Genomic DNA, 72,089 nt, shown 5'->3' with positions numbered 1-72,089 from the left:
CATTTAACCAACCAGCTAACCATATGCTTTCATTGAATGCTTATTGAAATATTGAATTCACCCAACCCGATAGTACCCATTTTAGCAACGTCCAGAATAATCTATAATAATTCTCAAATCCAGATCGGCTAATTGTTCTCGAATAGTGCCTCCTCCAGTAAAAAGTTTGTTTTATAGTTATCAGACTTTGAGTTATTTTGGTAGGAATTTTATATCTTTATTTCCTTCTCAGCAAATAAATTTTTTTCGGATACAAGGAAATGATTCAGTTCCAGAGCCAAAGATCGTAGTTCTGCATCCTCTGTATTACCACAGCTGCTGGCACACAAAGATATTACTCCAAAAAAAAATCCATTTTTGCAAAAAGTAATCTTTGATTGCCAGTTTTTAGTGTTTGAAGAATATTTTAGAAGAATTAAGAAAGAAAAAGCAGTCGATTCAAAACAAATATTAATAACTCCGATGAAATCTGCAGGTGCTTTAGACCCTGCAGAACTCCCTCAATTTATGCACATCTGGTATGGAAAATTATGAGGATTCATGTAATTTGAACGCCCAACTGACTTAAGATTATACAAACATAAATAGAATTCCAACTTACTGATAATGATCTATGCACAAGGGCAAAGCCTCCTTGTATGCTGATGTGAACCATAACAAGAAAGCATGGATTGTGTTTGGGTATACAAGCATGCTCCAGGATTCTGAAAGTCAAAAGAGATACAATGCTGTCAGGGTCATACAAATTCAGAAAGAGCAAGAATAAGTGTCACAAAATCAATTTGGCTTATTGCTTGCTTTTCTGAACAAAAGTAAATCCCAACTTCCATCATATGATAGCCCTAGATCTAATTGTATCTCGAGTTAAATGATCAGAAAAAAGACTCTAGCGAAGCCTTACAGCAGTGAATGGGACTATACTAAATATTTCGTATCTCGCAAAATAGGCAAGTATGGCCTCACCACAAAGTTATTAAATAAACAAAACCATCAATGTCAGACAGATACTGAACTATTAACAAGTAGGTACGGGCACATAGGAGCCCAAGAGCAGCTAGCATGTCATATACTTTAAGGCAGTAAATGTCCAAAGAACACAAATTATTCATCAGCAAATCATGATACAATGGACATGTCATATGGTGATCGACAATTTCATATTTAAATTAAGGGTTAAAACTATCATCTCTCAGTTAAAATGATAGGTTATTGACTTGCATTCATAATACTTTAGGCCTTTGATGTGCACAAACCCTATTTGGCAGCTAAGTAGCTGCATACGTATGCAAGAACAACAAAGCATTAGATAACCATTGAATTATAGTGGTATAGAGAGGAAGAACTCAGAAAGTATAGGATACCACCATCAAACTACAAGTATTGAGTAAGATCCTATGCATAGGGTGCTCAAACACTAGTACAGAATAATTGTAGTGCAAGAGATGCATTTGGTAACATTGCCTATATAAACTTCTAAACTGACATGTAAATATTAGCCCAAAAATGCAGATGCAGTAGTGATGATGTGAGTGACTTCCCTTGCATAAAGAAAGCAAATTGTCTTAAGGCAGGGTCTTTGTTTGATTATTAATAGTAGGATAAAATGCTAATTTAAATTATATGATGAAAAACAATCCCGCTTTATAAACTTTAATGCCATAAGTCAAGCATACCAAATGTTCAGGAGCGTCATCGACAACTTCGGCAGGTTGATCTGATCCAATACTGGCCAGGCAAGTTCCCTTGCAGCTCATATATCTCTGGATACTACTCAAAAGATTATCAAAAAGAACAAAACAATGATACTATAAACTGCATATATTGAACAAGTAACTCATTTCCTTAAAAATGGATTTTCATCAGAAGAAGGTGTCCATCTAAAATCAAATTTGTCTAAGCGTGGTGACATGGAAATAAACATCAGAAATACAAACACTGCCAGCACCAAAAATGTGGACAGGTTTGGTTTGATTCCAACAAGGATCTGCAACAAATCACTGAAATTTTGCATCATTTTCAGCGGCTTCTAACTGAATTTATGCAACAATTCGGTCGAATGGAACCAAAAATGATGCAACAGACAACACTAGCCATGACTAGGTGCAGAATTTGCAGTTTGCAGCAGCACAGATTGGGCTCAACTGGTTATTGAATTGAGTTATCGTAAATCAGGTAGTAGTGTTATCACTTGTAGGGCTGACAGACTAGTACTCAAGAGCAATGCACAAGTGGGCTACACGGTAAAAACCAAGGGCATCAAGTAGAAAGTACATTGTGGGAAACTTTACACATGCGCTTCAAAGAGGACACATGTAACTGAACTATTGACAGGAGTTTTGAAACAGTAATTGATGCTGATTTGCTCCCATCAAAAAAGAAATTCAAAATTCTTGGAATTTAATTATTGAGATTTGGCAGAATTTGAACTCATGAGTGCTTAACTATTAAAAAAAAAAAAAATATATATATATATAGCAGCCTAGTTCAATAAAACGAAGTAAAGTACTAACAAATAGTACTGAGGAATAATAAATGTAATGATTAAAATATCTGACAAAACCCCCTTTTTTTCTTTGTCTTTCTCTAAGAAGTATCTAACAAAACCCAACTCAAAAAGACAAAAAGGTTTGGACTCTTCCCCACAAACGTCTTTACATACTCCAAGAGTCATAGTACCAAATTTTTAATACAGATAAAGCATTTCCATATTCTGAAACAGGCATGATATGCTCTTGTACATAAGAGAGTTTCTGGTTTTGCACACGGCCCGCAAATCTCGAGGCATACTAGACAAGCCACAATGCCAGTAGCAAAATACAAGAATATTGAATAAAAGGTATATGAAAGAAAAACTAATGGATGCTCAACTTACATGTCACACTGATTAAGTACCAAAAGCTTATTTGGAACACATGACTGTCCCTTTGACTTGCAAACCAAGTCGCAGGATTCACCTTGCCTGTCAGATACACCATAAGAAACTCTTGCGAGTCAGCACAGTTTGAAAACTTTTGCATGGATACGTTCATACTTAAATAGATATAAAAAATATAGATATAATTTTGAATCTCACCTTCCAACAAGAACATTAATGCCATTCAGTCTGGCTTCTAAAAACGTATAATTCACAGCTGTTGGGATATGTTTAGAAAGAACAAAGTTAAAGCATTTAAACTAGCTGTCTGTATACAGCACCCAGACAGAAAGATAGGTATTCATTTAATCAATAAATCATCAATGAAATTGAAATGAGAAGCTTAGCAAGAGGGGTGAAAAAGAAACATCATGCATAGCAACAATGATGGTCCAATACTTCAAGTCCAGATTAAAATAAGAGACCTTCTACCTAAGTAGTGTCAGTCTATACATGTATTTGTTCTTAACATTTCATATGGCACTAACATTAGCATAATCACTCTGCCATATTATATACGATCTCTCATAACACAAAAAAAAATAAAAAATAAAAAATAAAAGGACCTAGAGATTAATGCTGGAAAGACAGACATATAGTAGTACAGAGGCATTTTACTAAAAAGTTGTCCAATACCCCATGGGCAGTTGAGAAAAATTGGATCCCAGTGATAACAGATCTACTAAGTTCTCAGATCTGAAGCACTGACACTTCAGATTGGCGATAAGTACAGTGTTGGACACCGACACGTATCCATCACCAAATTAAGAACAAATTTCTCTACTATTGCAGTGAGGAGGAAAATTAAGCATATCCAAAACATCTAAAAATTTTAGACGGGAACTGTACAAGCAATATCATAATTTCAAGCATGAGCTTATCATCTCTAGCAGATAAAAGAAAACAAAAGAATTAAATTCCTCCTATAGTAGAAATGGGTAGAGACGAGAATTATATATAAAGATTATTATAAACTAAAAGAAAAGAAGCCATAAGCTTTCCAACATGAGCTGGTCCTCATCAAACTATAGTTTCATATGTGTCTACGATGCAAATTACCAATACTATCTAATTCTAAGCTGGATCTTACCTGAAGAATTTGAAGGCAGAGAAAAACAGTGATGGAAATCACTACGGTAAGCATTTTCGTGAACCTGAAAGGTTCCAACTTATTTAAACAGTATCACAGCATAAGATATAGTATCAGGCATATCGCAATAAGATTGTGACCCTTCTTCCACAGACAATTCAAACTAAACTACGCAAATATGGAAAAATTCATTGTACTAAAATGCAGAGAGAACAAGAAACAAAAAAGGACAACTGCCGCCAAACCAGCCTAATCAACGCAGAACTCCCTAAACTACAAATGCTTTCACTCTAAAACAATAGAAGACAGAGAGTAGTCTTTGAATTCCACAGGAACAAAGGGTCATAAAGATGCCCGAAACCTAACTCTCTCCCAACACTCTTCCATCACTCTCACCACTATAATCTTCAAAAGCCCCCTCTTTGTCTTTCCATCCAGATCCCCAACATATAGCTGACACACCGCAACCCTATAGAAACTTTACTTAACACAGAAATCCTCCCTGTTGATCTTACCCAATTCACCCAACCTCCCTAACCAACTTCACAATGCAGAAAACATGAGCAACACTCTCCCCATACGACCTTGCACATAATGATGTGGTTCTCCCTATCTTTTCTGAATATGACAGCATAAACGAATAAAGCATTAAGCTCCTGAAGTTTAAGAGAAGGGATTGGTCACAAATTACATTAAAGCACTGAATTTCCTGCATTGTGACTAAATATAACTGTTCAGAAAGAATATATCTGAAATGGATAAGAGAATCAGACTTTCCATTGATCAACTAAATTCCAAAAAATTAAATTAGTAAGAAAGACGTACAAATAGCTCTATAAAGCCAGTAGACCACCAGAAAATGCTCAGCTATGATATTGACATCTATTTAATGCATCAGAGAAGCATAATCATATCTTTAGCAACTTTCTCTGACAATATCCCTATGATCAACAGTTCATGCATAACCAAGCTTATTTATTTTTTTTGTGCATATCAACATCTTTATCATATAAGTTTCAAGTATTTAACTAAAAGACCAGAACTTAAACTAACATCCAAGGCCATCTAAGTACTTGAGAAATGACTGCAGTTTACTCAGAAGTCAAAACTAACTAATAACTAGATTACTCCTAAAAAATTTGAATAAATGATTTGTGAAATTTTTGTTAGGATAATTATTAAAAAAATAAAAATAAAAATAAATTTATATTCCATGAATTGAGAAAACTGAAAGCAAAAACCATATCCAAACAATAAATAACGATTATACACTTGCATTATTAATGTATTACTTACCACACTCTCAGAATTATGCCGGCACCTTCCAGCACAGAAATCAAAAACACTGGAATATTTCCCTGACAAAAGAACATTTTGAATAAATTATCCGGAAAAAAAAAAAAAAAACATATACTATATATATAGTCTAAGAGTTCAATGGAATTCTCAATTGCTTCTATACAGGGCAGAACTAAGGTTTTCACCAAAACTCATTCCATTCAATGCATAAAGGAAACAAATGGTCAAATCAGGACCTCTAATTTACTTGCCAAAATAGCGGTTGAGCCCCACTTACCAATGCATACAAGTGGTCAGAGTCTTCGAGCCAGGTCAACTAAAATCTAGATTTTATGAATTTTTGAATTGAGCACTACTCCCACAGTCCCACATCACATATAGAAGTAAATGCAGAAGACTACTCCTCTATGGTAAGAGATACAGAACCATTAACGAAAATTTATTTCTTTACCTGCAGAAGCTGGCTTGGCAATCTTCACTTCCAGTACTTGTTCCTTTATTATCTGGACAAAAAAAAAATCCCAAAAACTTGCAGATTAGAAGAGTAAAAAAAACAGAGCAGAACAACACAAATTAAATGTTAAAAATAAAATATAGAAAAAAGAACCGCAAGGTTGAAAACAAAATTCAAACAATTCAAGAGCTACCCTTGAAGGATCTTGACAACACGAAACGCAATACTCATAAGAATTACAGCACTCTGAGACAACATTGCAACCACTGCAAACAAAAGCGGGGCACAAATGTTATAAGTTTTCTGAATTGTAAGATAAAAAAGTTGAGCCTACAAAGTTAAAGAACTCACTGACAAGAGAACTTGTCTCCTTTTTCAGGGCAGCAGCGAGACTGAGGATTTACTGACAGTGCGTCACAGACATGGCCTACAATGCAAAATGTACAAGTTATGTTTCCAAGGGAATGAAGACTGACACTGAAGTAACAGCTAGAGGAACTTCTCATTAACCAAACTATCGGTACTCCATTCCTCATTATGCAACCACAACCAAGAAATAATCGTTTTCGTGTGACGAGTTGGGGAAACCAGATAAAGGGAACTGTGTGTCACAAGATATGACATGCAAAACAAAGAGCAGGAAAAGAAACAAACAGAAGCAGAAGCTTAGTGAGGGAGGGAGGGTGCTGACCATTATCATCAGACAGTAAGTATCTTCCTTGGACTGTACTTCTGCAAAACTGCTTCTGAAGAAAGCCCACATCCTTCCTGCAAATTCAAAGAGGGAATCGTCCAAGTCCAAGACAAGGGAAAATGTGGGATGCCCAAGATATTCAAACCCATTAACACATGACAAGGAGGGAAAAGATGATGATCACCTGATAGCCGAGATCCCAAGGATGAAGACGTGCAGAAACAAACAGTACAGGCTTAATCGGGATATGGACATTGTCATCGATCATTCCATCATCTGTTCAACATAATTTGTAGTTGCAATCCCCAACAAAGACAATCAATTAATTCTGGCTGTTCTAGGGAATTGAGGTTCGCCCTGTCGGGTTTGAGTCGCAAAGTGCTTGCAAGTTGCACAAGAGCTTTCGTTTTGTTTGTAAATAACAGATCCTCGTTTGTTTTTTCCCGACGATAAAAACTCGTATCTTTTAATATTTTTTGCTTCATCTATACCATTTCTAAAGCGTAGAGCCCAACACGGCAACACCATTTTAATTTTTTAAAATTTTTTTCAATTTTTTAAAATTTTTGGAATAAAAAAGATTCTATTTTAATTTAAATATAATTTGAAAAAAAATATATACCCTCAATTTTTAAAGTTAGAAATGCATTTTAAAGTGTTTTGACAAATATAACCTCAATTTTAACGGCTTCTAACAATATAATTAACTGCAGTGAGTTAAGTGAAAGACATATGTAAAAGTAAGTGAGTTAAGTGATATTATTGAAAATACAACAAGAGTGAGTTAAGTGAAAGGCCTTCATCTTAAGTATATTCTCATCCGCTCCTTGTGGTAGCATGTTGATACACACAGACTGGAATTCCCTAAGATGCTTGTTGGCGTCTTCCATATTGAGGCCATGGAACGTTGGAAGTCTATGAAGCAATCCACTCTTCAGCTCAAAGTCCGCAGTCTTTCCTGGGGCAGGTGCAGGGTACACAATACTTGTAGGAAGTCCTTCTTGAACCACAGATGAAGAGAGTTCTCTAATAGAGGCCATTCTAATGTTTTCTTCAGGGGGTGGTGAACCAGGTGGTGAATTCTGAGGTGTAAGTGAGTTGGACGAAACACTAGGTGATACTGACCCTTCAGAAGGAAACAGCCTCCTCCCTTGATCGTTAACTGTGTATTCCTTGTATGTTGGAGAAGAGGGCTTTTTGTACTCAAGGAGTGAAGGATTCTTCAAACGAGCGAGCCTTGCTTCAATTTCTTTAACTGTAGAAGGTCTGGAAGGCTCGGTCATTCATAGAAATCCTGAACATTATTAAAATTTAAAGAAGTTAGTAAAGTGTATAGTGAAGTAAATACAAGTTAATGATTTATAAATGTTACTATTCACGAGTCACTATTCACGATTTACTATTCACGAATTTACAAGTATAAAGAGAAGTATAAATTACAAAAATTCCACAAAGTATAATGTTACATATATACAAATTTTAGTTAGGGTATGGCATAGTTAATAAAAGTTTGAATCCCATTATAAGCCCTTAACCAAAGTTTAGACGTGCGGCCCAAGGGCTCGATCCTTAATACTAGTCGCCCTCCTCAATCTTTTGGTAACTCTTTTCACATAGAGCCAGGTAGTAGAGGAACGATTTTGGCGGAGCTCAGCTCACTTGTTTAGCAGGGGACGAGACCCTTTGCTAGCACTTCTCGTATCCAATCAACCTAGACACCCTATGCTACTAAGGTGCGCCACATGAAAGAGAAGGGTGCATGACTAATGTTAAAGACAAAGTCCTTCACCTATTCCATTATGGTCAAAAACTTATAATAAAATTCACACTCTCATAAACTAATTTTTCACTATTCACGAAAATTATGTATAATTAATTCTTTTCTTTTCTTTTATTTACAATTATTTCAACACTTAGGTACTGGAATAGGGAGTCTCGATGTGCAATGGGACTGAAACAGCTACCCTTCTCAAGACTATGTTTAATCCAATATACCTTAGTGTATCACAACATTTTCGTTTGTTATAAATATCATTGATATCGAATTGAATTCCAAGAGGTAAATCAAGTGGACGTGCGGCCCAAGTATAGTCGTCTAGACACAAAGTCCCTCCTACATCCGTTGGGCAACCTTACTGAAATGGTCAGGTAGGGGAGGGCGAACACAAGAGGCAGAATCCATTTTGGCATGAGCTACTCCCACAATGTGGTTTAGGCCCATTTGTAAGCACTTCTGTATCCAAAACCCGTCATGAACGTTGTCCCCTTCCTAGACACCATCCCACATATGCTATACTTACTTAGATGAAAAAGGTTCTAAGTGTGAAGACAGTTCGATGAATATTAATAAAAACCGCCCTCAACCTTAAGGGACCTGAACTAGGTACCAATTAGGGGTTTAGGTCAATATTAATAAACACGACTTCACCTATTCCTCTTTAATTTACAACTCACAATAAAACTCGTATTCAATAACATAAATAGCAACCTAAGTAATACATTAACTAAATTTTTTCGAACACAATATGAACAAATATATAGTATTTACGAAAACAACAATATTCACAATGCAACAAGTGATTTTTCAATCCCCGGCAACGGCGCCAAAAATTGATACGCTCAAAGCAAGCATATAATTTAACCCTAGAAATATCATTAGTAGTATAAGCAAGTAGGGATCGTTCTATTCCGGGGATTGAGGGTACACCTGTCAATGTAAGACAATATAAACAATTAAAATAAAAACAAAGTATAATATTTACACATATAAACACTATTCACGAAATTAGGGGGGTTTTAGGTTTTTGGTTTTTCGAAAATTAAAAGAATTAAAACTAAGTATAAACAAAAACACAAATACAAGAATGAAATGTAAGAAACAAAGATTAAAACCAAGTTCATGATTGAATTCGAATAAACCCTACATTATTCTTCCAAGTCATGAGAAAGAAGTTGATCATGTGAAACGTTAGAAAGCAAACGATTTCCCATATTTTACTTTTCAATGCTAATTAATCTAAGTGAAAGCACATAGACTAATCCTATCAAACATGTAATCAAGCCCTAGAAAGCTAGTCAATCATGACATGTTCAACGCATGAAACACATAGAAAGGCTATCAACTCAAGTGCACAACCTAGTATGAAAAAGTTCATCTATTTGCAATCCTCATCAATTGAATTCGATTCTTGTCCAAAACCTTTACTACTTTTGATTCAAGTTACACAAAACAAAAAGTTGATTTCATGTTCTTAAATCTAGCACCAATTACATGCATATATCCTAAGTTGGCCACCAAAGAACATAAACATATAAAAGTTTTCTGTAAAGCAAATTCAATCGAACAAACTCACATAAGCAACTATGGAATCACAACATAGAATTCGAAATCTTCATTCAATCATAAAATTTCAGAATTAAAACCTTGTTCAAACATCAATGTCAACTAGAACAATTCCAACGAAATCAAACAAGATTACAAAGAAAGAGGTTGAATTACACCGTGAGATGGAGATGGGGATGAAAGGTAAAACGTATGGAGTCTTGAATCTCGAAAGCAAGCTTCAAGGTGGAGAATGGATGATGATGCTCACGGCTTGGTTCTTCTTCTTCTTCTTCCTTGCTTGAAACGTTGAATGCACTAGAGGATGGAGAGAGCTTCCGCACGTAGAGAGAATTTTCTGAATTATGGGGGGGGGGGGGGGGGGGGGGGTGTGTGTGAGACGTCTAGGGTGTAGTATATATATGGGACGACATGTCTTGGCCTCCAAGCCGTGATTTTCTGTTTAGTTTCTCAAGGAATTAAATTAATAATTCCACATGCCTTCCACCAATGAGAAATTGCCAAATAAGCCCTAGTGTGTCATCCAACCAATCACAAAACTCCAAGAAGATTCCCTAATATATTCTTGCCGAAATTCCTTGAATATTTTCTGATTTTCTTCTTGTATTTTCGTCCAAAATATACTTAGGGTTTCTAGGAATGAATCTAGACTCCATTTGGTGCTTTTCTTGATTTCTTTCCTTAAACTTCACCCTAGAAAATCTCTTGGCGTAATCTTTTATTTTTTTCTTGATTTTCACGCCTCTCTTTGGTTTTCACGGCAACACATCCCTAGGGTTTACTTCTTGCGTCACAAACCCTAATTTCATGGGCTTTGATGGGCCTTGATCCATTTTGCCGAAAATCCATAGAGTTCTTGGGCCTCGTTGCTTCAACTTCAAGCCTTCTCATCTTCTAACGCAAAACACATTATTTTTCCATTTCTTTTTCATGGTTGTGTTGGAAACTTGCTAGGGAAGCCTTCCTCCATTTCGCAGGGTTTCCTAGTTGGATTAGGAAAGCTTGTTTCTTCATTTCTGCTCATTTCTGTGGCCTGATTTCTCTCATATTCGTTCGTCTTGATGTTCGCAAGCTCCTCTTTCTATTCGTGCGTTCATTTCCACTTTTTAGCTCGGAGGTCCTGAAAATAGAAACTAGTATGAAAAATAGAAACTTTTGAAAAATAGAAACTTTCTAAAAATGAAAAATGGAAACTTACTAAAAGTGAGAAATAGAAACTTTCCTAAACTGAAAATGGAAACTTGCCAGAAATGAGAAATGAAAACTACTGATGCGTTCGAAAGGAAGCGCATAATTTAAACCCTGAAAATGTCGAGCGTTAGTATAGAGTAAGCAGGGATCGTTCTAAACCGGGGATTGAGGGTGCTAACATGTGAGAAACAATTTAAAGAAAATAATATACAATTTACAAAATTATAAGAACACTTTACAAGTTACACGAAAATTAGAGAGAATTAGAAAGACATACATTTAACACAAAGTTAGAGAACAAAGAATGAGAAAACAACAAAATATACAAGTATATATATAGACATAGATTTCGAAGAAAGAGAGAATTTGAGTTAGAAAAGGTTTAGAAATCCTACTCCTATTTAAATACATTTTACAAATCCATATCACATTAAAAATCCATATACAACAAGGATTCCTAGTTATATACTAATTAGAATTACTTAATTTTGACTAAGTCAAACAAGAAATACAAGTTTAAAACTAACTCTAACTACTTTCCCTAAAAATTAGGAACCAATCCCTAAAAAATAGGAGCACATAACAAACACATAACAAACTCCTAAAAACCACCAAATTAATTCCTAGAAAACACTAACAGATATTTACTATTCACGGAGACACTATTCACGAATTTTTAAAAACATTTTTTAATTTTATTTTTTATTAATTACATGAACATGCTTCCTAAAAATTCTAAGTTAATTTTAATTATTTACAAAAACAAGAAAACATAAAGATGGGGGGTTTTTGAAGATTAAACTATGAATTTTACGAAAACAAGCAAAAGATTAAAAACGTTTTATTTACATAGGTGGGAAAAGAAGGATTTTTGGAAAACAATTCATCAAGAACAATCAAGAACAACATATTCATGCATCCCTTAATCTTGTTAATTACCATGGAAAGATATCAACCAAGAAACAAAGTTACAAGCGCCCAACGTCCCTTATATGACTTCCCTTTACACAATTGATCGACGAAGCGCCAAACCAACATATTCCAAATGCAAGTATCACACAATCGAAGCGACTCATAATCTCATGCATTCAAATCATTAAGAGCAAGTGAAAGTTTAGTCAATAAACATGCAAATTCAAGTACTCGAAGCGAATCTTTTCATTGCATGCATAATCTGATCTCGACTTTTGTCCAAAGCCTTTACTACTATATTGAATTAGGGTCACGAAGCGTTTAACCTAATTACTAGCTCCAATTACATGCAATCATCCTAAGTTTGCAACCAAAGAACAAGAACACATAAAAGTTATCTATAAAACAAAACCAGATTATCATTCCATATTTCGGCAATTAATCAAGATCAAGAACACACAAACACATCAATCATAGAAAAGAACATCCAAATCGCATCCAAAAATCAGAAAGTTATCTCATGGTTTCGGTTTTACACATAAAGAAATCAAAACAGAAAATACAAATACAAAAACACTAAACCGTAAAGAAAACATAGGGAAGATGGTATGAACAACCCTTGACTACGTCCCAAGGTCCAAAGCAGATCCAAGGCAGCAATACAAGGTAGAATTCACGGCTAGGATGGAGGATGGCACGGCTAGGAACTTGTAGATGCAAAAACCTGAAACTCAAGAGCAAACCGGTGAGAAACGAAATTGTGGAGAATAATGTGAACCTTGAAACGTCTAATACACAAGGTATATATAGGAGAACGTCTCAAAGCACTCCCAATTCGTTTCTACTTGGTTTCTCTTAGTTTGTGTTGATTTAGGACTTCTTTCTCACGAAACAGATTTCCGGCAGGATTGACCTCAGTCCACTAAAACAGCCATAACTTCCTCTAGAAAATAGCTATTGATAAGATGTAAAAATTTCTGGAAACTAGACATCTGTAGCTTTCCAACCATATAAAGATCATAATTTTCTGAGCTCTGAGAGATTTTTGACACTCCGTTGAAGTTGACTGATCTGCACAGGCAGATTTCCGAATCTGTAATGGATTTGTCTTTTAAAGCACAACTTAAGTCCAATTCGGTTTTCCCTTGCATCACATGCCTCCCACATGTCTTCCACGCCTTGTTGAAGAATGAAACGTCAAGAACTCCCTAGAACCTTCAAAAATCTCACGGCAATTCCAATCCATACTCAACTAGAAATCCAAACTCCACATTGCTTTGAAATCCGAATTCCTTGTTGCTTTCTCTTCCATGTGCACGGCATATGATCTTCTTGAGACTTCTAGATACTTCATGAACGTTCCCAAGCTCTCCTAGTATGAGTAGAATTCCATATGCAAGGAGGTTTCCTAGTTGAATACTGCTTCCTTTTCTGAGATGCTTCCACACTCTTCCGGAACCTTCTTGAGTAATCCTTATCCAACAGGGACTCCTTATCACACTAGGATTCCTTATCTGAGTAGAATTGGGTTTCCCTGTTCAAGTAGAACTTCTAATTTCCGCGACTTAAGAGTTTGAATCCAAGTCAGCTTCTGATTCCTACTCCAACTAGGATTCCTTTTCCTAGTCAAACTGGGAGAACTTCCATTTCTTCATTTCTTTCCATTTATGCGCCACTTATGCTTCCTTAGCCATTTTCGGACCTTAAAACTCCATTTTCACCTGAAAAACACTAACTAAGTTAAATTGATCAAGATAAAGGAAATAACTTAGCAAAATATAGGGTTTAAACATTATAAACGTCGCATTTTATGCTCCTATCAAATTCCCCCACACTTAGCTTTTGCTAGTCCCTTAGCAAAATCAACATAACAAACCAAAAAGACTACAAAACAAAACAAAGAAACTACGAAAATAACTAAGTATAAAAGCAACGAAAACACAAAGACTTAAAGACAAGAAAAACGTTGACAACACTTAGACATAATTAAGACAAAAACATCACAAACCAAAGACACAAACGTTGACACCACAAAAACCTCTATTGCCCTTTAACATATTGTCTCAGAAATCTCATACTTTCAAGTCACCAAGATTAGCACTTAACCAAGCATCATGTCGTCAAGATATTCAAGAGCTAATTACAGAATATAATCCACATATAAGCATGTACGACTTGGGGGTAAACAATGGTGGTGGGTTCTTTAACATATTTTAAACAAGTCATGATTCAAACCTCACATGGATATATCACTCTTTCTTCTCTCAGATTCAAGGCTCATGCTTAAAAGCTTATCACTCAAGTATATGTGAAAGAATAGCAAATAAATCACATATGTATAAGAAACGAAAGCACATATATATTCAATTTTTTTTTTTTTTAAAGATCTCATGAAAGATATCAACTAGTTGCACAGATGAACCCAAGCCATAAGTTCAACAGTTATGACTCATCTCCACAGATCAAAGGCTGTCCCATCTTAAGGATCAAAGAGGTCTTACAATTTAAGGTTGTAATGGGGCCAAGGCTTAAGGTTAAAAGAAACGAAGGGATAGGAAAATCACAAAGTATCCTAAAAACCTAGTAGAGCACTTGTAGATGTAGAGAGACCAAATTTCGAATTCCACCAAAGCATATAGACGCCAAGTATCCTTCAAAGGCTTATAAAAGGGCCAAGTGCCATCATGTTGGGCCCATACTTCATTCTAACCTTCTTTCGAACAAGTGAATTGGACAAAAACCAAAATCTTCAACAATGGGTCTTCACTTCCAAGCAAACTCCAAATCCACAAAGTATAGGGGACTAAAATCCATAAACATAAACAATAGCACACTTTTTTTTTTTAATTGCCGAAATATTCCTTTATTATTTTTTTTTTACGATTTCTTTTTCTCTTTTTTTTCTTTTTTTTCTTTTTCGGCAATTACAACACAAATTCATATGGACAAGTCTACCCCCACACTTGAACTTCTTCATGTCTTCAAAAATCTTCCTTGACGCCAAAACTCCAAGCAAAGTCTCAAAAATATGCTCCACTAAGTCTTTAGAACAAAGGGTACGGATATAACTATACTAAGGTTAAGGGTTAAGGAGTTTTGAGGGTGATGAAAGAAAAAGGCTCAATGTAGGCTCAAAATGGTTAAACTAGGGGAGTCCCACGACGGGCACAAATGGGGACACAGGCTATATTTGGCTATGGTGGTAAAATCCTAAGTAAGTACCTTCATCCTTTCCAAAATCAGGGCCATATATTGATCATAAACGTCTCAATGAGCATAACAGTGAATTCTAGCATTCTCTAGTCCATCAAACTTAATCTATGGCAAGTAGTCAATCAAGATGAAAGAATAATGAGATCAACAAAATCATCGCCAAGAAAATAAGAGTATAATTCATTTTTTTCATTAATCACTCAACAAAGAAAGGGCACATGGCTCAAATTCTCACAAGGGTTATTATGAATCACAACTTATCTTCCACATGTTCATATTCTGTACCAAAGTTACGCATGCACCATATCTACTACACATTCATATGCTTTTCATAAATCATAATTAACCAAAGAATATCATCAAACATTATCTCAATCTTGTGATCCTCTTTTAGCCTTAATTTCAGAGATATAAGTTCATCCTAGACAGTTAAAAGGGCATCCTAAGACTCGATCACAAAACAACACAAAAACTAACATAAAACTGACGCAACAGACAAGCAAAAACGTTTTGGACTTAGGGTTATTTCCCTTCTCCTTTCGGTAACTCCTTTTGGAACATGACCAGGTGAAGAGAGGAACGATTTTGGCGGAGCTCAGCTCACTTGATTGACAGGGGACGAGACCCTTTGTCAGCACTTCTCATATCCAAACTGAACCTTAGACATCACATCCCATTGGATGCGCCTACGATGAAGAAGATATTTACCCAAAATTCATTTTGACTCTAAAAATAAACAAACAAAACAAATAAGTATAAAAACCAAAACATATAACACAAAACCTAAAACAAAAGTTAACGCAAATTTTTTTTTTATTTTCTGATTTTTCCGATTTTTTTATTTATTTTGTTTTCTTTTATAACCACACAACTAGCTCCTAAAAACAAAGTGAAACGTTACGTTATACCCTTCCCCCACACTTAAATCATGCATTGTCCTCAATGTATAAACAAGTATAAAGCATACAAAACATCAAACAAGCATGGCATAAGAGTTAACGCAAAGAAACCTAAAACAAAGACAAAGTTCTCGAAAATAAAAGAGAAGGGAAGAGTTCAAGAATGCAAATCTGCGTTGATGGCTCCTCCACAGCTACGGATGAAATGGGTTGCCTCCCATGCAGCGCTTAATGTTTAAAGTCTTTCAGCCTAGACTTGCACCTTCATTTAGTCCTCAGTTGGTGGCGCCTCCTGGAGGGGTACATCCTCCACATTGTGCTCCACAAATGCCTCATAATAAGGCTTAAGACGATGGCCATTTACCTTGAACTCACTTCCAGTTGCAGGGCTCCTTATCTGTATAGCACCATGAGAAAAAACGTTAGTAACTATAAAAGGACCAACCCATCTAGAACGTAATTTACCAGGGAAAAGCTTTAATCGAGAATGAAATAAAAGAACTTTTTGACCAATTACAAAAGCCTTTCCACGAATCATTTTATCATGAAAAGCCTTTGTCTTTTCCTTGTAAATCCGAGCACTATCATAGGCATCATTTCGAATTTCCTCAAGCTCATTGAGTTGCAACTTCCTATGAAGTCCAGCTTCATCCAAGTCCATGTTGAACGTTCTAATTGCCCACCATGCTCTATGCTCCAATTCCACAGGTAAGTGGCACGCTTTTCCATACACCAACCGAAATGGAGACATCCCTATTGGCGTCTTAAAGGCTGTCCTATACGCCCACAATGCATCCTCCAAGCGTTGGCTCCAATCCTTCCTTGAAGGTCCCACGGTTTTCTCAAGTATCCGCTTTATCTCCCTATTTGAAACTTCTGCTTGTCCACTCGTTTGAGGATGATAAGGCGTGGAAACCTTATGAGTGATGTTGTACTACCTGAGCAAAGCCTCAATGGTCTTGTTGCAAAAGTGAGAACCTCCGTCACTAATGATTGCTCTAGGCATGCCAAACCTACTAAAAATGTTAGACTTTATAAACTCTGCAACAACCTTAGAATCATTAGTTCTGGTGGCTTTCGCTTCCACCCATTTAGAAACATAATCAACAGCTAAGAGGATATAGAGAAAACCATTAGATGAAGGAAAAGGTCCCATAAAATCAATACCCCAAACATCAAAGATTTCGACAATTATCACAGGTTTTAAAGGCATTTGATCTTTAGGGCCTAAATTACCGGTTCTTTGGCATCTATCACATGTCATACAAAAATTATATGCATCTTTAAACAAAGTAGGCCAATAAAAACCACATTCCAACACCTTCCTAGCAGTTCTATCAGAGCCAAAGTGACCACCACATTGCTTAGCATGACTAAACTCAAGTATAGCTTTCTGTTCATTATTAGGCACACATCTCCTTATCAATTTATCAGGACAATATTTCCACAAGTAAGGATCATCCCAAACATATTGTCTAGCTAAAAACTTAAGTCTATCATGTTGAGCACTTTGCATATGACTAGGAAACGTTTTAGACACCAAATAATTAACAATATCTGCATACCAAGGCTCACTTACCTGGATTCCGAAGAGTTGTTCATCCGGAAACATCTCCACTAAGGGTATGGCGTCCTCCTCACTCACTAACCTACTCAAGTGGTCTGCCACAACGTTGTCAGAGCCCTTCTTATCCTTGATCTCAACATCAAACTCTTGAAGCAAGAGTATCCAACGAATTAGCCTAGGTTTTGCCTCCTTCTTTGACATTAGGTACCTTAAAGCTGCATGATCAGAATAAATAATAACTTTAGTACCCAATAAATAAGATCGAAATTTTTCTAAGGCAAAAACAACAGCTAAGAGTTCTTTTTCAGTTGTAGAATAATTGAGTTGAGCATCATTGAGGGTTCTTGACGCATAGTAGATGGCATAAGGCTTCTTGTCCTTCCTTTGGCCTAGCACGGCCCCAATGGCATAATCTGAGGCATCACACATGATCTCAAAGGGAAGAGACCAATCTGGAGGAAGCATGATAGGAGCAGACGTCAGAAGCTCCTTTAAAGCATTGAATGCATCCTTGCAATCCTCCTTGAACTCAAACGCCACTTCCTTTTGAAGTAGACGACATAGGGGCCTAGAAATCTTGGAAAAGTCCTTGATAAAGCGCCTGTAGAAACCTGCATGTCCAAGAAAAGAACGGACCTCCCTCACACTTGTGGGGTATGGTAAGTATCTAACAAGATCTACTTTAGCTTTGTCTACTTCAATTCCACGTTTAGAGATAATATGCCCTAAAACTATTCCTTGTTTAACCATAAAGTGACATTTTTCCCAATTTAAAACAAGGTTAGTTTCTTCACAACGTTCAAGTATCAATTCTAAATTACTTAAGCAATTTTCGAAATCTTTACCAAAGACAGAAAAGTCATCCATAAAAACTTCAATAATTTTCTCAATAAAATCAGAGAAGATACTTACCATGCACCTTTGAAACGTACCTGGGGCGTTACATAGTCCGAATGGCATTCTTCTGTAGGCAAACGTTCCAAAAGGACAAGTGAAGGTCGTTTTCTCTTGATCCTCATGAGCAATGGCGATTTGATTGTAACCAGAATATCCATCCAAGAAGCAATAGAACTCGTGACCTGCTAACCTTTCAAGCATCTGATCAATGAATGGCAAAGGGAAGTGATCCTTCCTAGTAGTGGCGTTGAGCTTCCTATAGTCTATGCAAACTCGATGTCCAGTCACCGTTCTCTGAGGCACTAACTCATTCTCTGCATTCTTCACAACAGTTATCCCAGACTTCTTTGGCACAACCTGAACTGGTGAAACCCACTTAGAGTCCGAGATAGGGTATATGACGCCACAATCAAGGAGTTTGATAACCTCTTTCTTCACAACCTCCATCATGGGTGGATTCAAACGTCTTTGAGCCTCCCTTGCTGGCTTGGCTCCCTCCTCAAGCAAAATCCGATGCACACAAGTAGTAGGGCTAATTCCCCTGATATCCGCTAAGGTCCAACCAATCGCAGTCTTGTGTTTCTTAAGCATCTCCACAAGTCTATCCTCTTGAGTAGACGTCAATGATGAGGATATGATCACAGGTAACGTCTCTTTATCTCCCAAGTAAACATACTTCAAATGATCTGGCAATGGCTTAAGTTCTAGGGTAGGTGCCTGAATCACTGAAGGTAGAGGTTTATTAGTAGAGATGGGAAGTGAAAAAGAAGGGTTTGACTTACCTACAAAGGACGTTGCCTCAAGAGAAGCAACGTTTTCTAGGTGGATGGATTCATAAGAATCCGTGAGGTCTTCCTTAGGTATGGTGGCACCATCTTCCATGAAACCAACACCACTTGCAATGGTTGAGACCATGGTATCCTCCTCCATTATTTCCATGAATTTCTGCGCAAGATCATCAAGTATATCAATAGAAAAACATGATTGAAAGTCATTTAATGGATACCTCATGGCTTCGAAAATGTTGAAGCCAACAACTTCTCCATCAAATTCCATTGACAAGGTGCCAGAATACACATCAATTTTGGTCCTAGCCGTCCTCATGAATGGACGACCTAGCAAAAGTGGCGTTGACTTGGGAGAGGGTTCCTCCATTTCTAGGACGTAAAAATCAGCTGGGAAGATTAGCTCACCCACCTGCACAAGTACATCCTCAACTAACCCCTTAGGGTATGCATTAGATCGATCTGCCAATTGAATAATAACATTATCATGTTTAAGTTCACCTAGACCTAGAGATGCATAAATAGAATATGGCATAACATTTATAGAAGCACCTAAGTCTAGCATGGCATTTTCGAATCTAGTGGTTCCAATAACACAAGGGATAGAAAAACTCCCTGGATCCTTACACTTTTGAGGCATTTTGCGTTGAAGCACAGCTGAGACATTCTCACTTACCTTCACCACTTCTTTCTCACGGTTCTGTCTCCTTGTGGTGCAAAGTTCCTTCAAAAATTTGGCATACTTAGGAATTTGCTTAATGGCCTCAAGGAGAGGAATGTTGATTTGCACTTTCTTAAAAGTTTCCAAGATGGCCTTTTCGGCTTCATCCTTCTTGGACTTAGCATATCTGCTTGGGAAAGGCAAAGGAGAAGAAGATGGATTAGTAATAACCGAATTGAAAGAGTTAGAAACTTGTCCTTTAGGTTTCGGTTCTGCAGTAGGAGGTGTCACATGAGCCTTAGAGTAAGCAGGGATCGTTCTAAACCGGGGATTGAGGGTGCTAACATGTGAGAAACAATTTAAAGAAAATAATATACAATTTACAAAATTATAAGAACACTTTACAAGTTACACGAAAATTAGAGAGAATTAGAAAGACATACATTTAACACAAAGTTAGAGAACAAAGAATGAGAAAACAACAAAATATACAAGTATATATATAGACATAGATTTCGAAGAAAGAGAGAATTTGAGTTAGAAAAGGTTTAGAAATCCTACTTCTATTTAAATACATTTTACAAATCCATATCACATTAAAAATCCATATACAACAAGGATTCCTAGTTATATACTAATTAGAATTACTTAATTTTGACTAAGTCAAACAAGAAATACAAGTTTAAAAGGAAGCGCATACTACTTTCCCTAAAAATTAGGAACCAATCCCTAAAAAATAGGAGCACATAACAAACACATAACAAACTCCTAAAAACCACCAAATTAATTCCTAGAAAACACTAACAGATATTTACTATTCACAGAGACACTATTCACGAATTTTTAAAAACATTTTTTAATTTTATTTTTTATTAATTACATGAACATGCTTCCTAAAAATTCTAAGTTAATTTTAATTATTTACAAAAACAAGAAAACATAAAGATGGGGGGTTTTTGAAGATTAAACTATGAATTTTACGAAAACAAGCAAAAGATTAAAAACGTTTTATTTACATAGGTGGGAAAAGAAGGATTTTTGGAAAACAATTCATCAAGAACAATCAAGAACAACATATTCATGCATCCCTTAATCTTGTTAATTACCATGGAAAGATATCAACCAAGAAACAAAGTTACAATCGCCCAACGTCCCTTATATGACTTCCCTTTACACAATTGATCGACGAAGCGCCAAACCAACATATTCCAAATGCAAGTATCACACAATCGAAGCGACTCATAATCTCATGCATTCAAATCATTAAGAGCAAGTGAAAGTTTAGTCAATAAACATGCAAATTCAAGTACTCGAAGCGAATCTTTTCATTGCATGCATAATCTGATCTCGACCTTTGTCCAAAGCCTTTACTACTATATTGAATTAGGGTCACGAAGCGTTTAACCTAATTACTAGCTCCAATTACATGCAATCATCCTAAGTTTGCAACCAAAGAACAAGAACACATAAAAGTTATCTATAAAACAAAACCAGATTATCATTCCATATTTCGGCAATTAATCAAGATCAAGAACACACAAACACATCAATCATAGAAAAGAACATCCAAATCGCATCCAAAAATCAGAAAGTTATCTCATGGTTTCGGTTTTACACATAAAAAAATCAAAACAGAAAATACAAATACAAAAACACTAAACCGTAAAGAAAACATAGGGAAGATGGTATGAACAACCCTTGACTACGTCCCAAGGTCCAAAGCAGATCCAAGGCAGCAATACAAGGTAGAATTCACGGCTAGGATGGAGGATGGCACGGCTAGGAACTTGTAGATGCAAAAACCTGAAACTCAAGAGCAAACCGGTGAGAAACGAAATTGTGGAGAATAATGTGAACCTTGAAACGTCTAATACACAAGGTATATATAGGAGAACGTCTCAAAGCACTCCCAATTCGTTTCTACTTGGTTTCTCTTAGTTTGTGTTGATTTAGGACTTCTTTCTCACGAAACAGATTTCCGGCAGGATTGACCTCAGTCCACTAAAACAGCCATAACGTCCTCTAGAAAATAGCTATTGACAAGATGTAAAAAGTTCTGGAAACTAGACATCTGTAACTTTCCAACCATATAAAGATCATAATTTTCTGAGCTCTGAGAGATTTTTGACACTCCGTTGAAGTTGACTGATCTGCACAGGCAGATTTCCGAATCTGTAATGGATTTGTCTTTTAAAGCACAACTTAAGTCCAATTCGGTTTTCCCTTGCATCACATGCCTCCCACATGTCTTCCACGCCTTGTTGAAGAATGAAACGTCAAGAACTCCCTAGAACCTTCAAAAATCTCACGGCAATTCCAATCCATACTCAACTAGAAATCCAAACTCCACATTGCTTTGAAATCCGAATTCCTTGTTGCTTTCTCTTCCATGTGCACGGCATATGATCTTCTTGAGACTTCTAGATACTTCATGAACGTTCCCAAGCTCTCCTAGTATGAGTAGAACTCCATATGCAAGGAGGTTTCCTAGTTGAATACTGCTTCCTTTTCTGAGATGCTTCCACACTCTTCCGGAACCTTCTTGAGTAATCCTTATCCAACAGGGACTCCTTATCACACTAGGATTCCTTATCTGAGTAGAATTGGGTTTCCCTGTTCAAGTAGAACTTCTAATTTCCGCGACTTAAGAGTTTGAATCCAAGTCAGCTTCTGATTCCTACTCCAACTAGGATTCCTTTTCCTAGTCAAACTGGGAGAACTTCCATTTCTTCATTTCTTTCCATTTATGCGCCACTTATGCTTCCTTAGCCATTTTCGGACCTTAAAACTCCATTTTCACCTGAAAAACACTAACTAAGTTAAATTGATCAAGATAAAGGAAATAACTTAGCAAAATATAGGGTTTAAACATTATAAACGTCGCATTTTATGCTCCTATCAACTACAAAAATGGAAACTTTCTACAATAAGGAACTTTCCCAATCAAAGAATGGAAACTTTCTACAATAAGGATTTTTCAAGGAAATGGCGCAGAAAAATGTAGGGAAATGCAGTTAAAACGTCGCATTAAAATGCTCCTATCACCTCCCCCGATTCCGGCAACCACAGCCTCTGATCTGGTGAGATTCCAATCGATCCAAGCTTGCAAAACCCAATTAATTTCATTAGCCTTACGCCCTTACTTACTCTCTCTCTCTCTCTCTCTCTCTCTCTCTCTCTCTCTCTCCCTCTCCCTCTCTCTCTCTCTCTCTCTCAACCACAGATTTTCACGTCTTTGGTCTCCGCCTCCAATTCCGGCGACCACCCCTCCCCCCTCCCCAGATTCCGGCAACCACAGCCTCTGATCTGGTGAGATTCCAATCGATCCAAGCTTGCAAAACCTCAAAACGGCGCCACCACACTTGAAGACGATGACGACGACAAAGAAGATCTGATCGGAGCTACCTCACTGGAGTCCAACTCAGATCTCTCCGGCGGTGAAGAAAGCGGCTGTCGGAGACAACGAAGTTGAGGTTTCATAGTCATGGACGAACACGGTCAAACGCAAGCGAGTCCAAAGCGTCGCGCCGCCGCAGCTGAGAAGCTTCAGTGAGCTGAGGTCGTGGATCCAGACGATGATGTTCGACGGCCAGAAGTGTGGAACCTCCAATCTCCATTCTCTTACTCTGTAATTTGATTTGGTGAATTCTGGCTTTTTTATCCTTGATCTCGTATTAACAAATCATCATATTAGTTCCTGTGGTTGAAATTGTTTCAGTTTGATCTCTATTCGATCAAATGATTATTGCTTGTTGCCTATATAATGTTGTAGATCCATTGTGGTTTTCTAATTGGATTAAATCATAATTGTATGACAGAATGAGAATTGCTGAAGTTTCTGTTAAGAAGGAAATGAAATTGGATCTTAATTTTATGCCTCATTGTTCAATTTTGATGTTATGGTATCTATGTTTCTGATTGTTTTTTATTCTGGTTTGTATTTTTGTTTTTGTGGTTGAATTCTGGCAATATTTGTCTTGCACTTGCATCATTTCAGAAAGAGAGCAAGTGAAGCGGTTTTCAATGTTGGTGAGAGTAGCTATCGGTTTTGGTGAAAGTAGCGTTTTGTTGTTGGTGAGAAGAGTTTTTGATGTTGATGAGAGTATATTTTGTTATTGGTGAGAGTAACTTTTGGTGGTGATGATTGTAGCTTTTGTGGTGATGATAGTAGTTTTTGACGTTGGTGAGAGTAGCTTTTGTCGGTGGTGAAAGTAGTTTTTTGCGGTGGTGCTAGTAGTTTTTTGCGGTGGTGATAGTAGCTTTTGTTGATGGTGAGAGTGGTTTTTGATACAAGAGTAACTCTCTAATGTTAGTGAGATTAGCTCGTTGGTGTTGGTGACTGTAACTTTTGTTGTTGGCGAGAGTACCTTTTGGTGTTGGTGAAAGCAGCTTTTGCTGTTGGTGAGAGTAGTTTTCTAATGTTGGTGAAAGTAGCATTTGTTGCTGGTGAGATTAGCTTTTCGTATTGGTGACAGTAGCTTTTGTTGGTGGAGATAGTAGCTTTTTGTTTTGGGGAGCATAGGTTTTTTGGTAAGGAGTAGCTTTTGTTGTTGGTTATAGTAACTTTTGTTATCTCGTCGGAGGTTGCCGAAAATCTCACCATAATAGCTTTTGTTGCTAGTGATAGTAGCTTTTGTTGCTAATGATAGTAGCTTCTGTGACCTCGCCGGAGGTTACCAGAAATCTCATCAAAGTACCTTTTGTTGCTAGCTACAGTAGCTTTTGGTATTAGTGACAGTAGCTTTTGGTGTTAGTGACAGTAACTTTTGTGGTCGCCGGAGTTGACCAAAAGTTCACCAGACGTCGGTCGGAGACCCGCCGGAGTTTGCCAGAGGTTAGTCGGAGACCCGCCGGAGTTGACCGGAGACCTCGCTGGAGAGGAGAGAGAGAATGACTGTTGATTTTGTACTCTAGTGACATTTATGTAAATGTATTGATTTTTAATATCCATAATATAACACCCTTTTTAGAGCTCGTTTGGGATTGCTGTGACTTTAAAAAAAAAACTGTTACTGCTGTGTTGTGAGAATAATCAGCTGTGAATTAAAACAGTTTCGTGTTAGGTAAATAATATTTTTAAAAGTGTTGTCAATACATAAAAGAACTGCAGAGTATGTTTTGATCCACAACAACTTCTAAAAGCAACCTCTAGGCTGCTTCTAAAATCTGCTGCCAGTGACCTATAACTTTCAATTAAGGGGTTTTGTCCATTTACCCCATTTTTAGAGACTTTTTTCCCACTTACCCCATTAAGTTTTTTTAATTCTCTCTTACCCAAAACACTCTAAGGAGGTCTTCCCTAATACCCCATTAAGATTTTTTTTTTTAAAAAATTTAATACCATTTTGCCCTTACCCTTTTTTACTTAGAGAGAGAGAGAGAAAAACCATATGAGACTTTGCCAGAGCCGGTCATCGGCCGCCGGAATCCAGTCACCGGTCGCCGCCCACAGGACATTTTAGAAAACCTCACCGAAAATGTTTATTACCCCAATAGATATCTATTACCCCCTAATAGACGTCTATCAGCCATGTATTACCCCCCAATAGACGTCTATTGCCCCCTAATAGAACTTTGGTCTATTGCCCCCAATAGACGTCTATCAGCCATGTATGGCACCCAATAGATGTCTATTGCCCTCCAATAGACCCTTTTTTTTTTCCTTCTTTCTACCTCCATTTTCTCTCTGTCATTGGGGAAAAAATGATGAAAGTGGTACAAAGTTCAACCGAAATGGAACAATCTCTGCAACATTATTCTTTTTTGACAGAATACATAATTAAAGCAATTGCTCAACAAAATACGCCACCATATATCAAATAGTGAATAAGAGGATGGGAGGATGGATATTAACTCCACAAGTCTAAGGACCAGTGCAAGCAAAAGAATACAATACTTGAGGGAGTTCTAAAATTACAACTGTACCATCTATGGAATTAATTTCTCACTATCGTGATCGTCACATGCTTCAGAAGCATCTGGACATCACCACCTATATCTTGAATCCTCTACCAAGAGGTAATTGATCTTTTCCTCAATTTCCACTCCAAGGCGCTTCACATTAGCCCCAAAATTTCCACTGCTCGCTGCAAGTTTCTTTTGGAATTCACGCTCCACTTTGGCACCGTAAACTTGCAATTTTGACCAGATCTGGGCATCAAAACTAAAATATTCAAACCTGTAATTTTGACCAGATCCGGGCATCAATGGACGCGCTAGTTTCCCGTGGCTAACTGTAATTCGAAGCTTTCTCTCTGTAAAGCGACACCAGGGAGCTAGGTAGAAGCAGCGAGCACGAAGAACAAGCAGAATGTAGAGAAGATCCATAACTATTTCTGGAAAACCCGAGGATGCTGTTGCTGAAACTAAGACCACATAACGCTGATGGTGAGAGGGGGAGAGAGAGAGAGAGATGCAGTCGAAGACGGCGAGAAGGGAGGGAGAGAGAGAGAGAGAGAGAAAGAGAGAGAGAGAGAGAGAGAGAGAGAGAGAGAGAGAGAGAGAGAGAGAAAGAGAGAGAGAGAGAGAGATATGCAATCGACGACAGCGACAACCGGCCCTTGTTCGTTGGGGTTTCGGCCCACGGCGACCTAGGCGAGCTAGTCGCGGAGTTGGCGATGGCGCTTTGCAGGGCAGAGAGAGAAAGAGAGCGATCTGAGAGAAATCAGAGAGGGACGTGAGAGAGGAGAGAGATCAAGGGGTTTATTAATTTGATTAAGGGAAAATTTGTCATTTTACTTCAAATTGGGTAAATGAGAATAAAAATCTCTTACTGAGGTAAGTGGGATAACTTTGGCTCATTTTGGGGCTTTTGGTCAACAACCCTTAAATTAAAGCTGTTTTTTTTATTTTATTTACCAAACATAATAAAATCTAAAATTTTGAATAAAAGTTTTTTTTTTTTTTTTTAAAGTGAAGCAATCCCAAACAAGGCCTTAATCTAGTGACGTTATGAGGGAAAAAACTAGTTGGCTGCCTTATGGCTAAAAAAACATTCAAAGATGCACTTATATATAATTAACCCATATTTTTTTTTCCCGTAAGTGAGGGTCGTGAGTGAGTCGAACTAACAAAAAATTAATTGTTATAATTATGAGTTATTGATGTAATTAAAAAAAAAAAGGAGTCGTGACCGCTTACCCAATTTTAGCCTAAAAATTGCACACTTACTTGCTACGCTCAAAGCAAGCATATAATTTAACCCTAGAAATATCATTAGTAGTATAAGCAAATAGGGATCGTTCTATTCCGGGAATTGTCAATGTAAGACAATTTAAACAATTAAAATAAAAACAAAGTATCATATTCACACATATATATATTATTTACGAATTCAAAGGGGGTTTTAGGGTTTGGTTTTTCGAAAATTAAAAGAAAGAATTAAAACTAAGTACAAACAAAAACACAAATACAAGAATGAAATGTAAGAAACAAAGATTAAAACCAAGATTATAATTGAATTCGAACGAACCCTACATTGTTCTTCCAAGTCATGTGAAAGGAGTTGATCATGTGAAACATTAGAAAGGAAACGATTTCCCATATTTTACTTTCAACGCTAATTAATCTAAGTGAAAGCACAAAGACTAATCCTATTGAACATGCATTCAAGCTCTAGAAAGCTAGACAATCATACATATTCAACGCAATAAACACATAGAAAGGCTATCAACTCAAGTGTACAACTTAGTATGAATAAGTTCATCTAATTGCAATCCTTTTCAATTGAATTCGATCTTTGTCCAAAACCTTTACTACTTTCGATTTAAGTTCATAACACAAAAAGTTGAATCATGTTCTTAAATCTAGCACCACTCATACATAAACCCTAAAAGTTTCGAACCAATTAAGATTAACATACAAGAGATATCAATAAAGCAAATTCAATCAAACAATCACACATAAGCAACTTTGGAATCACAACATAGGAATCGAAATTCTTTATTCAATCATAAATTTTCAGAATATAAACCTTGTTCAAACATCAATGTTAACTAGAACAATCTCTAACGAAATCAAACAAGGAGAATCAAAAGTGATTAAAAGAAAGAAGGTTGAATTACACCATGAATGGAGATGGTGATGAAGAACTCGAATGATGAACTAATGAAACTCGAAAGCAAGCTTCAAAGTGCACGGTTTCAAGGTGGAATGGTGGAGATGCTCACGGCTTGGTCTTGCTTCTTCCTTCCTTGCTTGAAAACGCAGAAGATGAACTAGAGAATGGAGAGAGCTTTCACGTATAAACTGATTTCTGAATTAGGGGAGTGGATTCTGAGACGTCTAGGGTGTAGAGTATATATAGGGAACGGCCTCCTTGCTCTCCAAGCCGTGATTTTCTGTTTATTTTCCCCCAAGGAATTAATTTAATAACTCCACATAGCTTCCACCAATGATAGATTGCCAAGTAAGCCCTAGTGTGTCATCCAACCAATCACAAAACTCCAAAATAAGTCTAAATCCCTTAAATATATATTATTGCCGAAATATATAGAGATATTTTCTGATTTTCTTCACCAATTTCGGCAACAATATATTTAGAGAAAATAGGGGACGAATCTAGACTTGTTTTGAACCTTTTCTTGATTTCTTTCCTTAAACTCCACCCTAGAAAATCTCTTGGCGTAATCTTTTATTTTCCTCTTGATTTTCACGCCATCTTTCTCTTCTCCCTTTGGTTTTCACGGCAAAACATCTCTAGGGTTACATCTTTGCGTCACAAACCCTAATTCCATGGGCTTTCATAGGCCTTGATCCATTTTGCCAAAAATCCAACTCAATTCGTAGGGTTCTTGGGCCTTGTTGCTTCAACTTCAAGCCTTTTTATCTTCCAACGTCAAGACACTTTATTTTTCCATTTCTTTTTCATGGTTGCGTTGGAAACTTGCTTGGTAAGCCTTCCTCCATTTCGCAGGGTTTCCCTGTTGAAACAGGAAAGCTTATTCCTTCATTTATGCTCATTTCTGTGACCCATTGTGTCTCATATTTGTTAGCCTTAACGTTCGCAAGCTTCTCTTTCCATTCGTGTATTCATTTCCACTTTTTAGCTCGGAGGTCCTGAAAATAGAAACTAATATGGAAAATAGAAACTAATATGAAAAATAGAAACTTTCTAAAATTGAGAAATGGAAAGTTTCTAAAAATGAAAAATAGAAACTTACTAAAAATGAAAAATAGAAACTTTCCTAAACTAAGAATGGAAATTTTCCAGAAATGCGAAATGGAAACTACAAAAATGGAAACTTTCTACAATAAGGAACTTTCCCAATCAAAGAATGGAAACTTTCCCAAACAGGGATTTTTCAAGGAAATGGCGCAGAAAATGCAGGGAAATGCAGTTAAAACGTCGCATTAAAATGCTTCTATCAAATTCCCCCACACTTAGATTTTGCTAGTCCCTTAGCAAAATCACAACACAGACACGACTACGACTCAACAAAAATTTAAGACTCGACACATAACAGACTCTATTGCCCTTTAACTTTTTGTCTCACCAATCTCTTTCACAACACCAAGATTAGCACTTCACCAAGAGTCAATGTTTAGGCATTCGAGAGTTAATTAAAACACATAAGTTACATATACACAAGTAAGACTTGGTTGGAACAATGGTGATGGTTTCTGTTAAACATGTTTCAAACAAGTATGATTCAATTCCTCACAAGGTATATTCACTCTTTCTTCTCTCAGATCATGGCAATGCTTAAAAGCTTATACACTCAAGTATATGTGAAAGATAGCAAGTATATCACATAATGTAAGAAACGAAAGCACATGTATAAAATTTTCTTTTAAAGATCTCATGAAAGATATCAACTACTTGCACAGATGGACCCAAGCCATAGGTTCAACTCTTGTAACTCATCTCCACATCAAGGGCTGTCCCATCTTAAGAATCAAGAAGGTCTTATCAAGGGTTGTAATGGGGCCATGGCTCAAGGTTTTAAAGAAACGAAGGGTAAGGATTTTAACAAAGTGTTCTAAAAACCTAGTAGAGCTCATGCAAATGTAGAGAGACTTCTAGAAATCCACCAAGTATGCAAAAACGTCACTATCCCATGGGGGCGTTATAAAGGGGCCTAATGTCTTCATGTTGGGCCCAAACTTCACTCTAAACTTCCTTTGATCTCTAGTAAGTTGCACAAAGGCCAAATTTTTCTGTAATGGGCCTTCAATTCAAAGTAAACTCCAAACTCACCAAGTATGGGGGACTAAAATCCATGGAAATTTCTTTCTTTTCTTTTTCTTTTTAGCCGTGCAAATTTTTTTTTTCTTTTTCACTTTCTTTTTCTCGGCTTTTTCATGTATTTTTCTCTTATGGACAAGTCTACCCCCACACTTGAACTTTCTCCTCTTCTCAATCTTCATTTTTTTGACGCCAAAAATCTTCAAGTAAAGTCTCAATTTAGCTCCACTAAGTTCTTGGAACAAAGGATAGGGTTATAGCTATACTAAGGTTCAGGTTAAAGATTTTAAGGGTGATGAAAGAAAAGGCTTAATGTAGGCTCAAAGGGGTTTATCTAAAGGAGTCCCACGACGGGCACAAATAGGGGCACAAGTTTATATGGCAATGGTGGCAGTTCCTAGGGTGCCTCTATCCTTTCCAGAATCAGGGCCATGTATTGATAAAACGTCTCAACAAGCACAATAGTGAATTCTAGCATTCTCTAGTCCATCAAACTTAATCTATGGCAAGCAGTCAATCAAATGAAAGAATAATGAGATCATCAAAACATCGCCAAGAAAATAAGAATATATGTTTCATTTCACTTCAAGAAAAAGGGACATGGTTCAATTATCTCAAATGGGTTTGTATGAATCAAAACTCATCTTAACATGCTCATATTCTGTACCAAAGTCACGAAATCCATATCCACTACAAGGCACACATTTTTCATATATCTCAATTAACCAAAGAATACCATTTTAAAATCATCTCAATCTTGTGATCATCTTTTAGCCATAATTTCAGAGATATAGAATCATCCTAAACAGTTGAAAGGGCATCCTATGACTCAAAACAAAATGACAAAAGACTTAACAAACGTTAACTAGGGACTAGGGTTATTTCCTTTCTCCTTTCGGTAACTCCTTTGGGATGTGACCAGGTAAGGAAGGGAACGATTTTGGCGGAGCTCAGCTCACTTGTTTAGCAGGGGACGAGACCCTTTGCTAGCACTTCTCATATCCAAACCAGACCTAGACATCACACCTTAATAGATGCGCCTATGATGAAGAAATTATTTCACCCACAACATGACTCAATGACTCAATAAAGCAACGAAAATTTTTGTTATTTTTGACATTTTTCGATTTTTTTGTATTTTTCAATATATATGACTCAAGATAAAAGTATAAATCCCTTCCCCCACACTTAAATATTGCATTGTCCTCAATGTAATCAATTATAAGCATGCAATGAAACAAGTAAGCATATAGGGAGGAGATTTACAAAAATAACTACTAAATTCAAAAAGAAAGCATGAAGAGAAGGAGAAATAGGGAAGGAGAAATCAAATCTGCGTGTGTAGACTCCTTCACAGCTACTTTTGAACAAGCAGCGCTTAATGTTTATAGTCTTTCAGCCTAGACTTGTACCTCCATTTAATCCTCAGGTTGTGGAGCGTTTTGGAGGGGTACATCCTCCACTTGATGCTCCACAAACGCCTCATAGTAAGGCTTTAAGCGATGGCCATTCACTTTGAACTCGTTACCTGTTTGTTCACTCTTTATCTGCACAGCTCCATGAGGAAATACATGAGTAATAATGAATGGTCCAATCCAACGAGAACGAAGCTTACCTGGGAAGAGTTTAAGACGAGAATGGAATAAAAGAACTTTCTGTCCCACAACAAAAGTCTTCCTACGAATCATCTTATCATGGAATGCCTTAGTCTTTTCTTTGTAAATCTTGGCACTTTCGAAAGCATCATTCCTAATCTCCTCTAACTCTTGCAATTGCAATTTCCTATGTAGCCCAGCCTCATCAAGGTCCATGTTAAACTGCTTCACTGCCCACCAAGCTTTGTGCTCTAACTCCACAGGTAAATGGCAAGGTTTTCCATAGACAATTCGATATGGTGACATACCTATGGGAGTCTTATACGCAGTCCTGTATGCCCACAAAGCATCTTCCAAACGCAAGGACCAATCCTTCCTGTTAGGATTCACAGTTTTCTCCAGTATCCCCTTGATTTCACGATTTGAGACCTCAGCTTGCCCACTTGTTTGGGGATGATAAGGTGTAGAAACCTTATGTGTCACATCATACTTATTCAAGAGAGCCTCAATCGTTCGATTGCAAAAGTGGGAACCACCATCACTAATGAGAACTCTAAGCATTCCAAACCTGCTAAAGATGTTAGACTTGATAAAATCTGCAACAACCTTAGAGTCATTAGTTCGAGTGGCCTTGGCCTCCACCCATTTCGAAACATAATCCACAGCAAGCAAGATATAGAGAAATCCAAAAGATGAAGGAAAAGGCCCCATGAAATCTATACCCCAGACATCAAATATTTCAACAGTTATGATATTAGATAAAGGCATTTGATCTCTAGAACTTAGATTTCCGGTTCTTTGGCATCTATCACAAGTTAAACAATATGCATATGCATCCTTAAATAACGTTGGCCAATAGAACCCAGACTCTAACACCTTAAACGCAGTCTTCTTAGACCTAAATTGACCCCCACATGCTTTAGAATGGCAAAAAGAAAGTATGGCATTATGTTCATGTTCAGACACACATCTCCTAATCAGTTGATCAGAGCAATATTTCCACAAATAAGGTTCATCCCAAACATATTGCCTAACAGTTTTCTTAAGCCTATCTCTATGAGCACGTGACATGGTATCAGGAATCTTTCTAGAAACAATGTAATTCACAATATCTGCATACCATGGTTCACTAACCTGGATTCCAAAGATTTGTTCATCTGGAAACGTCTCCACCAAAGGGAGAGGGTCTTCTGCATGCACCAAACGACTCAAGTGGTCAGCTACCACGTTTTCACTACCCTTCTTGTCCTTGATTTCCACGTCAAACTCTTGTAAGAGTAGGATCCATCTAATAAGCCTTGGTTTCGCCTCCTTCTTGGTCATCAAGTACTTCAAAGCTGCATGGTCAGTATATATAATAACTTTGGTACCAAGTAAGTAAGAACAAAATTTTTCAAGTGCAAAGACAACTGCAAGGAGCTCTTTCTCTGTAGTGGAGTAGTTCAGTTGTGCATCATTAAGAGTCCTTGAGGCATAGTAGATGGCATAAGGTCGTTTGTCCTTCCTTTGCCCCAAAACAGCTCCAACTGCATAGTCAGAGGCGTCACACATCAACTCAAAGGGCAAGGACCAATCTGGAGGTAGCATGATAGGGGCAGATGTCAATAATTCCTTGAGCTTGTCAAAAGCCTCTTGACACTCCTTGTCAAAAAAAAACGCCACATCCTTTTGGAGTAGTTGGCATAAAGGTCTCGAAATCTTTGAGAAGTCCTTGATAAACCTCCTGTAAAACCCTGCATGGCCAAGAAAAGAACGAACCTCTCTCACAGAAGTGGGAGAGGGTAAGTAACGCACAAGGTCTACCTTAGCTTTATCAACCTCTATTCCCCTAGAAGAGACAATATGCCCTAAAACTATACCTTGTCTAACCATGAAATGACATTTTTCCCAATTTAACACAAGGTTAGTTTCCACACAACGTTTCAATATAATTTCAAGATTATTAAGACAATCATCAAAGCTTTTTCCGAAAACAGAAAAGTCATCCATGAATACCTCTATGATTTTCTCAATATAATCTGAAAATATACTTACCATACACCTCTGAAAGGTACCTGGGGCGTTGCATAGTCCAAAAGGCATGCGACGATAAGCAAATGTTCCAAAGGGGCAAGTGAATGTCGTCTTCTCTTGATCTTCATTGGCTATGGCAATCTGATTGTAACCTGAATAGCCATCTAGGAAGCAATAGTAATCATGTCCAGCCAAACGCTCAAGCATCTGATCAATGAATGGAAGAGGAAAGTGATCTTTCCTTGTTGTTGCGTTGAGCTTCCTGTACTCAATGCAAACTCTGTGGCCAGTAACTGTCCTTTGGGGCACCAGTTCATTCGCAGCATTCTTCACAACAGTCACCCCTGACTTCTTAGGTACAACTTGAACTGGGGACACCCATTTGGAGTCTGAAATGGGGTAGATGACGCCACAATCTAGGAGTTTGATGACCTCCTTCTTCACAACTTCCATCATTGGAGGGTTGAGACGACGTTGAGCCTCTCTAGTGGGTTTTGTCCCCTCCTCAAGAAGTATCCTATGGACGCAAGTTGTAGGGCTTATTCCCTTGATATCCGCCAATGTCCATCCTATGGCGGTCTTATGTTGCTTCAGCATCTCCACCAATCGCTCCTCTTGTGAAGAAGTAAGAGAGGAGGACACAATCACTGGTAAGGTCTCCTTGTCCCCTAAGTAGACATACTTCAAGTGGTCTGGAAGAGGTTTAAGTTCAAGTTCTGGTGCTTGGACCACTGAAGGTAAAGTCTTATTAGTAGATAACTGAATGGACAAGGGTGGAGGGGACTTACCTACGAAGGGTGATGCTTCAAGGAAGGACACATTTGCAATGATTTTGTCCTCACAAGTTTCCTTGAGCACATCCTCTTGGAGTGTGACGCCATCTTTGGTGTAGCCCACTCCTTGCTCGAGTGTGGTGACCAAAGTATCCTCATTCATGATATCAAACATTTCCTGCGCAAGATTGTCCAGAATATCAATAGAAAAACAATCATGATCATCAAGAGGATACCTCATGGCTTCAAATATGTTGAAGCCAATAATGTCACCATCAAATTCCATGGTGAGAGAGCCATCATATACATCTATCTTGGTCCTAGCCGTCCTTAAGAAAGGGCGACCCAATAGCAATGGTGTTGAACTCACAGGAGAGTCCTCCATTTCTAACACATAGAAGTCAGCTGGAAAGAAAAGATGATTAACCTGCACAAGAACATCTTCCAACAAACCTCTAGGGTATGCATTAGACCTGTCAGCTAATTGAATGATAACATTATTAGATTTAAGCTCACCTAGACCTAGGGTTTCATAAACAGAATAGGGCATGACGTTCACAGATGCCCCTAAGTCTAACATGGCATTCTCAAACCTAGAGTTACCAATGGTGCATGGAATGGTGAAGCTTCCAGGATCCTTGCATTTGTGGGGTAGTTTCCTCTGAATCAAGGCAGAAACATTTTCACTTACCTTAACTACCTCCTTTTCACGATTACTCCTCCTTGTGGTACAAAGTTCTTTCAAGAACTTGGCGTATCTAGGCACTTGCTTTATGGCCTCAAGGAGGGGTAAGTTTACCTGTTCCTTCTTGAAAGTTTCCAAGATAGCTTGGTCACTCTCATCCTTCTTCGATTTAGCAAATCTGCGTGGAAAAGGCATACAAGAAGAAGAAGGGTTAGCAATAACTGAATTAGACAAGTTAGAATCATTACCTTTAGGTTTCGGATTTGCTTTGGAAGGTGAGGACGTCCTGGCTTCTCCCTTGGACGTTGCAGGGTCCTTCTCAAGGTTCAACTTGATAATGTCTTGGTCTTCCTCAACTTCAATGACCACTTGAGCCTCCTTGGCTTTCTTAGGGTGATCCACTAACACCTTTCCACTCCTAGTAGTCACCACAGATGCATTCTCCACATTACCCTTTGGATTTCGTATGGTGTTACTTGGGAGCTTCCTAGTTTCATGAATCTTGCTCATAAAGTCCACAACTTGGCCCATTTGTGTCTTAAGGTCTGCAATATCCTTAGTATGGGTCTGTTGTCCTTGAACCAAGGCCTGAGTTGAATTGGTAAGAGCTTCAAACATCTTGTCATAGTTGAGATTCGAATTTGAACTCCCTGAAGCATGTTGATTATGCACATAAGGCCTTTGAAAGGATGGTCCTTGAAAGGGAGGCCCTTGAGGACGTTGAAAGCTTCCTCCAAGGGGATTCTGAGTGTTCTCATTGTTTGTCCACTTGAAGTTGGGGTGGTCCCTCCATCCAGGGTTGTAGGTATTCGAATAAGGATCATATCTTGGACGTGGGGGACCCCCATGGTTCCCTTGGTACCCTCCAATGGCGTTCAAGGATTCCCATCCTCCATTATCTGTCAGTTGAGGGCATTGATCAGTCACATGCCCTTGCCTAGAACATACCCCACAAGCTTGCACAAGTCCCTTAGCGTTCACAACTTGATCCATGAGAAGGGTGAGTTTGTTCAATCTTTCCTCAATAACTGAATTAGTACCTATCTCATTCACCCTTCGAGTTGTGAGCCCTACACCTTCATACTGTTGGGCATTCTTGGCTCGATTCTCAATCATGGCTCGCCCTTCAGCTGGTGACTTATCCACAAAAGCTCCTCCAGCTGCAGCATCTAACATGTCACGTTCCAGAGGTAGGAGACCTTCATAGAAGCAAGTAAGCAAGGTTTCTTCCTTCATTTGATGTTGAGGACATTGAGCAATCAAGGACTGAAACCTCTCATAATAAGCAGAATATGATTCATCATGAGCTTGTTTTATTCCACTTATCTTCTTCCTGAGTGTAATGATCTTGGAAGCTGGGAAGTATTTCTCGAGGAAGGCCTTCATCATAGTTTCCCAAGATGTGATGCGCCCAGAAGGAATCTCATATAGCCAATCTTTGGCACGGTCAGCTAGAGAGAAGGGGAATGCCTTCATCTTCAGGATATTCTCATCTGCTCCTTGTGGTAACATGTTGATACACACAGACTGGAATTCTCGAAGATGCTTGTTGGCGTCCTCCATATTAAGACCATGGAACATAGGGAGCCTATGGAGTAATCCACTCTTCAACTCAAAATCTGCAGACTTCCCTGCAGCAGGGGCAGGATACACAATACTTGTGGGCAGTCCTCCTTCAACCACAGGCGAAGAGAGTTCTCTAATAGAAGCCATCTTAACGTTCTCTTCTTCTTCAGGGGGTGGTGAATGAGGAGGTGTAGTCTGAGGTGAAGGTGAGTTAGACGAAACACTAGCTGATGCGAATTTCTCAGAAGGAAAAATCCTCTTCCCTTGCTTGTTAAATATGTAGTCCTTAAATGTCGAAGAAGAGGGTTTTCTGTACTCAAGTTGTGGAGGATTCTTCAAACGAGCGAGTCTCTCTTCAATTTCTCGTTTAGTAGGGAGTTTAGAAGACTCGGTCATTCACGGAATCCTGAATATCATTAAAGTTAAAGAAATTAGTAAATTGTATAGCAAAGTAAATACAAGTTAATGATTTATACAAAAACGTCACTATTCACAAATTACTATTCACAATTTTTACAAGTATAAAGAGAAGTATAATGTACAAAATTTCCACACAATAAAATGTCACATATATATACAAATTTTAGTTAGTGTGTGACATTGTTAATAAAAGTTTAAATCCCATTATAAGCTCTTAACCAAGGTTTAGACGTGCGGCCCAAGGGCTCAATCCTTAATACGAGTCGCCCTCCTCAATCTTTTGGTAACTCTTTTCACACAGAGCCAGGTAGCAGAGGAATGATTTTGGCGGAGCTCAGCTCACTTGTTTAGCAGGGGACGAGACCCTTTGCTAGCACTTCTCCTATCCAATCAACCTAGACACCCTATGCTACTAAGGTGCGCCACATGAGAGAGAAGGGTGCAAGACTAATGTTAAAGACAAAGTCCTTCACCTATTCCATTATGGTCAAAAACTTATAATCTAGGGTTCTTGAATTTCTGGGTTATCTTCACCGGCCGGATTCGACCATTTTCAAGTAAAATTTGGATGTGTTGTAGTTGAGAAAATTAATCAGTGGGTTGAGTTGTTGTTGTACATGGAATTTGGTAGCCGGTGGTGGAGGTTGGTACCGGCGCGTGGCCACTGTTGGTGGCGCGTGAGACAGTATCTGGCCGGACTTTGACTTCTGTTGTTGAGATAATTAGTCAATTATACCTTTAGTTTCATAATGGCAGCTTTGGGATAGAATTAGAAGAAGAGGGAGTATGGATTTTGATGTTTGTTCAAAGGTGGAAATTGTTAATTGAATTACGAGGAATCCATCCTTTGGATTTCCATCATTTGGCCCTAAAGCCCATACATTAAGGGAAAGACACTAGTGAAGAAGATTGGGAGGTTTTGGGCATATAAAGATAACGTTAGGGTTTGGTTTTACTTATCGTAATTTAGTTTTCCATCCAATAATTATAGTTGACTGGTGCGGCTGAAATAGCCTCACAATTTAACCCTGCAAAATGTAGTTGTCAGTATAGGATAAGCAGGGATCGTTCAGTCCGGGGATTGTAGGGTACACCTACACAAAAAGGCCAGTTAACAAATAAAAGAATAAAATGGGGGGTTTTGAAATTTGGTTCCTAATCTACTTAAAATAAAAACGAAACAAATAAAACTATATACAATGATCGACTTCCCTAACCTAGACCAATACCACTCAGAAATTACTAAGTGTAAAAACAGAAAATTCATTTCAACATGCTACAAAAATGTGCCCATCTTTAATGCCTAGATAAGAGCTCAAATGAAAAGCCTCAGCGGATCAATCCATTTATCTGATTCATTCTAATGTAGGCATGGATCGGAAATGTCCTTACCAAGCCTAATACTACTAATTTTCGAAAACACTCAGCGTAATTCTCTTAACTAGTAGTATTATCTAATCCTCGAATCAACTCACACGTGCAAATTAACCATTACACATAGAATTTAACACGTAATTTCCAGAATCGTTTAATCATTCAAGCATGATTTTTACCACCCGTTAGAACTAATTACTACTTGTTTAACTCAGTGTCTTAACAAATAACAATTATTCTTGGCAAATTAAGCAAACACACAAGAACACTCAGCGTGATTCTAGCATGCAAACCTATGAACCTAACTCTGAAAATTACCTAAACACGTAAAAGGGCACAAGATTGTAACATGCAGCATAAAAGAATTCTCGAAATTAACTCAATAATAAACTGAAAATCTGAAAAATATTAATAAAAATATTCTGAAAATTCCGTGTCTCCAATTAGACAACTCGCAAATTGAAACACATAAAACCCAAATAAAAATTGTAAGTAGAGTCATAGTTACACTTTGAAGCTTTCCTCAGCGGCTTAGCAACACGGTGATGAACTCGTCTCTGCTGTGGTGGTGGAGCGTCCTTGACTCAGCGCCTAAGAGCTTTGTAGATTGATTGATGGATGGTGGTCACGGTCTTGTAGGTGATGGAAGTTTAAGGAGTGAATTGGGCAGTCTTGGAATGGTTTTTGGCCAGGAAGTGATAGGCAATGAATTATCTTGGCTGGGAAGTGATGCAAATTCAGTTCTGGACGTTGCCTATTTATAGCGAAGCATTGGTTGGCTTTCCCAACTGAAACGTCTTCTTTATGGCCTTAACTCCTCTCATAATGGGGCAATTCCTTTAATTTCCAAGCTGGTTTGTCTTTCTCTTATTTATTTTTCCAGCTGAAACATCTTTTTCTTTTATTCCTCAACTGAAAACATCTTTTCTCCTTTATTTCCCTTCTTCATTGCTTGGTCAAATATCTTAATGCTTTATTTTATGACTCCATCATTGCTGTTTCCAAGAGTTCAACCAGGCAACGTTTCCTACAACAAGCAGGAGAATATCAGAATTTTCTAGAGAAAATAAAGGGAAATTAAAATGTAAAGACCGCAAAAATAGTTGACAGTTAGGAATCCTGATCCAGCTAGGATTTTTCATGAATTTTACTTTTTCCGCCTATTTCACTCCAAACACTCAACAAGACTTTCAAAATGACTTAATGACTAAAAACACAAAACTTAAGGGAGAAATAAGGCTAAAATGAGGCACATAATTAATAATATCGTCACACTTTTTTGCTCCTATCAACTACCCCACACTTAGCTTTTGCTAGTCCCTTAGCAAAACAAAAATACAAAACAAAAACAACGACTCAACAAAAAGCAAGTAAATGACTCTATTGCTCCTAACTGTTGTCTCAGAGACTCCAAACTCATGGCTTTCACGTTAAACACTTAATCAAAATCGCATAGATAATTCCATGGTTAATAAACATGTGACATTCATATGACTAAGCAAGATATGGAGAACTTAAGTTATACAATGAATGATAGCATGTTTCGAACAAGTCCAATCCAAACTCACAAGGCATACTCTCTATTTTTCTCTCAGAAATGGCTACGCTTAAAAGCTTCACACTCAAGTATATGCAAGAGAACAAATTGTAAGGCAACAAACAGCTTGCATATTTCATCAATAAACGCATTTTGTGAAGAATGTTTAAAGACCTCATGAAATGACTAAGTGCACAAATGGACCTAAACCATAAGCTCGACTGCGTACCTGACTCCACTAACCAAAGACTGCCCATCTCAAGGATCAAGTAAGCACTTAAAACAGGTTGTAATGGGGCTAAGCTAGGGTTTTCGAAATGAAGATTAAGGATACAAAAATCCTAAGGACCTAGCAGAGCATATAAGGACCACGTTATGTCATCATTTTTGTACGCCAAATATCATTGTTTTGGGCCAAACCTTCACTCTAACCAACATGGGAATGGACAAAGGCATAATTTTCAACTTTGAGCCTTCTACAAATTTGAAAGTCCAAAACCACACTTCAACAATTTCCCAAGAGTTTTCTTTTCAATTTGTCTCCTCTTTTGCCGTTTTTCTTTCTTTCTTTTTTTTTTTTCATTTTTTTTTCATTTTCTTTCATTCATTTTTCACGGCAATCTTCTTTCTTTTTCTTGGTTTTTTCCCCACCCCACACTTGTCTTTCATCGTCACCCCTACACACTATGTCATGCTCTACTAAGTCCCCAAGACAAGGGTAGAGATATCCTGTACTAAGCTCATGGTAGGGTAGTGAGGGTGATGAAACAAAGGTTTTAAACGTAAGCTCAAAGGGGTTCATTCTAAGGAGTCCCACGACGGGCACAATTGGGGACACATGCTTGTTTGGCTTTGGTGGTTACCCTAATGCCTTCTATCCTATCCAGGATCAGGGCATATTATGGCATACAAGTTTTGACAGTTACAACAGCCGAGTTCTAGTACTCTCTAGTCCATTAAAATCTACAGCACATGATCATTGGATTTTCAAAGAATGATGAGGTTTTGCAAATACATCCATGAAATTTTGAATTTATCAATAAGCACTCGAAAAGAAAGTATTTTAGCTCAACAGCTCACTTAGGGTAAAATGAATCAGACTTAATCCTAGCATGCTTAATGAACCAAGTTACAATCCTATCTCAAATCTTCATACAAGCATTACAATGTCGATTAACCACAGAATTCAATTAAGTCCTATTTCGATTGTGAAAACCTTTAGCCATGAATTCAGAGACATGTTCATCCTAGACGTTAGGGGCATCCTAAGACTCAAGCAAACAAAACAAAAAAAAAAGACACTAAAAAAACCATAGAATTTTTTTTTTTTTTTTTTTTTTTTTTTTTTTTTAGGGAAGGGTAAAATAAACAAACAATAAACAAAGACACAAGTACAATTCAACCTAAGCAAGTGAAGGGATAGAAATTTCAAACTCTCGTTGATGGCTCCTTCACAGCTTCGGTTGAAATGGGTTGCCTCCCATGCAGCGCTTAATATTTATAGTCCTTCAGCCTGGACTTTTCTCCTTGTTCACACGTGCTCATTCCTTGGGTTAGGCACCGTGTTACTTGGTAGCTTCCCTATTTCAGCAATCCGACCCATGAAATCCACCACTTGGCCCATTTGATTCTTGAGCTCTGCAATATCCTTTGAATGGGTCGCCTGTCCTTCAATCAAAGCTTGAGTAGCCGTGTTAAGTTGTTGTTGCCCCACAGCAAGGGACTTCAACAGTTCATCATAATTAGGGGCACTCAAAGTATTAGAGACAGGAGGTGGAGGGACAGAATTGGGAATACCAAAATTTTGAGGTACCTGAGGCCTCAAAAAAAAACCTGGTGGGCGCTGAGAATTTTGACCTGGGCCTTGAGGTGGTCTCAAGGTGTTATCATTGTTGGCCCAACGAAAGTTGGGGTGGTCTCTGAGCCCAGGATTGTATGTATTAGAGTAAGGGTTGTACCTCGGGCCTCCTTGACCTCCTTGATACCCTAGGGCGTTAACAGATTCCCATCCTTCTAGAGAGGCAAGCTGGGGACATTTATCAGTGGGGTGCCCTTGAGTCGAGCACATCCCACACACTTGAGCCATTGCTCCTCCTCCATTAACGTTTAAGACTTGAGACAGCAAAGTAGACATCTTGATGACCTTGTCTTCAAGAGCAGAGTTAGTGGACACCTCATGTACCCTCCGTTGAGAGGAAAGCACCCCCTCATATTGTTGATAGTTTAGTGCACGATTAGTAAGTAGCACCTTGGCATCAGCAGGTGTCTTATCCATAAAGGATCCTCCAGCAGCAGCATCTAACAGACCACGCTCATTAGCGGTGAGTCCTTCATAAAAATAGGTAAGGAGGGACCCCTCACTCATCCCATGGTTAGGGCATGATGCTACAAGGCTCTTAAACCTGTCCCAATAATTGCAGAAATTCTCCTCATGTCCTTGCGTAATTCCACTAATCTGCTTCCTCAAAACAGTGACCTTTGAGGCAGGAAAGTACTTCGTAAGGAACTCGCCCTTCATCCTATCCCAAGTGTTGATAGTGCCAGCAGGCAGCTCAAATAGCCAAGTCTTGGCCTTGTCCTCCAAAGTAAAGGGAAATGCCTTCATCTTCAAGATATTGATATCAGCTCCTTTAGGGCACATACTCCCACAGAAAAACTCGAACTCCTTGAGATGCTTGTTGGTGTCTTCACTACTCATCCCATGAAACTAGGGTAGGTGATGCAGAAACCCACTCTTTAACTCAAAATCATCATTAAGCCCCTCTCCTGGTTCTGGATAGGCAATGCATAAGGGCGCAGCACCCCCACCTGTAGGATTGGATAGTTGCCTAATAGTCTCAGCCATTGGTGCCTGTACTTGCTCAACACGGGCGTGCTCTTCCTCTTCTTCCTCTTCTGTGTCTGCAACGTCCTCTTCAGTGACCTCTTCTTCTTCTTCTTCCTCTTCAAAGACTTGTTCTTCTCCTTCTTCAGAATGGTCAGGTTTGTTGACCTCCTCGGTTGATCTAGTTGAGGAGTTATAACCTGAATAGCTAGAGTCCTGAGAATCCCTCCTTTCTAGAGGAGGGCGGTCTGAAAAAGTGAGTTCTGCCCTTTGCTTAGCACGTTCCAATTTTTCAAACAGCTCCTTAGTCTTATCAGAGACAGTGGACATTCATGGACCTTTAAGACCAAATCAAGTGTTAGTAACATGTACAAGGTTCGAAATACAAACATTATGTCTTTCCTTAACTTTCTAAGTTACTTTTACATTTACATACTTAGGTACTGGAACAGAGGACCTCGTTTGTGCAATGGGACTATAGAACAGCTACCCTCGACAAAGTCATGTTTAATCCAATATACCTTAAGCAGGTCACACATCAATTTTTGTTTTTTTTTTTGTTTTTTTATAAACATAGTTAATATCTCAATTGATTCCAAGTTGTAAGTCGAGCCCAATAGAAACCACTACTATTGGTGAGATACGATATAGGGATAGTCGCCGAGACATAAGTCTCTTTCCTTTGTTTCAGAAGGCCGGATGGCCAGATTAAGAGGTAAGTGAGAGGGAGGACTCATTTTGGTGATACTACGGAGGCTACTCCCTCATTGAGGTTTAGGCCCCTATCGGCTACTCCCACATAGTGGTTTAGGCTCATTCTATAGTATCTCTGAGATCCAATTGAACCCATCACCCAGGGTCTCAACCTAAGACACCATCCGTATGCCCCTTACTCAGCTGGGAAATTAACTTATGTGTTAGACCGTTCTCCAAGTGCTAATAAAGGCTGCCCTCAACCTCAAGAGACCTGAAAAAGGTACTGATGAAGGGTTTAGGCCAATATTAACAAAAGGGCCCTTGTCTACTCATACGATTTTACACACTTACAACAATTAAGTATTTAGCTAAATTCATAACCTAAGTATATTAATCTAAGTGAAACACATTCAATTTACAATATGGTTAAAAAAAACAACTTCTACAAATTGTACAACAATGATAAAAGACATGCTTAATTTTGTAACACTCATAAAACTTAAACTAAATCACAATTAAAGCTTGGCCTAACCGAAATCGTAATTTGTCACCATTCCAAAAGTGTAGTACAAAAATTAGCATGCATTCTATATACAACAAAATCGATGACACTTTAAGTGCAAGGGATTTTAACAATCCCCGGCAACGGCGCCAAAAATTGGTGCGGCTGAAATAGCCTCACAATTTAACCCTGCAAAATGTAGTTGTCAGTATAGGATAAGCAGGGATCGTTCAGTCCGGGGATTGTAGGGTACACCTACACAAAAAGGCCAGTTAACAAATAAAAGAATAAAATGGGGGGTTTTGAAATTTGGTTCCTAATCTACTTAAAATAAAAACGAAACAAATAAAACTATATACAATGATCGACTTCCCTAACCTAGACCAATACCACTCAGAAATTACTAAGTGTAAAAACAGAAAATTCATTTCAACATGCTACAAAAATGTGACCATCTTTAATGCCTAGATAAGAGCTCAAATGAAAAGCCTCAGCGGATCAATCCATTTATCTGATTCATTCTAATGTAGGCATGGATCGGAAATGTCCTTACCAAGCCTAATACTACTAATTTTCGAAAACACTCAGCGTAATTCTCTTAACTAGTAGTATTATCTAATCCTCGAATCAACTCACACGTGCAAATTAACCATTACACATAGAATTTAACACGTAATTTCCAGAATCGTTTAATCATTCAAGCATGATTTTTACCACCCGTTAGAACTAATTACTACTTGTTTAACTCAGTGTCTTAACAAATAACAATTATTCTTGGCAAATTAAGCAAACACACAAGAACACTCAGCGTGATTCTAGCATGCAAACCTATGAACCTAACTCTGAAAATTACCTAAACACGTAAAAGGGCACAAGATTGTAACATGCAGCATAAAAGAATTCTCGAAATTAACTCAATAATAAACTGAAAATCTGAAAAATATTAATAAAAATATTCTGAAAATTCCGTGTCTCCAATTAGACAACTCGCAAATTGAAACACATAAAACCCAAATAAAAATTGTAAGTAGAGTCATAGTTACACTTTGAAGCTTTCCTCAGCGGCTTAGCAACACGGTGATGAACTCGTCTCTGCTGTGGTGGTGGAGCGTCCTTGACTCAGCGCCTAAGAGCTTTGTAGATTGATTGATGGATGGTGGTCACGGTCTTGTAGGTGATGGAAGTTTAAGGAGTGAATTGGGCAGTCTTGGAATGGTTTTTGGCCAGGAAGTGATAGGCAATGAATTATCTTGGCTGGGAAGTGATGCAAATTCAGTTCTGGACGTTGCCTATTTATAGCGGAGCATTGGTTGGCTTTCCCAACTGAAACGTCTTCTTTATGGCCTTAACTCCTCTCATAATGGGGCAATTGATAGGAGCATAAAATGCGACGTTTATAATGTTTAAACCCTATATTTTGCTAAGTTATTTCCTTTATCTTGATCAATTTAACTTAGTTAGTGTTTTGCAGGTGTAAATGGAGTCTCAAAGTCCAAAAGTGGCTAAGGAAGGCACAAGTGGCGCAGAAATGAAGAAATGGAAGTTCTCCCAGTTTGACTAGGAAAAGGAATCCTAGTTGGAGTAGGAATCAGAAGCTGACTTAGATTCAAACTCTTAAGTCGCGGAAATTAGAAGTTCTACTTGGACAGGGAAACCCAATTCTACTCAAATAAGGAATCCTAGTGTGATAAGGAGTCCCTGTTGGATAAGGATTACTCAAGAAGGTTCCGGAAGAGTGTAGAAGCATCTCGGAAAAGGAAGCAGTATTCAACTAGGAAACCTACTTGCATATGGAGTTCTACTCATACTAGGAGAGCTATGGAACATTCATGAAGTATCTAGAAGACTCAAGAAGACCATATGCCGTACACATGGAAGAGAAAGCAACAAGAGATTCGAATTACAAAGCAATGTGGAATTTGGACTTCTTGTTGAGTAAGGATTGGAATTTCGTGAGATTCTTGAGGGTTCTTGAAGGTTCTTGACGTTTCTACTTCATAATAGGCGTGCAAGGCATGTGAGAGGCATGTGATGTGAAGGAAAACCGAATTGGACTCAACTTGTGCATTAAAAGTCAAAACCATTACAGATTCGGAAATCTGCCTGTGCAGATCAGTCAACTTCAACGGAGTGTCATAAATCGTTCAGAGCTCAGAAAATTATGATCTTTATATGGTTGGAAAGCTACGGATGTCTAGTTTCCAGAGCGTTTTACGGTTCATCAATAGCTATTTTCTAGAGGAAGTTATGGCCGTTTTAGTGGACTGAGGTCAATCCTGCCGGAAATCTGTTTTGGGAGAAAGAAGTCCTAAATCAACACGAATTAAGAGAAACCAAGTAGAAACGAATTGGGAGTGCCTTGAGACGTTCTACTATATATACCTTGTGTATAAGACGTTCAGGGGTTGCACATTATTCTCCACAATTTCGTTTCTCACCGGTTTGCTCTCAAGTTTCAGGTTTTCGCATCTTGCAAGTTCTAGCCGTGCCATCCTCCATCTTTGCCGTGATCTTCACCTTGTGCCACCACCTTGGAGCTTCTTTGGGTCTTTGGGACGTGATCAAGGGTTGTTCTACCATCTTCCCTATGTTTTCTTCACGGTTTAGTATGCTTGTAGTTGTAATTTTCTGTTTTGATTCTTTTAAGAGTGAAACCGAAACTATGAGTTAACAATCTGATTTTTGAATGCAATTTTGATGTTCTTTTCAATGATTGATTGGTTTATGTGTGTTTGATCTTTATTAGTTGCCGAAATATGGAATGATAATCTGGTTTTGTTTTATGGAGAACTTTTATGTGTTCTTGTTCTTTGGTGCGCAACATAGAATGATTGCATGTAATTGGAGCTAGTAATTAGGTGAACGCTTGTTGATCCTAGTTCAATATGGTAGTAAAGGCTTTGTACAAAGGTCGAGATCAGATTATGCATGTAATGAAAAGACTTGCTTTGAGTACTTGAATTTGCATGTTTATTGACTAAACTTTCACTTGTTCTTAATGATTTGAATGCATGAGATCATGAGTTGCTTTGATTGTGTGATACTTGCATTTGAATTATATTGTTTAGGCGCTTGTTCTACTCAATTGTGTAAAGGGAAGTCATATAAGGGACATCGGGCGCTTGTAACTTTGTTTCTTGGTTGATATCGTTCCATGGTAACTAAAAGATTAAAGATTGCATGAATGGATTGTTCTTGATTAATTCTTGAAAAATTGTTCTTCGAAAATTCTTCTTTTCCCACCTATGTAAATAAACGTTTTTGTTCTTGATTATTTTCTGAAAAATTTATGTTTTCAATCTTCAAAAACCCCCCATCTTTATGTTTTCTTGTTTGTGTAAATAAATAAAATTAACTTAGAATTTTTAGGTAGCATGTTCATATAAATAATAAAATAAAAATAAAAATAAAATAAAAATAAATGTTTTTAAATTCGTGAATAGTGAGTCCGTGAATAGTAAATATGTGTTAGTGTTTTCTAGGAATTATTTTGGTGGTTTTTAGGGATTTGTTTTGTGTTTTTTAGGAGTTCCTAAATTTTAGGGATTCTTTGGTGTTTTATAGGAAAAGTAGTTAGAGTTAGTTTTGACTTAGTATTTTGTGTTTGACTTAGTCAATAATTTGTTTTCTTAGTAATTAAGTAATCCTAATTAGTATATAACTAGGAATCCTTGTTGTATATGGTTTTCTAATATGATATGGATTTGTAAAATGTATTTAAATAGGAGTAGGATTTCCATAACCTTTTCTAACTCAAATTCTCTCTTTCTTTCGAATTCTATGTATATATATACTTGTATATTTTGTTGTTCTCTCATTCCTTGCTCTCTAATTCGTGATACATGTATGTGTGCTCTCTAATTCTTTGTTGTTCCTTTGTTGTTTCGAAAATCTATGCATGCTTGTACTTGTAAAAATTCTAATTTTCGTGAAACTTGTAAATTTGTATATTCTTGTCTTTAATTTGTTTCTCACATGTTAGCACCCTCAATCCCCGGTTTAGAACGATCCCTGCTTACTCTATACTAACGCTCGACATTTTCAGGGTTTAAATTGGCGAATGCTTTTGCACGTATCAATTTTTGGCGCCGTTGCCGGGGATTGAAAAGTCTTCATGTGATGAAAACGCCACTAAGGTATGATTTTGGTAAGGGATTTTGAACTATTATGGAATAGGTGAAGTCTCGTTTGTTGATATTAGCCTTAACCCCTTATTAGCACCTGATTCAGGTCTTTTAAGGTTGAGGGCGGCTTTTATTAACACTTGAAAAATGTCTTGCACTTAGGCCTTTTCTTATCTAAGTAAGTATAGCCTATGTGAAATGGTGACTAGGAAGGGGACAACGTCCATGATGGGTTTTGAATCCAGAAGTGCAATCAAACGAGCCTAAACCACTATGTGGGAGTAGCTTGTGCCAAAATGGTTTCTACCTCTCGTGTTCGTCCTCCCCCGCACTGGCCATTTCAGTAAGGTTGCCCAAAGGATTTGAGAAGAAATATGTGTGGAGGCAAGGACTTGGGCCGCACGTCCAAAACAATGGTTCATTATGTCTTATTGAAGTCATACACTTAAACAATTTTCGAAAGAATTGGTTTTGGTAAGAAGGATGTGAGTCATAACGGAATAGGTGAGAGTTCTTTTATTAATACTTGTCAATCAACTCCTTTTATCTCTGCGGCGCACCTTAGTAACACAGGGTGTCTAGGTTGATTAGATACGAGAAGTGCTTACAAGAGGGCCAAAACCACTATGTGGGAGTAGCTCCGCCAAAATCGTTCCTCTACTACCTGGCTCTGTGCCAAAAGAGTTACCAAAAGATAAAGGGGGGAGACTTGTATTAACATTAGAATCTCTGGGCCGCACGTCCAAACCTTGACTTGCAAAACTCTTATTGAAATTGGTTAAGTCGAAAATTGTAGAAGATTGTAACTAACCACTATAAAATTTTCGTTGGCCTTGTGTATACTTGTTTATATGTGACGTTTTTGATGTGTGTACCTTGGTCCACGTCTTGTTTATATCTTACTAACTATATTCTTTCATTCTATAACAGGATCAATGAATGTCTGGATCGTCTGAACCACCCAAGTACACCAAAACGCCCCTCCACGTCATTCAAGCACGGATTGAAAAGCTTAAGAAAAACTTGGATCTCTTTGACGTCCAAGTTACCACTCCACTTCAATTTCGTGAGCTTCAATTAGATAGTGAAGGGAATAGAGTAGAGGGAGGATCAGAAGCTTCTGACACTTCAGTTGTTCCATCACCACACCAAATGCCACCTCCATCACCTCGTGCACTCTTAGTCATTCAACCACCACCACCACCAATGGCTCTCACCATCAGGCAACTCTCTACATCTGTGATCCCACCTGGTGGCGTTCTAACTTGTATAACCTACCCTGCTACAGCTGAGGGGGCAACAGCTGATTTTGAATTGAAGTCTGGGCTACTTCATCGTCTTCCTACATTCCATGGACTCTCTATGGAAGATCCCAACAACCACTTGATGGAATTTCAGTTCCTCTGCACTAGCATGAAGCCTCAAGGAGCTGATGAGCATATTTTGAAGTTGAAGGCCTTCCCATTTTCGTTGGCTGACAAGGCAAAGCAATGGCTTTATGAATTGCCAAGTGGACGGATTACATCTTGGGCTGATATGATGAAGGCGTTTCTTGAGAAGTATTTCCCTACATCTCGCATCATCATGCTTAGGAAGAAGATAAGTGGAATCCAACAAGGGCAAGATGAGTCCTACGCAGATTACTATGAAAGGTTCAAGTCTCTCACCACTCAATGCCCTCAACATGGCATGAAGGATGAGACCTTGCTCACTTGTTTTTATGATGGACTCACCAACTTGGAAAGAGACATGCTAGATGCAGCTTCTGGTGGATCGTTTGTTGACAAGGAGCCTGCGGCTGGAATGATCCTTATTGAGAATAGGGCCTTGAATCAACAACAATATGGAAGCTCTAGGCCCAAATCAACCACCACACGTGAAAGGGTCCATGAGGTAAGTACTTTAGCTCAACTGGAGGATAAAATTAACAAACTTACTTCTCTTGTGTCCCAGGGTTCACATGGACAAGTCATGGTGTGTGGAGTTTGTTCTACGCAAGGGCATGCGTCTAACCAATTCCCTCAACTCATGGAGGAAGGAGGACAAGAAGGTGTCAACGCCATAGGTTTCCAACAAGGGTACCAACGTCCTAGGAATGATCCATATTCGAATACTTACAATCCTGGATGGAGGGATCACCCTAATTTTCGTTGGAAGGACAATGAGAACGCTCAAAGTGCACCTCAAGGCTTCCAACCACGTCCTCAAGGCTTTTATCAAAAGCCTCAACCTCCTAACCCTACTCCTTTCAATTCGAATTTTAATTCAAATGCTTCTTCTTCTTCTTCTAATGATGAATTGATCCGAACTCTAACTAAGTCTACTCAAGCTTTAATTGCAGGTCAAACTCATCATGGGAATCAAATCAATGCTATATCTACGGATGTGAATGAGATGAAGAAGCAAATGAGTCAAGTTGTGGAGTTTATGGGTAAGTTTCATGAGCAAGGTAAACTACCAAGTGGTACCATCCCAAATCCTCACTTTGAGCAAGCCAAAGTCGTCACTACAAGGAGTGGTAAGACCCTTGTAGATCCTCCAACGCCTCCCAAAAAGATCTCAACGTCCATTTTAGAGGAGGAGGATGACCCTGCAACGTCTAAGGCTCATGTGACACCTCCTACTGCAGAACCGAAACCTAAAGGACAAGTTTCTAACTCTTTCAATTCGGTTATTGCTAATCCATCTTCTTCTCCTTTGCCTTTCCCAAGCAGATATGCTAGATCCAAGAAAGATGAGGCCGAAAAGGCCATCTTGGAGACCTTCAAGAAAGTGCAAATCAACATCCCTCTCCTTGAGGCCATTAAGCAAATTCCTAAGTATGCCAAATTCTTGAAAGAGCTTTGCACCACAAGGAGACAAAACCGTGAGAGAGAAGTGGTGAAGGTAAGTGAGAACGTCTCAGCTGTGCTTCAACGCAAAATGCCTGACAAATGTAAGGATCCAGGGAGTTTTTCTATCCCTTGTGTTATTGGAACCACTAGATTCGAAAATGCCATGCTAGACTTAGGTGCTTCTATAAATGTCATGCCTTATTCTGTTTATGAAACTCTAGGTCTAGGTGAGCTTAAACATGATAATGTTATTATTCAGTTGGCAGATCGATCTAATGCATACCCTAAGGGGTTAGTTGAGGATGTACTTGTGCAGGTGGGTGAGCTAATCTTCCCAGCTGATTTTTACGTCCTAGAGATGGAGGAGCCTTCTCCAAAGTCAACGCCACTTTTGCTAGGTCGTCCCTTCATGAGGACGGCTAGGACTAAAATTGATGTGTATTCTGGCACCTTGTCAATGGAATTCGATGGAGAAGTTGTTGGCTTTAACATTTTCGAAGCTATGAGGTATCCCCTAAGTGATTTTCAATCATGTTTTTCTATTGATATACTTGATAAACTTGCGCAGAAATTCATGGAGATTATGGAGGATGATGCCATGGCTTCAACCATTGCAAGTGGCGTTGGCATTCTTGAGAATGGCGCCACCATACCTAAGGAAGAGCTCACGGATTCTTATGAATCCATCCACCTAGAAAACGTTGCTTCTCTTGAGGCAACGACCTATGTAGGTGATAGGAGCATTTTAATGCGACGTTTTACTTGCTTTTCCCTGCATTTTCTGCGTTATTTCCTTAATAAAACCCTGTTTAGGAAAGTTTCCATTCTTTGATTGGGAAAGTTCCTATTTGTAGAAAGTTTCTATTTTTGTAGTTTTTATTTATCATTTTTAGTAAGTTTCCATTTTTAGTAGTTTCTATTTTTCATTTTTAGAAAGTTTCCCACTTTTCATTTTAGGAAAGTTTCTATTTTTCTTACTAGTTTCTATTTTCAGGTCCTTGTCACAAATGAGCTGAAACGAGCTCACAAATGGAGAGAGAAGCTAGCCAACGTTGGAGGGAGACAAGATGAAGTACAAAGGGAAGCACAAATGAGCAGAAATGAAGAAATGAAGCTTTCCTGGTCCAACCAGGAAACCCTGTCCAGAAAAGGAAAGCTTGCCAAAACAAGACTCTTGAGCCAACCATGAATAGAGATCGAATTAATGAAGTGACATGGCATGAGAGAAGCTTCTTGAAGACTCTAGATGATGACATGGCACAAAGGTGGCGCATGGAGGCCCAAGAACTCTCAAGACTTGTTGGATTTTCGGCAAATGGATCAAAAGCCCACAAAGCCCATGCAATTAGGGTTTGTGACGCAATGAAGAAACCCTAGAGATGTTTGCCGTCCAAAATGAAGAGAGAAACAAGGAAAATGACGTGGAAAATCAGAAATTAAAAGGAGATTTTCTAGGGAGATTTTCTAGGGCTATTTTTATGGAAATTCATCAAGAGATAAACCCTAGAATATCTTTTGCCGTCCAAGCCAAGAGGAAAAGAAGGAAGTTGCCGTGTGAATTAAAAGAAAACCCTAGAGAATTCGGCAAGGAGATATTCAAGGGAGAAATAAAAGGAAAGAGAAAAAGGTGGAGACCAAGAAAAGCTCAAAAGAAGTCTAGATACATTCCTTAATTCCCTAAAGGAAGTTTGGCCGAATTGAACTACAAAAATCAGAATTATATCAAGGGAATTTCGGCAAGATTATTTAGGGAATTAAATGGAATTTTGTGATTGGTTGAACCACCTCATAGGGCTTATTTGGCAAGATATTATTGGAGGAAATTATGTGGAATTTTCAGATTAATTCCATAAGGTTTACACGGCTTGGAGAGCAAGTTGGCCGTCCCCTATATAACCTCCCCTCTTCTCAACGTTTTGGAGTTCCAAGCTCCATTCTTTACGTTTACACTTTGAGAAAATAATTCAGAAAACTCTTTAGACTAGCCGTGCTCCTCTCCATCCTCTAGGGCAACCACGAAGTGCAAGCAAGGCCAAGGAAGAAGAAGACAAGCCGTGCACACCATCCACCCTCCACCTTGAAGATTGCTTTCGAAATTCAAGAGACCACATCATCACTTCATTCATCTCATCTTCATCACGGTGTAATCCGATTCTCCTTGTACCTTTGCTTTGTATTTTCGTTGGTTTTGCCTTAGTTGACACATATGTATGAACAAGTATTGTTTTCTGAAATTTTATGATGAATTGTTAATTTTCAGATTCATATATTGCGATTTATGGTTGCTTTTGTGTGAGTGTTCGATTAAATTTGCATGATAGATAACTTTTGTATTTTAATCTTATGTGGTTGCAAACACTTAGGGTTTTGATATAATTGGTGCTACGAATTTAAGAACATGAATCAACTTTTTGGTTTTGTGTTCTTGGATCGATAAGTAGTAAAGGTTTTGTACAAAAACCGAATTTAATCAAAGAAGATTGCAATTAGGTGGACTTTTTCATACTAAGTTGCACATTTGAGTTGATAGCCTTTCTAGGTGCTTAATGCGTTAAACATGACATGATTGACTAGCTTTCTAGGGTTTGATTGCATGTTTGATAGGATTAATCTAGGTGCTTTCGCTTAGGTTAATTAGCATTGAAAGTAAAATATGGGAAATTGTTTGCTTTTGAACGTTTCACATGATCAACTCCTCTTGCATGACTATGATGAACAATGATGAACTTGAATCAATTTTAATCATGAGTTTCGACTTTGATCTTTGTTCTTACATTCCATTTATATTTTTATGTTTTTGCGTTTTTAATTATTTAGTTAGCTTTTATTTTCGAAAATAGAAAACCAAAATCAAAAATCCCCCCTTTTTCGTAAATATGTATATATTTTGTTTTATTTTTGTAAATATTATACTTTGTTTTAATTTTAATTGTTTAATTGTTTGACAATGACAGGTGTACCCTCAATCCCCGGAATAGAACGATCCCTACTTACTTTATACTACTAATGACATTTCAGGGTTAAATTGGTCGCTCAACAAAAGCGACATCAATTTTTGGCGCCGTTGCCGGGGATTGAAAAATCACTTGTTAAATATGTGAATATATGTGTTTGTTTATATTGTGACCGAAAAAAAAAAAAAAAAAAAAATTTCTTGTTAATTGTTCATAATTTGTTAGTCAATTAGTTAATTAGTTAATTAATTACTTAGGTTGTTATTTATATTATTGAATACGAATTTTAATTGTGAGTTGTAAATTAAAGAAGGAATAGGTGAAGTCGTGTTTATTAATATTGACTTAAACCCCTTATTGGTACCTAGTCCAGGTCCCTTAAGGTTGAGGGCGGTCTTTATTAACATTCATTGAACTGTCTTCACACTTAGAATCTTTTTCATCCAAGTAAGTATAGCCTATGTGGGATGGTGTCTAGGAAAGGGGACAACGTTCATAACGGGTTCTTGGATTCAGAAGTGCATGCAAATGGGCGTAAACCACAATGTGGGAGTAGCCTATGCCAAAATGGATCCTACCTCTTGTGTTCGCCCTCCCCTACCTGGCCATCTCAGTAAGGTTGCCCAAAGGATGTAGGAGGGACTTTGTGTCTAGACGACTATACTTGGGCCGCACGTCCTCTTGATTTACCGCTTGGAATTGAATTTGAAATCAATGATATATATAACAAATGAAAATATTGTGATTCACTAAGGTATATTGGATTAAACATAGTCTTGAAAAGGGTAGCTGTTTCAGTCCCATTGCACATCGAGACTCACTGTTCCCGTACCTAAGTGTTGAGAATAATTGTAAAGAAAAGGAAGAAAAACATATATTTGTAAGTATTTTCGTAAAAAAAAAAAAAAAAAAAAAAAAAAAAAAAAAAAAAAAAAGAAGTGTACAAAGTGTGACGTTTGTTTGTTTGAAAGTTTTGTACAAATTGTGTCTAATCTTGTTATACAAAGGAAATGTAAAGAATTAATTATAAATATTGTTACATTCTTGATTTATTATAAGTGTGTAAATTCGTATGAGTAGATAAGGGCCCTTTTGTTAATATTGGCCTTAACCCTTCATTAGTGCCTTTCTGAGGTCTTATGAGGTTGAGGGCGGCTTTTATTAACATTTGGAGAACTGTCTAACACATGAGTTCTTTTCAAGCTGAGTAAGGGGCATATAGGTGGTGTCTTAGGTTGAGACCCTGGGTGATGGGTTCAATTGGATCTCAGAGATACTATAGACCGTGCGTAAACCACAATGTGGGAGTAGCCAATAGGGGCCTAAACCTCAATGAGGGAGTAGCCTCCGTAGTGTCACCAAAATGAGTCCTCCCTCTCACTTACCTCTTAATCTGGCCATCTAGCCTTCTGAAACAAAGGAAAGCGACTTATGTCTAGACGACTATCCCTAGATCGTATCTCACCAATAGTAGTGGTTTCTATTGGGCTCGACTTACAACTTGTAATCAATTGAGATATTAACTTTATTTTGTAAAGATAATAAGATACTTGAACATAACCTCCACTTGTAAATTGTGTGATTTGTACTTTCTATACTTGTATAAACTTCTTACGTGGTTTATTTGTGAAAAGATTGTGGATAGTTTTTAATTTATACTCTATTTTATACTTGTATAAATCATAAATAGTAAAGTCATGAATAGTAACTTGTGAATAGTGACTCGTGAATAGTAAAGTTGATGTATCAATCACTAATTTGTAATTAGCTCACTTTATACTTTGCTAACTTCTTTGAATTTTGATGATGTTCAGGATTCCTATGAATGACCGAGCCTTTTAGACCCTCTACACTAAAGGAAATTGAAGCAAGGCTCGCTCGTTTGAAGGGTCCTTCACTCCTTGAGTTCACAAGCCCTTCTCCTTCAACATACAAAGAGTACACATTTAACGAGCAAGGGAAGCGGATTTACTTTTCTGAGGAGTCTACATCACCTACACCAAGTCCATCTCCGCCTTCACGTTCACCTTCACCTGTGGTTTCGTCCAACTCTACACCACCTTCACCACCACCTGAAGAAGTCGAAGAAGAGAGAATGGCATCTATTAGGGAACTCTCCACCGCAACTGTTGAAGGAGGACCCCCTACAGGCATAGTATACCCTGCCCCTGCAGCTGGAAGACAAGCAGAGTTCGAGCTTAAGAGTGGATTGTTGCACAAGCTCCCTATCTTCCATGGCCTCAATATGGAGGATGCTAACAAGCACGTACGAGAATTCCAATCTGTTTGTGCAAACATGCAACCACAAGGGGCGGATGAAAACCTTCTTAAGATGAGAGCATTTCCATTCTCTCTAGCTGATAGAGCCAAGGATTGGCTATATGAGCTTCCTGCAGGTCGTATCACATCATGGGAAACAATGAGAAAGGCCTTCTTGGAGAAATACTTCCCAGCTTCAAAGGTCATCACACTTAGGAAGAAGCTTAGTGGAATAGAGCAAGCTCATGATGAGTCCTATGCTGCCTACTATGAGAGGTTCAATTCCTTACTTGCACAATGTCCTCAACATCAGATGAAGGATGAGACCCTACTTACATGTTTCTATGAAGGACTCTTACCCTTGGAAAGGCAAATGTTGGATGCTGCAGCTGGTGGAGCTTTTGTGGATAAGTCACCTGCGGTTGGGAGGGAACTTATAGCTAATCGTGCCCTAAACTCCCAACAGTATGAGGGTGTGAGACAACCCACTCGTAGGGTAAATGAGGTAAGCACTAGTCCTGCCATTGCGGATCAATTGAGCAAACTCACCCTTCTTGTGAACAAGGTGGCGACTACTCAAGGCCATGGAGGACCCTCTGCTTGTGGGGTATGCTTTACTCAAGGACATCCTACGGATCAATGTCCTCAACTGAGTGAGAATGGTGGTTGGGAATCTGTGAATGCTATAGGAGGCTATCAAGGGAACCAAGGGGGTCCCCCACGTCCAAGGTATGATCCATATTCGAATACCTATAACCCTGGATGGAGGGACCACCCCAACTTCAAGTGGACCAACAATGAAAATGTTCAGAACCCTCTTGGTGGCAGTTTCCAACGTCCTCAAGGACCTCCCTATCAAAGACCTTACATGCCTCCTCAACACAATGTAGGGAATCCCAATTCTCACTATGATAAGACGATAGAGGCATTGACTAATTCTACTCAGGCATTGACTAGTGCCACACAGACTTTGCTTCAAGGACAACAGACCAATGCCAAGGACATTGCAGAGCTCAAGAAGCAAATGGGACAAGTGGTGGACTTCATGACCAAGTTTCATGAGAATGGTAAGCTTCCGAGCAACACAATTCCAAACCCAAAGGGAGGCTTTGAAGGTTCCACCAACTGAGGAGAAGAGGAAACCACGTCTAGGCTGAGAAGACGTTAAAACCAAGCGCTACTTGGGAGGCAACCCATGCAAATCAGATTTGCTTTCTTTATCCTTATCTTTTATTTTTCGTTTTTGCTTTTTGAATTTAGTATTATTTTCGTAAATTTCATCCCTATATGCTTAAGTGTTTCATTGCATGCTTTTAATTGATTACATTGAGGACAATGCAATATTTAAGTGTGGGGGAAGGGATTTATATTGAGTCATATATTGAAAAATACAAAAAAAAAATTGAAAAATGTCAAAAATTTAAAAATTTTCGTTGCTTTTGTTTTTGTTTTGAGTCTTAGGATGCCCTTTCAACTGTCTAGGATGATTCTATATCTTTGAAATCATGACTAAAAGAGGATCACAAAATTGAGATGATTTAAACACGGTATTCTTTGGTTAATTGAGATATATGAGATATATATGCATGTGTAGTGGATATGGATTTAGAAACTTTGGTACAGAAAATATGAGCATGTTAAGATGAGTTTTGATTCATAAAAACCCATGTGAGATAATTGAGCCCATGTCCCTTTTTCTTGGAGTAAAATGAAAAATATATTCTTATTTTCTTGGCGATGTTTTGATGATCTCATTATTCTTTCATTTGATTGACTGCTTGCCATAGATTAAGTTTGATGGACTAGAGAATGCTAGAATTCACTCTTGTGCTTGTTGAGACGTTATATCAATACATGGCCCTGATTCTGGAAGGGATAGAGGCATCCTAGGAATTACCACCATTGCCATATAAACTTGTGTCCCCATTTGTGCCCGTCGTGGGACTCCCCTAGATTAGCCCCTTTGAGCCTACATTAAGCCTTTTCGTTCATCACCCTAAAATCCTTAACCATGAAGCTTAGTATAGTAACAACCCTACCCTTTGTTCTAAGAACTTAGTGGAGCTATCTTTTGAGACATACTACATGGGTTTGATGCTAAGGAGGAAAATTGAGAAGAGGTTAAAGTTCAAGTGTGGGGGTAGACTTGTCCATAAAGAAAAAAAAAAAAAAAATATATGTGAAAGCCGTGAAAAATGAAAAGAAGAGAAAAAATGTACGGCTAGAAAAGAAAAGAAAGAAATATTTATGGATTTTAGTCCCCCATACTTAGTGATTTTGGAGTTTACTTTGAAATGAAGGCCTATTAAAGAAAAATTTGACCTTTGTCCATTCACTGTAGTTCAGGGGAAGTTTACAATGAAGATTGGGCCCAACATGAAGACACTAGGCCCCTTTTATGTTACCTCTAGGGGAAGTGACGTTTTTGCAATGCATTGGTGGATTTCTTGTGGTCTCTACATTTACATATGCTCTGCTAGGTTTTTAGGACACTTTGATAAATCCTTACCCTTCATTTCTTAAAACCTTGAGCCTTAACCCATTACAACCCTTGAAAAGACCTTCTTGATCCTTAAGATGGGACAGCCCTTGATGTGGAGATGAGTTACAAGAGTTGAACCTATGGCTTGGGTCCATCTGTGCAAGTAGTTGGTATCCTTCATGAGATCTTTAAAGAAAATTATACATGTGCTTTCGTTTCTTACATTATGTGATATACTTGCTATCTTTCACATATACTTGAGTGTATAAGCTTTTAAGCATTGCCTTGAATTCTGAGAGAAGAAAGAGTGGATATGCCTTGTGAGGATTGAATCATACTTGTCTGAAACATGCTTAACAGAACCCATCACCATTGTTACAACCAAGTCCTACTTGTGTATGTGAAGATTATGTGTTTTAATTAACTCTCGAATGCCTAAACATTTATTCTTGGTGAAGTGCTAATCTTGGTGTTGTGAAAGTAAGAGATTGCTGAGACAAAAAGTTGAAGGGCTATAGAGTCTGTTTCGTGTCAAGTCTTTAATTTTCGTTGAGTCTTAGTGTGTGTCTTAGTGTGATTTTGCTAAGGGACTAGCAAAAGCTAAGTGTGGGGGAATTTGATAGGAGCATTTTAATGCGACGTTTTACTTGCTTTTCCCTGCATTTTCTGCGTTATTTCCTTAATAAAACCCTGTTTAGGAAAGTTTCCATTCTTTGATTGGGAAAGTTCCTATTTGTAGAAAGTTTCTATTTTTGTAGTTTTTATTTATCATTTTTAGTAAGTTTCCATTTTTAGTAGTTTCTATTTTTCATTTTTAGAAAGTTTCCCACTTTTCATTTTAGGAAAGTTTCTATTTTTCTTACTAGTTTCTATTTTCAGGTCCTTGTCACAAATGAGCTGAAACGAGCTCACAAATGGAGAGAGAAGCTAGCCAACGTTGGAGGGAGACAAGATGAAGTACAAAGGGAAGCACAAATGAGCAGAAATGAAGAAATGAAGCTTTCCTGGTCCAACCAGGAAACCCTGTCCAGAAAAGGAAAGCTTGCCAAAACAAGACTCTTGAGCCAACCATGAATAGAGATCGAATTAATGAAGTGACATGGCATGAGAGAAGCTTCTTGAAGACTCTAGATGATGACATGGCACAAAGGTGGCGCATGGAGGCCCAAGAACTCTCAAGACTTGTTGGATTTTCGGCAAATGGATCAAAAGCCCACAAAGCCCATGCAATTAGGGTTTGTGACGCAATGAAGAAACCCTAGAGATGTTTGCCGTCCAAAATGAAGAGAGAAACAAGGAAAATGACGTGGAAAATCAGAAATTAAAAGGAGATTTTCTAGGGAGATTTTCTAGGGCTATTTTTATGGAAATTCATCAAGAGATAAACCCTAGAATATCTTTTGCCGTCCAAGCCAAGAGGAAAAGAAGGAAGTTGCCGTGTGAATTAAAAGAAAACCCTAGAGAATTCGGCAAGGAGATATTCAAGGGAGAAATAAAAGGAAAGAGAAAAAGGTGGAGACCAAGAAAAGCTCAAAAGAAGTCTAGATACATTCCTTAATTCCCTAAAGGAAGTTTGGCCGAATTGAACTACAAAAATCAGAATTATATCAAGGGAATTTCGGCAAGATTATTTAGGGAATTAAATGGAATTTTGTGATTGGTTGAACCACCTCATAGGGCTTATTTGGCAAGATATTATTGGAGGAAATTATGTGGAATTTTCAGATTAATTCCATAAGGTTTACACGGCTTGGAGAGCAAGTTGGCCGTCCCCTATATAACCTCCCCTCTTCTCAACGTTTTGGAGTTCCAAGCTCCATTCTTTACGTTTACACTTTGAGAAAATAATTCAGAAAACTCTTTAGACTAGCCGTGCTCCTCTCCATCCTCTAGGGCAACCACGAAGTGCAAGCAAGGCCAAGGAAGAAGAAGACAAGCCGTGCACACCATCCACCCTCCACCTTGAAGATTGCTTTCGAAATTCAAGAGACCACATCATCACTTCATTCATCTCATCTTCATCACGGTGTAATCCGATTCTCCTTGTACCTTTGCTTTGTATTTTCGTTGGTTTTGCCTTAGTTGACACATATGTATGAACAAGTATTGTTTTCTGAAATTTTATGATGAATTGTTAATTTTCAGATTCATATATTGCGATTTATGGTTGCTTTTGTGTGAGTGTTCGATTAAATTTGCATGATAGATAACTTTTGTATTTTAATCTTATGTGGTTGCAAACACTTAGGGTTTTGATATAATTGGTGCTACGAATTTAAGAACATGAATCAACTTTTTGGTTTTGTGTTCTTGGATCGATAAGTAGTAAAGGTTTTGTACAAAAACCGAATTTAATCAAAGAAGATTGCAATTAGGTGGACTTTTTCATACTAAGTTGCACATTTGAGTTGATAGCCTTTCTAGGTGCTTAATGCGTTAAACATGACATGATTGACTAGCTTTCTAGGGTTTGATTGCATGTTTGATAGGATTAATCTAGGTGCTTTCGCTTAGGTTAATTAGCATTGAAAGTAAAATATGGGAAATTGTTTGCTTTTGAACGTTTCACATGATCAACTCCTCTTGCATGACTATGATGAACAATGATGAACTTGAATCAATTTTAATCATGAGTTTCGACTTTGATCTTTGTTCTTACATTCCATTTATATTTTTATGTTTTTGCGTTTTTAATTATTTAGTTAGCTTTTATTTTCGAAAATAGAAAACCAAAATCAAAAATCCCCCCTTTTTCGTAAATATGTATATATTTTGTTTTATTTTTGTAAATATTATACTTTGTTTTAATTTTAATTGTTTAATTGTTTGACAATGACAGGTGTACCCTCAATCCCCGGAATAGAACGATCCCTACTTACTTTATACTACTAATGACATTTCAGGGTTAAATTATGTATATATTTTGTTTTATTTTTGTAAATATTATACTTTGTTTTAATTTTAATTGTTTAATTGTTTGACAATGACAGGTGTACCCTCAATCCCCGGAATAGAACGATCCCTACTTACTTTATACTACTAATGACATTTCAGGGTTAAATTGGTCGCTCAACAAAAGCGACATCAGTAGGTAAGTCAAGTCCTTCTTTTTCACTTTCCGTCTCTACTAATAAACCTTTACCTTCAGTGATTCAGGCACCTACCCTAGAGTTAAAGCCATTACCAGATCATTTGAAGTATGTTTATTTGGGAGATAAAGAGACGTTGCCAGTAATTATATCTTCATCATTGACGTCTACTCAAGAGGACAAGCTTGTGGAGATGCTTAGGAGGCACAAGACTGCAATTGGTTGGACTTTAGCAGACATTAAGGGAATTAGCCCTACCACTTGTGTCCACAGGATTTTGCTTGAGGAGGGAGCTAAGCCAACTAGGGAGGCTCAAAGACGATTGAATCCACCCATGAAGGAAGTTGTGAAGAAAGAAGTCATCAAGCTCCTTGATTGTGGCGTCATATACCCTATTTCAGACTCTAAGTGGGTTTCACCAGTTCAGGTTGTGCCAAAGAAGTCTGGGATAACTGTTGTGAAGAATGCAGAGAATGAGTTAGTGCCTCAGAGAACTGTGACTGGACATCGAGTTTGCATAGACTATAGGAAGCTCAACGCCACTACTAGGAAGGATCACTTCCCCTTGCCATTCATTGATCAGATGCTTGAGAGGTTAGCAGGTCATGAGTTCTATTGCTTCTTGGATGGATATTCTGGTTACAATCAGATCGCCATTGCTCATGAGGATCAAGAGAAAACGACCTTCACTTGTCCTTTTGGTACGTTTGCCTACAGAAGAATGCCATTCGGACTATGCAACGCCCCAGGTACGTTTCAAAGGTGCATGGTAAGTATCTTTTCTGATTTTATTGAGAAAATTATTGAAGTTTTTATGGATGACTTTTCTGTCTTTGGTAAAGATTTCGAAAATTGCTTAAGTAACTTAGAATTGATACTTGTACGTTGTGAAGAAACTAACCTTGTTTTAAATTGGGAAAAATGTCACTTTATGGTTAAACAGGGAATAGTTTTAGGGCATATTATCTCTAAACGTGGAATTGAAGTAGATAAAGCTAAAGTAGATCTTGTTAGATACTTACCATACCCCACAAGTGTGAGGGAGGTCCGTTCTTTTCTTGGACATGCAGGTTTCTACAGGCGCTTTATCAAGGACTTCTCCAAGATTTCTAGGCCCCTATGTCGTCTACTTCAAAAGGAAGTGGCGTTTGAGTTTGATGAGGATTGCAAGAAGGCATTCAACACTTTGAAGGAGCTTCTAACGTCTGCACCAATTATGCTTCCACCAGATTGGTCTCTACCCTTTGAGATCATGTGTGACGCCTCTGATTATGCCATTGGGGCCGTGCTAGGACAAAGAAGGGACAAGAAGCCCCACGCCATCTACTATGCTTCTAGGACCCTTAATGATGCTCAACTCAATTACTCTACAACTGAAAAAGAACTTTTAGCTGTTGTTTTTGCCTTAGAGAAATTTCGATCTTATTTGTTGGGTACTAAAGTTATTATTTATTCTGATCATGCAGCTCTGAGGTACCTGATGTCAAAGAAGGAGGCAAAACCTAGGCTAATTCGTTGGATACTCTTGCTTCAAGAGTTTGACGTTGAGATCAAGGATAAAAAGGGCTCTGACAACGTTGTGGCAGATCACTTGAGTAGGCTAGTGAGTGAAGAGGACGCCATACCCTTAGTGGAGATGTTTCCGGATGAACAACTCTTCGGAATTCAGGTAAGTGAGCCTTGGTACGCAGATATTGTTAATTATTTGGTGTCCAAAACCTTCCCTAGTAATATGCTAAGTGCTCAACGTGATAGACTTAAGTTTTTAGCTAGACAATATGTTTGGGATGATCCTTACTTGTGGAAATATTGTTCTGATAAATTGATAAGGAGATGTGTGCCTAATAATGAACAAAAAGCTATACTTGAGTTTTGTCATTCTAAACAATGTGGTGGTCACTTTGGCTCGGATAGAACTGCTAGGAAGGTGTTGGAATGTGGTTTTTATTGGCCTACTATATTTAAAGATGCATATAATTTTTGTATGACATGTGATAGGTGCCAAAGAACTGGTAATTTAGGACCTAGAGATCAAATGCCTTTAACTCCTGTTATAATAGTCGAAATCTTTGACGTTTGGGGTATAGATTTCATGGGTCCTTTTCCTTCATCTAATGGTTTCCTTTATATTCTCTTGGCTGTTGATTATGTTTCTAAGTGGGTGGAAGCGAAAGCCACCAGGACTAATGATTCTAAGGTTGTTGCAGGGTTTATAAAGTCTAATATTTTTAGTAGGTTTGGCATGCCTAGAGCACTCATTAGTGATGGAGGTTCTCACTTTTGCAACAAGACCATTGAAGCTTTGCTTAGGAAGTATCATGTGACTCATAAGGTTTCAACGCCTTATCATCCTCAAACAAGTGGACAAGCAGAAGTTTCAAATAGGGAGATCAAGAGGATACTTGAGAAAACCGTGGGTCCTTCAAGGAAGGATTGGAGCCAACGTTTGGAGGATGCTCTTTGGGCATATAGGACGGCTTTCAAGACGCCAATTGGGATGTCTCCATTTCGTTTGGTGTATGGGAAACAGTGTCACTTACCTGTGGAGTTGGAGCATCGAGCTTGGTGGGCAATCAAGACGTTTAACATGGATTTGGATGCAGCTGGACTTCATAGGAAATTGCAACTCAATGAGCTTGAGGAAATTCGGAATGATGCCTATGATAGTGCACGGATCTACAAGGAAAAGACAAAGGCTTTTCATGATAAGATGATTCGTGGAAAGACCTTTGTAGTTGGTCAAAAAGTTCTTTTATTTCATTCCAGATTAAGACTTTTTCCTGGTAAGTTGCGTTCTAGATGGGTTGGTCCTTTTATTGTTACTAATGTTTTTCCTCATGGTGCTATACAGATAAAGAGCCATATTACTGGAGCAGAATTCAAGGTGAATGGACATCGTCTTAAGCCTTATTATGAGGCGTTTGTGGAGCATAATGTGGAGGATGTACCCCTCCAGGAGGCGCCACAACCAGAAGAATAAATGAAGGTGCAAGTCTAGGCTGAAAGACTTTAAATATTAAGCGCTGCATGGGAGGCAACCCATTTCATCCGTAGCTGTGGAGGAGCCATCAACGCAGATTTGCTTTCTTGAACTCTTCCATTCTCTTTTATTTTCGAAAACTTTATCTTTGTTTTAGGATTTGTTGCGTTAACTCTTCTGCCATGCTTGCTTGATTTTTTGTGTGCTTTATACTTGTTTATACATTGAGGACAATGCATGATTTAAGTGTGGGGGAAGGGTATAACGTTTCACTTTGTTTTTAGGAGCTAGTTTTGTGGTTATAAAAAAGAAAACAAAATAAAAAATCGAAAAAAAAATAAAAAAATAAAATAAAATAATTTGCGTTAACTTTGTTTTAGGTTTTGTGTTTCATGTTTCGATTTTTATACTTGTGTTTTTGTTTTGTTGTTTATTGTTAGAGTCAAAATGAATTTTGGGTAAATATCTTCTTCATCATAGGCGCATCCAATGGGATGTGATGTCTAAGGTCTAGTTTGGATATGAGAAGTGCTGACAAAGGGTCTCGTCCCCTGTCAATCAAGTGAGCTGAGCTCCGCCAAAATCGTTCCTCTCTTCACCTGGTCATGTTCCAAAGGAGTTACCGAAAGGAGAAGGGAAATAACCCTAAGTCCAAAACGTTTTTGTCTTGTTTGTGCGTCATTTACATGGTTGTTTTTGGTTTTGTTGTGTGATTGAGTCTTAGGATGCCCTTTTAACTGTCTAGGATGAGTTTATATCTCTGAAATTAAGGCTAAAAGAGGATCACAAGATTGAGATAATGTTTGATGATATTCTTTGGTTAATTATGATTTATGAAAAGCATATGAATGTGTAGTAGATATGGTGTATGCGTAACTTTGGTACAGAATATGAACATGTGGAAGATAAGTTGTGATTCATAATAACCCTTGTGAGAATTTGAGCCATGTGCCCTTTCTTTGTGAGTGATTAATGGAAAAAAATGAAGTATACTCTTATTTTCTTGGCGATGATTTTGTTGATCTCATTATTCTTTCATCTTGATTGATTACTTGCCATAGATTAAGTTTGATGGACTAGAGAATGCTAGAATTCACTATTATGCTTGTTGAGACGTTTATGATCAATATATGGCCCTGATTCTGGAAAGGATAAAGGTACTTACTTAGGATTTTACCACCATTGCCAAATATAGCCTGTGTCCCTATTTGTGCCCGTCGTGGGACTCCCCTAGTTTAACCCTTTTGAGCCTACATTGAGCCTTTTCTTTCATCACCCTCAAAAATTCCTTAACCCTTAACCCTAGTATAGTTATATCCATACCCTTTGTTCTAAAGACTTAGTGGAGCATATTTTTGAGACTTTGCATGGAGTTTTGGCGTCAATGATGAATTTTGAAGACATGAAGAAGTTCAAGTGTGGGGGTAGACTTGTCCATAGAAAGAAATATTGTATGTAATTGCCGAAAGAAGAAAAAATGAAATCATAAAAAAAAAATAAAAGAAATTTCGGCAATTAAAGAAAAAATGTTTGCTATTGTTTTATGTTTATGGATTTTAGTCCCCTATACTTAGTGGATTTGGAGTTTGCTTTGAATTGAAGGCCCATTGTTGAAAAATTTGGTCTTTGTCCAATTCACTTGTTCAAAAGAAGGTTAGAATGAAGTTTGGGCCCAACATAATGGTACTTGGCCCTTTTATAAGCCTTGGAGGATACATGACGTTTTGCTATACATGGTGGATTTCGAGGAAAGTAGTCTCTCTACATCAACAAGTGCTCTACTAGGTTTTTAGGATACTTTGTGATTTTCCTATCCCTTCGTTTCTTTTAACCTTAAGCCTTGGCCCCATTACAACCTTAAATTGTAAGACCTCTTTGATCCTTAAGATGGGACAACATTTGATCTGTGGAGATGAGTTATAACTGTTGAACTTATGGCTTGGGTTCATCTGTGCAAGTAGTTGATATCTTTCATGAGATCTTTAAAAAAAAAATGAATATATGTGCTTTCGTTTCTTATACATATGTGATCCACTTGCTAATCTTTCACATATACTTGAGTGATAAGCTTTTAAGCATGAGCCTTGAATCTGAGAGAAGAAAGAGTGATTTATCCATGTGAGGTTTGAATCATGACTTGTTTGAAATATGTTAAAGAACCCATCACCATTGTTTACCCCCAAGTCTTACATGCTTATATGTGGATTATATGTTGTAATTAGCTCTCGAATATCTTGAAGATGTGATGCTTAGTTAAGTGCTAATCTTAGTGACTTGAAAGTAAGAGATTTCTGAGACAATATGTTAAAGGGCAATAGAGGTCATTGTGTGTGTCAACGTCTTGGTCTTTGTTTTTGGTTTTGATTTTCGTTTAAGTCTTTTTGTGTTATATGTTTTGAGTCTTGAGTCTTTGATTTTCGTTTGTTATACTTAGTCTTTTTCGTTAGTTTCTTTGTTTTGTGTTGTAGTCTTTTTGGTTTGTTATGTTGATTTTGCTAAGGGACTAGCAAAAGCTAAGTGTGGGGGAATTTGATAGGAGCATAAAATGCGACGTTTATAATGTTTAAACCCTATATTTTGCTAAGTTATTTCCTTTATCTTGATCAATTTAACTTAGTTAGTGTTTTGCAGGTGTAAATGGAGTCTCAAAGTCCAAAAGTGGCTAAGGAAGGCACAAGTGGCGCAGAAATGAAGAAATGGAAGTTCTCCCAGTTTGACTAGGAAAAGGAATCCTAGTTGGAGTAGGAATCAGAAGCTGACTTGGATTCAAACTCTTAAGTCACGGAAATTAGAAGTTCTACTTGGACAGGGAAACCCAATTCTACTCAAATAAGGAATCCTAGTGTGATAAGGAGTCCCTGTTGGATAAGGATTACTCAAGAAGGTTCCGGAAGAGTGTAGAAGCATCTCGGAAAAGGAAGCAGTATTCAACTAGGAAACCTACTTGCATATGGAGTTCTACTCATACTAGGAGAGCTATGGAACATTCATGAAGTATCTAGAAGACTCAAGAAGACCATATGCCGTACACATGGAAGAGAAAGCAACAAGAGATTCGAATTACAAAGCAATGTGGAATTTGGACTTCTTGTTGAGTAAGGATTGGAATTTCGTGAGATTCTTGAGGGTTCTTGAAGGTTCTTGACGTTTCTACTTCATAATAGGCGTGCAAGGCATGTGAGAGGCATGTGATGTGAAGGAAAACCGAATTGGACTCAACTTGTGCATTAAAAGTCAAATCCATTACAGATTCGGAAATCTGCCTGTGCAGATCAGTCAACTTCAACGGAGTGTCATAAATCGTTCAGAGCTCAGAAAATTATGATCTTTATATGGTTGGAAAGCTACGGATGTCTAGTTTCCAGAGCGTTTTACGGTTCATCAATAGCTATTTTCTAGAGGAAGTTATGGCCGTTTTAGTGGACTGAGGTCAATCCTGCCGGAAATCTGTTTTGGGAGAAAGAAGTCCTAAATCAACACGAATTAAGAGAAACCAAGTAGAAACGAATTGGGAGTGCCTTGAGACGTTCTACTATATATACCTTGTGTATAAGACGTTCAGGGGTCGCACATTATTCTCCACAATTTCGTTTCTCACCGGTTTGCTCTCAAGTTTCAGGTTTTCGCATCTTGCAAGTTCTAGCCGTGCCATCCTCCATCTTTGCCGTGATCTTCACCTTGTGCCACCACCTTGGAGCTGCTTTGGGTCTTTGGGACGTGATCAAGGGTTGTTCTACCATCTTCCCTATGTTTTCTTCACGGTTTAGTATGCTTGTAGTTGTAATTTTCTGTTTTGATTCTTTTAAGAGTGAAACCGAAACTATGAGTTAACAATCTGATTTTTGAATGCAATTTTGATGTTCTTTTCAATGATTGATTGGTTTATGTGTGTTTGATCTTTATTAGTTGCCGAAATATGGAATGATAATCTGGTTTTGTTTTATGGAGAACTTTTATGTGTTCTTGTTCTTTGGTGCGCAACATAGAATGATTGCATGTAATTGGAGCTAGTAATTAGGTGAACGCTTGTTGATCCTAGTTCAATATGGTAGTAAAGGCTTTGTACAAAGGTCGAGATCAGATTATGCATGTAATGAAAAGACTTGCTTTGAGTACTTGAATTTGCATGTTTATTGACTAAACTTTCACTTGTTCTTAATGATTTGAATGCATGAGATCATGAGTTGCTTTGATTGTGTGATACTTGCATTTGAATTATATTGTTTAGGCGCTTGTTCTACTCAATTGTGTAAAGGGAAGTCATATAAGGGACATCGGGCGCTTGTAACTTTGTTTCTTGGTTGATATCGTTCCATGGTAACTAAAAGATTAAAGATTGCATGAATGGATTGTTCTTGATTAATTCTTGAAAAATTGTTCTTCGAAAATTCTTCTTTTCCCACCTATGTAAATAAACGTTTTTGTTCTTGATTATTTTCTGAAAAATTTATGTTTTCAATCTTCAAAAACCCCCCATCTTTATGTTTTCTTGTTTGTGTAAATAAATAAAATTAACTTAGAATTTTTAGGTAGCATGTTCATATAAATAATAAAATTAAAATAAAAATAAAATTAAAATAAATGTTTTTAAATTCGTGAATAGTGAGTCCGTGAATAGTAAATATGTGTTAGTGTTTTCTAGGAATTATTTTGGTGGTTTTTAGGGATTTGTTTTGTGTTTTTTAGGAGTTCCTAAATTTTAGGGATTCTTTGGTGTTTTATAGGAAAAGTAGTTAGAGTTAGTTTTGACTTAGTATTTTGTGTTTGACTTAGTCAATAATTTGTTTTCTTAGTAATTAAGTAATCCTAATTAGTATATAACTAGGAATCCTTGTTGTATATGGTTTTCTAATATGATATGGATTTGTAAAATGTATTTAAATAGGAGTAGGATTTCCATAACCTTTTCTAACTCAAATTCTCTCTTTCTTTCGAATTCTATGTATATATATACTTGTATATTTTGTTGTTCTCTCATTCCTTGCTCTCTAATTCGTGATACATGTATGTGTGCTCTCTAATTCTTTGTTGTTCCTTTGTTGTTTCGAAAATCTATGCATGCTTGTACTTGTAAAAATTCTAATTTTCGTGAAACTTGTAAATTTGTATATTCTTGTCTTTAATTTGTTTCTCACATGTTAGCACCCTCAATCCCCGGTTTAGAACGATCCCTGCTTACTCTATACTAACGCTCGACATTTTCAGGGTTTAAATTGGCGAATGCTTTTGCACGTATCAGCAATTCCTTTAATTTCCAAGCTGAAACGTCTTTCTCTTATTTGTTTTTCGAGCTGAAACATCTTTTTCTTTTATTCCTCAACTGAAAACATCTTTTCTCCTTTATTTCCCTTCTTCATTGCTTGGTCAAATATCTTAATGCTTTATTTTATGACTCCATCATTGCTGTTTCCAAGAGTTCAACCAGGCAACGTTTCCTACAACAAGCAGGAGAATATCAGAATTTTCTAGAGAAAATAAAGGGAAATTAAAATGTAAAGACCGCAAAAATAGTTGACAGTTAGGAATCCTGATCCAGCTAGGATTTTTCATGAATTTTACTTTTTCCGCCTATTTCACTCCAAACACTCAACAAGACTTTCAAAATGACTTAATGACTAAAAACACAAAACTTAAGGGAGAAACAAGGCTAAAATGAGGCACATAATTAATAATATCGTCACACTTTTTTGCTCCTATCATTGACGAACGTTATATGGTACAGGACGTGAGGAGGATTCCCTCGAGGAGGGTTCGGATCGACGGCAAGCTTAGCCGTACACTGTGAGTGGACCTTTGTTTTCAAATAAATGATGCATGCATTTACTCATTAAAGTATGTTCTATTAAATTGTCATAGTTCACATCGAACATATGATTTATTTTTGGGGATTGATTTCGCTTTATCCCACATATTTGTTTTCAATAGTGATTTGTTTCCGAAGTTGGTGATGATTTATAATCCTAATCGACGAGTTATTATTTCCGATGTAATTTCCGGATTTATACTATTTACATTATATTTATATTCGTCGATTTGAGACCTTATTTTCGAATTGAGTTTTGACGGAGTAAATCTTTATATTTGTTTATCGACTTTCGATTTTTGGCATTGGGATTGCCTATTTGTTAATCTATTTATCTTTTAGCGTGTGGGACACGCTGTTGGTTTATACGACTTTTTACGAGAATTTCCGGGTTCGGTTGGGAATCGTACCCGTGTTTTCTTTATTCATGGGACATGGGGAAGCCTTATAGATTTATTGGATTTTAATAGTTTTTACCCACCATACCTGGGTCGCTATATTTTATTGCTAGTTAGCCTATTAGTACTCCTCCCTGCTTACTATGTGTTTGTGGGTGAGTAAGAGCAGAGCATGGGATGCTCCAGAGTGTGGGACACTCCGATCCGAGCCTGGGAGGCTCCCTTCTTTCGTATGGTGAAATTTCTTCCCCATATTTTATCACTTCTTCCCCATATTTTATCACTACTTGACTAGAGGGGCTAGTCCGATTTCTTTTAACCAGCGGGGCTGGTATGTTTTACATGAGTTTTTGAATTTAAAGAAACACGTTTTATAAGAGTTGCATGCATCGAGATTGTATAAATTTAAATATGTGGGAAAGTATAAACTCTTCTTCCGTTATGCTTATTTATTTTGTCCACTCACGCTAACGTTTTTATGTACTTTCCCCTGGGCCCTTTGGTTTCAATTGCCTAGATCGCAGCGTTGTTGACTGGCTTAGGAGTGGAGGCTAGCACCACCTTTGCCATCTATCCTCAGTAGGTTATTTATTAACCTACTTTATGTATTATATTTCGAGTGTGTTCTATAGATTGCTCTGATTACCTTAAAACGTTGGATTTATACATTTGTATAATTATGAGTGTATGGGAGTTGTACAATATTGGAGGAAGTTGAAAGATTTGATTTGCTGGGTTGTAATTTATATAAGTGGTTATGTTTTTTTTGTAGTACGATGTTTGTACTTGGAAATTTGTGAATTGTTGCTAGGAAGCAGGGTGGCTTCAAGCATTGAAATTTATATTACTTAGAAGTGTTTTCAGCAGGTTTAGGGTTGTCCACTTTTAGGGGAAGTTCTGTCGAATTTTCCCTAAAAGTGGGCCCCACAGGTCCATCTTGGAGTTAGGAGGGTAATTCTGGGGTGGGTCTTGACATTTTTACCACCCGTTAGAACTAATTACTACTTGTTTAACTCAACGTCTTAACAAATAACAATTACTCTTGGCAAATTAAGCAAACACACAAGAACTCTCAC

The 72,089-nt window shown here is 37.8% G+C and overlaps 2 protein-coding genes and 1 non-coding gene across 3 annotated transcripts in view; 1 reads left to right on the top strand and 2 right to left on the bottom strand.

Moving 5' to 3' along the window:
• The window catches only part of LOC112200116, a 7,911-nt gene extending 1,039 nt beyond the window's left edge, over window positions 1-6,872 (bottom strand). The window contains exons 1-11 of the mRNA XM_024341132.1: window positions 6,636-6,872; window positions 6,449-6,525; window positions 6,109-6,184; window positions 5,951-6,023; window positions 5,755-5,806; window positions 5,301-5,362; window positions 4,005-4,068; window positions 3,074-3,131; window positions 2,873-2,959; window positions 1,674-1,767; window positions 602-704 (exon numbers count right to left, since the gene is read on the bottom strand). Coding sequence (XP_024196900.1) covers window positions 612-704; window positions 1,674-1,767; window positions 2,873-2,959; window positions 3,074-3,131; window positions 4,005-4,068; window positions 5,301-5,362; window positions 5,755-5,806; window positions 5,951-6,023; window positions 6,109-6,184; window positions 6,449-6,525; window positions 6,636-6,712 — 813 coding nt within the window. The 5' untranslated portion in view covers window positions 6,713-6,872 and the 3' untranslated portion in view covers window positions 602-611. The remainder of the gene's footprint in view (window positions 1-601; window positions 705-1,673; window positions 1,768-2,872; window positions 2,960-3,073; window positions 3,132-4,004; window positions 4,069-5,300; window positions 5,363-5,754; window positions 5,807-5,950; window positions 6,024-6,108; window positions 6,185-6,448; window positions 6,526-6,635) is intronic.
• A 42,281-nt stretch (window positions 6,873-49,153) lies between these two features.
• LOC121052821 lies at window positions 49,154-64,812 on the top strand. The gene is made up of 6 exons (XM_040518706.1): window positions 49,154-49,510; window positions 50,168-51,775; window positions 61,900-62,190; window positions 62,971-63,305; window positions 63,831-63,906; window positions 64,684-64,812. The coding sequence occupies exons 1-6, from the start codon at window positions 49,154-49,156 to the stop codon at window positions 64,810-64,812; spliced, it is 2,796 nt and encodes a 931-aa protein (XP_040374640.1).
• Window positions 49,799-49,905, bottom strand: LOC112201209. The gene has a single exon (XR_002936665.1). It is a non-coding gene; the product is annotated as a small nucleolar RNA R71 (small nucleolar RNA).
• Window positions 64,813-72,089: the final 7,277 nt, after the last annotated feature.

Source organism: Rosa chinensis, chromosome 4 (genome assembly GCF_002994745.2).
Source record: "Rosa chinensis cultivar Old Blush chromosome 4, RchiOBHm-V2, whole genome shotgun sequence".
Lineage (NCBI taxonomy): Eukaryota > Viridiplantae > Streptophyta > Magnoliopsida > Rosales > Rosaceae > Rosa > Rosa chinensis.
This window is presented reverse-complemented; position numbering and strand designations above follow the sequence as displayed.

Bases quoted from the DNA above. Each gene is read 5' to 3' on its own strand.
- LOC121052821 (XM_040518706.1), top strand. From the start codon at position 49,154: ATGTCTGGATCGTCTGAACCACCCAAGTACACCAAAACGCCCCTCCAC. The intron at 49,511-50,167 runs GCAACAGCTGAT...CTTGTGTCCCAG, and splicing joins ACCCTGCTACAGCTGAGGGG to GGTTCACATGGACAAGTCAT. The intron at 63,907-64,683 runs GTTTGGGGTATA...GGTGCTATACAG, and splicing joins TAATAGTCGAAATCTTTGAC to ATAAAGAGCCATATTACTGG.